General features: G+C 33.5%; 3 protein-coding genes and 1 long non-coding RNA gene across 12 annotated transcripts in view; 2 read left to right on the top strand and 2 right to left on the bottom strand.

Moving 5' to 3' along the window:
* Window positions 1-10,808, top strand: part of LOC148277218 (facilitated trehalose transporter Tret1-like) — a 19,497-nt gene extending 8,689 nt beyond the window's left edge. For all 7 annotated transcript variants that reach the window (XM_088233203.1, XM_088233197.1, XM_088233199.1 and 4 more), the window contains 6 exons: window positions 44-273; window positions 4,058-4,381; window positions 6,094-6,232; window positions 6,367-6,584; window positions 8,776-8,976; window positions 10,492-10,808. In XM_088233203.1, the coding sequence (XP_088089329.1) occupies window positions 44-273; window positions 4,058-4,381; window positions 6,094-6,232; window positions 6,367-6,584; window positions 8,776-8,976; window positions 10,492-10,779 (1,400 nt within the window). In that variant the 3' untranslated portion in view covers window positions 10,780-10,808. The remainder of the gene's footprint in view (window positions 1-43; window positions 274-4,057; window positions 4,382-6,093; window positions 6,233-6,366; window positions 6,585-8,775; window positions 8,977-10,491) is intronic.
* Window positions 10,809-13,161: 2,353 nt separating this feature from the next.
* LOC148277217 (facilitated trehalose transporter Tret1-like) lies at window positions 13,162-34,085 on the bottom strand. Of its 3 annotated transcripts, none has more exons than XM_088233191.1 (9): window positions 33,863-34,085; window positions 25,180-25,304; window positions 23,443-23,672; window positions 21,707-22,030; window positions 21,154-21,286; window positions 19,307-19,399; window positions 17,749-17,966; window positions 16,549-16,749; window positions 13,162-15,368 (listed from the first exon to the last, which is right to left on the bottom strand). In XM_088233191.1, the coding sequence occupies exons 2-9, from the start codon at window positions 25,265-25,267 to the stop codon at window positions 15,081-15,083; spliced, it is 1,575 nt and encodes a 524-aa protein (XP_088089317.1). In that variant the 5' UTR covers window positions 25,268-25,304; window positions 33,863-34,085; the 3' UTR covers window positions 13,162-15,080. The 3 variants fall into 3 exon arrangements, with proteins under 3 accessions (XP_088089317.1, XP_088089319.1, XP_088089320.1); XM_088233193.1 differs by having other exon boundaries at window positions 33,949-34,048; XM_088233194.1 differs by having other exon boundaries at window positions 33,957-34,046.
* A 13,561-nt stretch (window positions 34,086-47,646) lies between these two features.
* On the bottom strand, window positions 47,647-66,043 carry LOC148277215 (facilitated trehalose transporter Tret1-like). Its single transcript, XM_088233185.1, has 7 exons — window positions 65,962-66,043; window positions 64,471-64,700; window positions 62,174-62,383; window positions 54,358-54,496; window positions 52,099-52,316; window positions 48,117-48,317; window positions 47,647-47,907 (listed from the first exon to the last, which is right to left on the bottom strand). The coding sequence occupies exons 1-7, from the start codon at window positions 66,041-66,043 to the stop codon at window positions 47,647-47,649; spliced, it is 1,341 nt and encodes a 446-aa protein (XP_088089311.1).
* Window positions 54,654-55,274, top strand: LOC148277216 (uncharacterized). Its single transcript, XR_015823554.1, has 3 exons — window positions 54,654-54,735; window positions 54,821-54,896; window positions 54,993-55,274. It is a non-coding gene; the product is annotated as an uncharacterized LOC148277216 (long non-coding RNA).
* Window positions 66,044-72,089: the final 6,046 nt, after the last annotated feature.

Raw genomic sequence — 72,089 nt, 5'->3', positions numbered from 1 at the left:
AAAATGGCATTTATAATTATATTAATTTATTAGGTTATTTCAGTGAGTTTATCATCGTTTTGCTACGGCTGTGCCGTCGGATGGATGTCGCCTTCTCTGCCCACCCTGCGGTCCGGGGACTCGCCCCTGGGAGCCCCCCTGACCCCGGGGGACGAGGCCCTCCTGGCCTCTCTGCTCTGCCTCGGCGCCATAGCGGGCACGCCCATATTTGGGGCCATCGCGGACAAGTTTGGCAGGAAGGCTGCTGGGCTCTGCAGCGCAGTTCCGTTCGTGGTAAGAAAAATAGTATAAATGACGACAACGTCATGACAGGTGCCGTGGTGCAGTTGGTTAGACGGTGAATTGTAAAACTGGCATCGCGGGATCGATTCTCGTATTTGTGTAAAACCACTTACCGACATTTCTATGTCTACCGGTTTCGAGATGTACCCATCTCTTTGTCAGGATGCCAATTAAACCAACCTGCATTATTAAATGCATTTTGTTATTAAATTTAATTCATTTTCGATATTAAGTTTAGAAAGAGGAATATTTATTCAACGATGCAACATTGAATGGGATGCGGAAGGTTTTTGGAAAATAGGGTGGTTGGATGAGTTATCAATGACGATATCCATGTAAATTGGTTTGTTAAATGTTAACTTCTATTTGATTATTGATTTTCGTTAATGTCAAATCTAGAAAATTAAATTTATCGTCTTTTTGGACTTCTGAGGTGAGATAAATTTTGTCCTCAAAAGTATTTATAAAATGAAGAAATTAGGTTAATTGACGTTCTGTTCCAGTCCAAATACAAAAAACATCATCGACGTACCGTTTCCATAAGAACACATTTTAAATTAATAATAATATTAATAATTATGGATAACTTATACAGCGCCATTTTCGTAATATAATACCTTAAGGGCGCTTTACAAAGTGATTATATAAAGATATAAATTTAATTTTAACTTTTTAATTTAAGAAAAATAACGTACTTTGTCACCACATGCTAAGAATTTATTCAAATGATTTAGAGAACAAGTGGGTTTTAAGTTTCTTCCGAAACATCACTTCACTCTCACAGTTTTCTGCTGGGAGAGCATTCCATGCCGTAGGGCCTGCGACCGCAAATGCACGTTCGCCGAATTTAGTGCGCTGTTTGCGTAGAGGTATAAATAGATAACTTTTCCTTGTGACGTAGATGTAGCTGATCTAAGCGTAAGACGTCTGTCAGCTACTTCAACTGGAATGCAGAGTTCCCTTAGATATTCTGGAGCAGAGTTGTGCAGTGACTTTATAATATTATTAGAGGTTATTTTACTCTAAATGTTATCTAAAAGTTTATCTGCAATTTAAGGGCTTGTTGGACTCCCCATCGCGAGTCTCGAAGTTTGGTTATAATATTTATCATGAAATTGGAAATTATTTTGATTGAAACAAATGTTAAACTAACGACTGAAATCATTTGACATGTTTTCTGATAAATCCGATGATTTTAGTAAAGGTGAAGGTGTTTGCATGTTGGTTTAATTAGTGTCCTGATGAAGAGACGGGTACGTTTCGAAACCGGTAGACTTAGAAAAGTTGGTAAGTGGTTACATACAAATATTTAATAACATTTAGTAAAATGTTTGACCAAAAAGTTAATGATTACATTTTTTTTCTTTATTGGTCTGGGTGTTGTGGTGAATTTTTCATAACTTCCTTCCACATCCCCTCTTTCCCACCGGCTGACAAGTCTCTAAAATAGAGGCTAAGAGGGTAATTCCTTTAAATGTATTTTTAAAAATCCATTTCCGCACGTAATAGAGCATAGGACACTACGTTTGTACACCATCCACAACATATTCCGATCATTTTTATTACATTGAAGGTAAGGTGATTGATCAATCTTATGTATCAAATGCTAGTTCAGGAACAAAAATTCATCATTGCAATGTAAAAACTTTTTTTTATTTATTTTTTTTTTATTTAAATTTTATTGATAAACCTTTACGGGTTACATACATTTAACAAAATGTTTTCACTTTTAAAATTCACATTCTACTGTTAATAATAATATTTTTAACATCTTTTGTAAAGGTTGCCTGAGACTTTTGTTTAGTTTTGTCTGGTAGTTTATTGTATAATTTCAGTCCACGGTTTATAAGTCTCGATTGTCCTTTTCTCGTTTTAAAAGATTGTATATGATATTTTTCTGATATTCTCGTATTGTGTTCATGTTTACTACAGTTTTTTTCAAGTTTTAATTCTTCGTCTACAATTACATCAGTGGCTAATTTATGAATACATTTCAAAGATTCTAGTTTAAAGAGTTCAGTTACGTTTAACTGTTTAGTTTGTTCAAAAAGTTCTTTAGTTGCTGTTAGATAGGGAAGGTCATATACTAACTTTAATATTTTATTTTGCTGTCTTTGTAGTCTTTAAAATGAGTAACCAGTTAAGCTTCAATTTTAGAGGGTTTTCAGCCGGTGGAATAGAGAAGGTATGGAAGAAACTTATGAAAAATACACCACAACACCTCGGACGCAGACCAATGAGGAACTTCGGCCCCACGAGAAATTTGACACAATGAATGTATTTTTGTAAAAATTCGAGCATTAACTTGTAAGTTTCCCGTACAAAAAAATAATTTTAAAAAAATATTTACAAAACAAAAATCCAGGCAACTCAAAAGTATCTTTATCATAAAGGACATAATTTATTTATTCATTAACGGACATTGTCCATGTAAACAATTAATAGGGTTTAAATATTACAATAAAAGAATAGTTTAAAACATAAAAAAAAAGAAATGAAGCATTGACAAACATTAGGGACATCGAGACAAGATCTGGACTATTTATTTAGTGCTCGTTTAAATCGTTGTAAACTTAAACCAAAAAAGTCCAGATCCTGTCTTGAGTTAACGATACGACAAAGACGGGTCATTGGAGAATTAAGGCCATAGTTTGTTCTATGCTGATCGATGAACAGTATTTCATATTTTCTCAACCTACGAGTCGGAATATTGAATTTTACTTGTCTCAGTAATGATGGAACATCGATTATACCATTTAGTATGCCGAATATATATATGAAGTCAATATTAGTTCTACGTTTTTGTAGACTAGAAATATTTAACATTGACTCTATATCAGCATAAGAATAATTACTTCTCTCTAGTCCAAGTATCCACGCTACTTTTCGAAGCAAGCGATGTTGGACTGATTCAATGTGATTTATGCGATTGACATAGAATGGAGACCAGACCACGGAGGCATATTCTAGAAGAGGGTGAGATGAGATTAGGGATGCTGGGTCTATAGCATCGTTTCGTGGGATGGCGATGACTTTTGTTTTAAAAAAACATCCATCCATACCCATGTAGAGTGTGATCGGAAAGCGTCTGGATTTTATAACAACGTTTTGTTTTTGAAATTATTTTTATATATATTTTGTTTATTAGTCGAGGTATTACTAGACGTTCAAATTTTATTTGTACAACTATCTAAAATAAATACAATACAATATGAATCAACCAATGCTAAGAGAGTTACGAAAGATTTCCGGTTTGCTTGCCGTCAATAATGGCCAGAACTGATCGATAATAAGCGGAAGAGAACCTCTGACGTCACACGCAGAGTTATTTCAGAAATGAAAAATCATAGCGCTGATAATACGATATGAAAAAAATAAAAAAATATTTTGACTCAGTTTAATAGTCTATTAACAAATAAAAAAACACTGAACTTCCTCATTGAGAAAAAAATCATTCTTGGATTTTTTCTTCCAACTGGCAGGAATCGAACCCGCGACGTCGACCCTCAAGTCGAGTCCTAAACACTTATCCAATATTCTGGTACTATTTTACACGCACAGCTTTATTCTTCACCCGACACGGACGAGTGTTAAGTTATAGCAGGCTCCTATAATATAGGCGTGAAGAGATGCTCGTTCCAGGGAGCCTGCTTATCACTAGTATGGAATACTTACCTCAAAACGACTTACTTCTAAGCATACGATAATATTGATCCTGTTACCACATTTTCTCTAATCCAATTTGTAATCAATGTTTCTGAAATCAATATTTCAGGCCTGCTGGATACTCAAGCTTTACGCTACCTCCTTGCCCCCCATGCTCGCCGCGAGAGTTCTGGCTGGAGCTGGCGGAACAGGCGCCATGTTGGTCTCTCCTCTGTACGCCGCTGAGGTGTCCAGCCCTCGCTGCCGGGGCGTGCTGGGGTCCATCGCAGTGCTGGCCATCAACGCGGGCATACTGTTCGCCTTCACAGTGGGAGCCTACACGGAATACAAGACGTTCATCTGGGTCCTGCTGTCCATTCCAGTGGCATACTTTCTGCTCTTTTTATGGATGCCAGAAACCCCGGTGTACCTGGCTAAGCGAGGAAGGGATGGGGTATTTATTTTATTTTTTATTTTTATTGATTTATTCATATTTTACTCTTAACAAGCTATAAACAATAATAAAAGTAATGTGACCTCACTGGGGTTACCCGTGCCGAGGACACTTACCAATATATTTTTTCGAAATGTTTTTACATTTGAGAAAAACAAAGAAGACTAACTTAATAAGCAGAGATAATCAACAACATATTCAGACTGTTTCAAAAACTAGGTACATATGTACATTCATATTATTTATATTACAAAACGCACAATGAAAATAACAAAAACCTAATATAAGCTATACTTTTGTGGACCAGTTGATTTGACATTGGTTTGGGCGAATGAGACAATCCATTTTACTTCTACCTAGCTCCACTATCCATTTTTTATAGCCTTTTTAAACATTTTCTCGTTATTAATTGTTTTAATAGATAGTGGAAGTAGGTTATAGATTTTAATTAAATAATACTCAAAATCCCTTTGTCTGAAAGTGGTATTGATTCATTATTTAATTTAAAAGCATATCTAAGGGTTAACTGTAACCAACTTGATGTCATCGTAATTTTACTATCTGTACCCTGCGGTAGATACTGTATGGGGTATATTAAAAATTCGGGAATACAGTTGAAAATATAATATTGCCATTAAGATTATTGGCATTCCTGTTATGATGTAATAACTTATATATAAGTTACCAATTAAAAATACTTGGTACCTTTCCACTTATTTGTTCAACCAATTAGCGCTTTCACCCTTTAATGGGGATCTTCATACTGGTGTTCAGACTGGACAGACATTCCTATTATATTAGAGGGACCATAAAGAAATCGAGTATTTTATGATTTGCAACTCGAGTGTAGTTTCAGCAGTTTGTTTGTCCATACACGGTAAAGTAAACACGTTCGTGAGTTTTTTTGCTTTGAACTATTGTTTGGCATTACTCACGAATAATAAAATATATATATGACACATGTACTGGAAATAAAACTATTGGTGCCGTTGATAAGTATATATTTACCTAGGGCACAAAATAAAATCGGGAGAATCAAATCAAACGGAAAAACTGCCTAGATGAATCGGATTAAGTTGGGCTGCTTTTAGAAAACTGTAACTCGTTTCAGAAACAAGAAAATCTCAAACAATCTGTTGACCAAAGCCCACAATTCTTGTGCTCTGCCAGTGACAACATACGGTCTCGAAACCATGTTACTCACTGCTAGAAGTGTCCACAAAATTAAGTGCACTCGTGTGTACTAATTAAAATAAAACATGCTGTTTTTATGTTCAAAAATTGTTTCAAATTGATTTAATGACGTGATAGTTTTATATTTATTATGGGAGATTATTATAATTTTGTATTCCTTTGAAAACAAAACTATTTTTACCATGGCTTGTGTGAAATTTAGGAATTTAGATATTATTTTGGTATTTGATCGACTTTTTCATCTCCAATTTGTTTATTTGTACTTCTTTGTAAATTTGAAATATATGATTTATTTTGTAAGTGGTGTCTACTGTGTGAACTATAAATATAGTTTATACATTTTCCGTATCGAACGTAAATGGCTTCTTTAAAATTACTTTAGTGATTAGTCTTTGAACTATCTGTGAAATTTGTTTAATATATTGGCGTATGCACCACCCCATCCAATAAAAATACCACATTGTAATGACTTTTCTTGTAAATGCTTTAAATATTAAAATGCGTATGTATTTTTGCAGAAATCGGGAGAAGCCATAGCTTGGTTAAGGGGGATTTCCGTAGGCTCCAGTACTGTAGATGATGTTCTAGCACACATCAAGAGAGAGCAAACCCTGGCCAACCAGAGTAGTCTTCAGCTCGCTAGTCTTAAAGAAATACGTAAGTGTCAAAAGAAATACGTACGTTAGTTAACTAATTTAGGAACGAGTACTTGTTAAAAGTGAATAATGGAATGTAACCCAGCTAATAATTTTTCGCCACATTTCGAAAACTTTAATAGTTTTTTTTTGCAGTGTTATATCCAGTGACTTTGAAAGCATTCGCAGTTTGTTTTATTCTCATCACCTTCCAAGGGTACATTGGAATGTACGCCATAATGAGCTACGCATCTGTCATCTTCCAAGAGGCTGGAGGGTCCTTTTCAGCTGACACTTCTGCCATCATCCTTGCAGCCCAACAACTGGCTGGCTCATATGCTTCTATACTTCTGATTGAAAGAATCGGTAGAAAGGTACGATCACCGAATGAATATATCTTGAGATACGTGGACATCAAATGAAATTCACGATTTAAGCTTGATCATTGATAAAAGCAGGTAGATTCTGTTTCTGTTTTTTTGAGCTAGTATAGAAGATGAAGTTCCTTAAACTCTTCAAAATTGTCATTGTAACAGCACTTATATAAATCTTTGTGTTTAAATGAAAGAAATACCTTCGATTTTTTCGCATGATGGAGTAGGTAGAGCGCTGATCTGAGACAGCCATAATTATTGATAGAATTAAGAAACGGTTACTCAGATGATTTGGTCATATAAAACGAATAAATGATGAAAGAACGGCAAAACAGATATATAAGGCGAGAATGAATGGTAACATAGGACAAGGACGACCAAAAAATGCATGGCATGATCAGTTAAACCAAAATCTCAAGTCTTGTCATGTTAAAATCTGACGCAACTGAAGGGCAACTGTATGCCAAGATGTGGTAAAAGCTAGGAATGTATGTCAGGATAGACGTGTGTTGCAGTCTATCCTCTCTGTCTACTCCCACTAGGAAATGATGATGGTAGTAGCAGGAACTACACATGCATTCAAATTGTCAATATTACAATGTCATTATCTTTATAACGTTATACCCACTTAATATATTACAATACAGATGAAGAACATCTTTGAGAAGGTAATATAGAAGTCTAAGCATCTACAGGGCTTATGACCTGTCATTGACTGGTTTAAATGGATACTTTACACACTGTGTTACATTCAGCATTCTGCCCATATTTAAACATCTTTATTCCTTTAATTCTTTCATTTGTTGATGTTTGTGAAGTTAAAGAGCTGAAACCTTTATTTATGCGGGTGAGATTCTTCTAATTAAATTATTTTACCTACATACTTGGCAAGGCCTGAAAATCGTTTTTTTTTCAATTTCTATATTTCTTCATGTTATTTATTTATTTAACTTTTTGTACATAATGATTATTTGTACATTGGCGGGCTTATTGCCAAATGGCAATTTCTTCCAACCAACCAATAAAATAAAAGTTTTATTTTTATAATTCAAGTTACAGAACATATTCAATAGAAAAAAAGATTAAAATTTAAAGATATATAAAAATAGAAATAAACGTATTTGTTTATAAATTACCTTAAATCGAAACTATTACTCAATGGGAAAAAGGAAAAAAGAGGAAAGAGGAAAGAGGAAAAAGGAAAGGAGGAGAGATTAAGGAAGAGAAATGAGATGTTTCTTCAGACGTGATTTAAACAGAGATAATGTAGTAACATCTTTGATGGTGGATGGGAGATGATTCCACAGTCGAGCCGCATGGACACTATATGAGTTAGAGAAGAAAGAGGAATTGTGTATGGGTATTAAGAGAGTGCCTTGAGAATGAGAACGAAGAGGTAAACCATGAACTGATAAGCGTTGAAATTTTTCACACAGGTATATAGGAGCGTTAGGACTATGAAGTACATTGAACAGAAGTGAGAGGGAGTGATAGTCTCTCCGCTGTCTAATTTTGAGCCATTTCAGTTGCCTACGATAATCAGAAATGTGGTCATATTTCCTAAGACCAAAAATGTACCTTATGCATGTATTCTGAAGTCGTTCAAGTTTATCGATTTGCTCACAGCTTAAATCAGTCATGGAAACATCAGCGTAATCTAGAATGGGTAGTAGTAATGCTTGTACAAGAGTGCATTTAGTACTAATGGGTAAGAATTTTTGCAACCTTCTAAGTGAGTGTAGACTGAAAAATATTTTGTCATCATATCATGTTACACAGTGTGTAAATTAAAATGAGTTCTCTAAGATGTTCTTCATCTCTGTTGTAATATGTTGATATTAACAGCTCCCCAAGGAGTTAAATCCAGTCATTGTCTACAAAAATTTGGAATAACTCAAAATATTGTTGTTAAGCCACTTATCTCTAAGTTACTGCCAAGGCGACGCGACGCTCGACTCGACGTTGTTGAAGTATTTTTTTGTCATGGGATCATAGTCCTTTGCACTCAACATGTTTATTGCAGTCATTGGTCGTTTTCATGGTTAATTATGACGATAAAAAAGCAATTTCAGAGATCAGAAAGATATTTTGCTAAGGTATTATTTATTTAGGGACACAATACTATCAGTGATGGTCGACGTCAAGAGAACCTGACATGATATACAAATAAAATAATTATTGATTGTTTCAGATGCTTCTAACTCTCTCAGCGTGCGTGGTGTCACTTGGTATGACGGGTCTTGGTACATATTTCTACTTGAAGGAAAATGGTAACGACGTTAGTTCCTTTGGGTGGGTTCCTATCACAGCACTTTCTCTGGCAGTTATGGTTTTCTCCGTTGGAGTTGGACCAGTTCCTTTTGTGATTACATCAGAAGTTTTCATGGTTCAGGTAAGATAAATTTAATATGTTTACTTTTAACCATGTTGCTGATTAAGAATATGGAAAACATCGGATAAGTAGAAACCAATGGAATGTTCAGTGGCAGTTCGGTGGAAAGTTCAGGACATAAAAAAATGATATTTTTTGTTTGGCATTTCATTGCACGGAGAAGTTTCTCGAAAATATATAATGGAATTGGAAAAAGGGTTTTAATAAAAATGAATTGCTTTTCAACTACACAGTTTTATATGACCGAGTGTTTGCAATAGCCAATAAATTATACCGTTTTGTTGTTGCGGAAACTATAGGCAAACATGATTGCAACCGACAAGAGCTTTCCCGTTTCTGAGGTAGCCACGTTTTTCAAAAACAAACTGCTTGTCGTTCATAAAAACTAACCATTTGAAACGCTTTCGTAGAATATATGCAAATCAGCAGTTCGTACAATAAACGTCAGTTTAATCCATGTTTTTTTGCTTCTTGACGTGTTTCACCGTTCGGATGTGTGTTTTAATCATTCAGCAACCAGACCTCGTGACGTCACGGGCGAGGGCGGTGTGCTTTTGATGTTTCGGCGGTGATTTTCAAAATTGCAAAATTAAAAAAATCGTAGTGGTGATAAAAATAATTAGTTTTTTTGCTTAGTTTGATAACCTTTAAACAAATGAAAAAACAATGTAAGTAGCCAATAAACGGTCTCAAACTGTTTTGGTCCTTTAAAAATATAAAATAAAAATACTAATAAAGAAGAAACGGCTTAAGTATCACCAACATACTCTGCCGCAATCTCAGCTACTAACCATTCCCAAAGCACTTATCCCTGTCTTGTGCCAACCAGAACAGCTCCTCAACCTCGCGCGTTCCTTAACCAGTACATCTATCGTCTTCCGACTCCAAGCTTTTCCTCAATCTGCTCCATGAAAATTAGCTCTAGAACCGCATGTTTGCTTCCGCACACCTGTGCGAATTTTTCTGCTTTATTGCGGACAGTAGTTGTCTTTCAGCACCGGCTCATCTCAGCACCGCGTTGGTCACTAAACCTGTTGCTTGTGAAGCTACATTTCAAAGGTTTCTAATCAGTTCATGGAGCTCGCCTTGTAAGTCCATGTGCCAACCTTGTAAAGCAGTATTGACCACACATAGTACTTGACCATTCTCTGCCTCAGTTTTAAGTTAAGACATTACAGAACAATGATTTCGCGTCATTGAATGCGGAATGCGGATCGGCCATTTCTGTTTTGCATCTAATTTCCCTATCTGGGTCTTGATCAGAAATGATTTGATTGCCAAGATATTTAAAACTATTCACTCTCTCAATTGTTTGACCGTTCAGTAGTAAAAAAGCTGTATTGTGAGGGTTTAAGCTACACACCATATTTTTTTTTAGCCACATTAATGTTAAGCTTCATTAATTTTATCCATTGCACTATTTTTTTATAAGCTGATGAAAACCAGAAGGTTTTTACTACGATCATTCGTGGACTTTTAGTCAGTAGGCTTTTGATTTTTAAATATGGTTTCCAGGTCCGTGGCATCGCGACAACAATCATCATATTCTGGCTCTGGATCACGGCGTTTGTCGTCTCCCAGTTTTACAGTTCAGTGGTGGAGATCGTGGGTACCTATGGCACTTTCTGGTGCTTTGCTGCCATCGCCGTATTCGGAGCACTCTTCACCCTCTTCTTCGTCCCAGAAACGAAGGGCAAGCGGCTGGAAGACATTTTGAAGTTCTTCTCCAAGGACTTTAGCTACCCGAGACGAGAAGTAGTGCCGATGGACCAAGAAGGAAGGTTGATTAAATATAATAATTAGTAAATCAAATAAATCGTATCCAGTAAGAATGTGTAATTTAAATCAATCGCAACCCCAAAAGCGGTAGTCAAAATCAGCAATTTTGGAGAAGAGCAAAAACAAAGCTTTTAAAATGTATTACGCTCGTAACTTTCTGCATGTATATAATTGATATAAGCTGTTTAATGCCTAGTGTTTTGTGTGGTATTTGCTTGACTGGGCAGAATGGTGAATGTTACACAGTGTGTAAAGTGGCCACTTAAACCAGCCATTGACAGGTTTCTTATCAGAATAAATCATTTATCGTAAGATTCTTAAAATATGAGAAGAACACGGTGGCATCATAATTACTGCAGTGTTTTTCTCGTTTTCTTTTTCAATTGAGCTCGAAGAATACTAAAGTTTGTAGTCTGTATTGCTTAAAAAAAAACCGTAGAGATGCGTGAGCGTTTTTCTAGCTGGGAGCTGAGACAGCCCCAATAGGCCCTGAACCCTATTGTGGGTTGCCCAAATGTGCTCCTCGAAATAAGCTTAAGTCATGGACCAGAAAGCAGAGTGTTATGCTTTGGCAAAAAGTACCTGGTCAGCACCAAGCGAAGGAACTGATGAAACGGTACTCGCAAAGTTTTGTTTTTGATCTCATAAAGCACAGACAAAATCAAGGGAGGGTTATCGCTAGAGTCCGCCCAGGGCACTGCAGATTGAACAAACACCTTGCTAGGATGAACTTTTCCGAAACTTCTAGATAAAGGTACTGCAGTGCAGATGAGGAAACACCTATACAATTCTATGTGAATGTGATGCTTGACGTCATAAAAGGAGCCTCATCCTCGGGGGATCACTGGTTAAACCTGAGGATGTTAAAGAGCTCACCCCCCACTTAATACCCGATACTTTACAGATCTGGACTTGGAGGGGGAGATTAAGCAAAATGTAAACTCTCGCCTTCCACACAGTAGCCACGCTCTTTATAGACCTGGGCTTGGAGGGCGAGAACTATTCATGGGGACTCGTCACTATAGGTCTTTACAGGTCGCAGTGACATCAGGAGCTTGCATAGCATTGACCCCTACCACTAAGAATAATATTAAGAGTGTTCTTCTAAGAAAGAAAGGAAAAGTGGTTTAACTGCATTTACAACTCAAAATAGCCTAATTTAGACTTACGATAGTATACTGTCAGGAGGCGCGCAATATGGCAACCTATTAACCCTAAAATAAAAACCAATGTTAGCAATAAGCGTCCCCGGGTTCGATTCCTGGGAAAGTTGGCATGGAATAGTTGATTTCGAAGAAAGTTCAGTACTATGGAAAATTGGATGCGTAAAATGATTTCTTACGCGCGGTAAGAATTAGAGCATTTAATTGCATGGGGAAGTTTCTCTAAAATGTTCGAAAAAAAAACAGCTTTCTTTAAATGACGTCACATGTTCTTTTTAATCAACCAAACCAAGAAGCCAACCCTTCAATCAAACCTAAGTGTAGGACTGATTACTCCACCACAATATAACAAATTATCGAAATACGCTGTATATGGTGTATCTAATGCAGTGTTTTATGAACCGCTTGGTGTGGAAAAGATATTGATAATAATGAGATAATTTTAATGAAGCTCATTGTTCAGGTGATTGGCATTTTATGTGTCTCAAATAGTACATATTATCAAAGTTGATAGGCAATAGGAAATAATCTCGTTTTAGAAAATGAAGGGTAGACGGCAAGAACGGACTCAAAAGAAGAAGGATAAAAACCTTATTATTTTAATATTACAATCAATCAATGATTTGAGCTTACTTACACAGTTTATGACGGATGCCTCCTGAGACCTATTAACATGCTTGCCTCTTTACAAGATATTAGGTTCTCGACGTCCCCGACGTCATCTGATGACGTTCGTCGGTAGTTTATGTCAGAGCTACGGGCCGCGAACCTGACTTGGAAGGACGCACTGGTAGCCGGACGGAGGGAGGACGGAGCTGGTAGCCGACGAAGATGCCCGGAGGCTCTTTGTGTACACCATATGCTCCAATTGAGGAGCGGACAAGGAATGATGATGCTCAAAACAGTTCATTTTATTTTCAAACACAAAATCAGACAATTGCTTCTTCATTTCAAAACGGCTTCAAATCGAAATTTGATGCGTTTTTCAAAGCAGTATCTATCTAATTATGTAGTTTTGTGCCAACGATAGGTAACTCAGAAACATAAAATAGATGTCAGTTTTGCTCTGAAATTAGCCATCAAAACGCAAAATGCCATAAAGGCTGTTGTGAAATTTGGATCATTTATAATGCAATGTCTATGGGAGTCTTTTTTTTATAAAATATGACCGATTTAAATCATATTTTTGCAGTAAAACGAAATTTCGGGGTTTTCGATTTGTGGCTTTTTAAAATTTAAGCAGTGAATTGTGACTCCATATTTATTTCCTATAATTTTTAAGACAGGTAGCTACATTATGTTAGGTTTCACAATTTTATTAAATTGAATGAGTCCAGGAGAAAAAATGGCATTAACATATCAAAATTGAACCCCGTTTTAGCCGTACAAACAAGTACAAAAATAAATACATTTGGTAAAAACAAATAAGTACTTATTCTAAATAGGTGCGAAGGTTTCACGGTCACTGTTATCAATATGTTACTTTTTGATTTTCTTTTCTTCTTTGGAAGCTGTTTATAAACTAAGTTGCCAAGGATGTCATAAAGTGTATATTGTGTAAAGGTCAAACAGGGTGCACAGCAAAGAAAAGGATTGACGAACATAAAAGAGCGTGTAAACTTGGGCGCCCTGACAATCCCGCAATAGTGGAACACTTTATAGACACCAGACATTTTTTCGCCTTCGAACTAAAAATTTGACATAAACTCAGTAGTTACAGTGCACGAATAATAAAAGAGGCAATTGAAATTCACAGACACCCAAATAACATAAACTAAGAAGACGGGCTCTAATTAAACTCACCATGGTTCCCAGCACTACATACTACAAAAACTAATATAAATGAACCTACTGCCAACTGCAACACGGTACAAATTATTAGTACTTAAACACAAATATGGCTCCTGCAACGATAGCCAAAACGTCGGAACAAATCAACACAAACAAACACACGGTATCACCCAAAAAAGAAACATATCAAGTACTTATTCTAAAAGTTTTTGAGAACAAAATGTAAAAATCTATGCATTGGAATAAAGTGAAACTTGTTATTCTTAATTCAGTGAAAAGATGGCTAGGAATAGTGTGTTGATTTTTAAAGGTACATAAAAAGAGCAATTGTTTTATGGGGTCTAAAATATCGAAATTTTAGATTACAAGCCTAATTTTAGTGTCAGTAGATGCATTTTGTCTAGACTTCTCCGACTCATATTTAGCCAGCAAGAACAAAAACGGTAAAATAAGATGTGTTTGACTTATCATAAATTGTCAACCATTACTTCATTTCTAAATATGGTATGTCACGCCTGTTGTCATGTCATGTTTGTTGTAAAGTTGTTGGCAAATTGAGGTGTCATATCTCAATTTGCCATCTTTGGAAATAGAAAAATAGACATTTATTTATTATATATAAGGCCTAAGATAATCACAACAGTTACACGAAGAAATGAAACTATGTAGCAAAGACAAACAAAGGGCAGTTTCTACTGCCCTATTATTCTTAATAGTATACAATATATTCATAAACACGATAAACATATAAAACTTCGAGCTAAACCATGCCAATTCATCTTCATTCCACAATGTTTTAGAGGCGAAGAGATCTACAAAAGCCGGAAGATCTATCCCAAATAATTCTAAGTTATGTGACAAATTAACTAATTTACACATTCTGGACATTGGGGCATAAAAACAAAAGTTGCTCCTAAAAGATTTGATAAAAAGCAGATGTTGACTTCTAGTTACAAAGCAGTGACATATTATAAAGTGACACGGCTAATACTGTCTAACCTAAATGAAGACATACCACATTTAGCCAGATTGTAAATCTCATCGAGACGAATTCGGCGACATACATAACTAAATATGCCTAAAAAGGCATTTAGCCATCTTTCCACTGATTTATCAACTGGTTTGACAGTAAGTATGTATATTTATAATTCTGCGCATAATCAAACGTTCATGCAATTTTTTAAAGTTTTTCTTCCTTTAGATTTCATATGAGAGTTTTAAACAAACACATTTGAACTCACGCCGCCATTTGTCGATTTTTTTATGAGGCAATAACGCTGAAACGGCTGAAAATCATTTGGTAGTTCAACCAAAAAATGAACGTATTTCTTTCAAACCTTGCGTGTTCTCTCTGCCTGTAATTTGATTAGGTTATACGTCAACACTTTCCGCTGTCTTTTTGTTCTCTTCATTATGTTCGGCATCTCTTCTGTTCTTGGCTCTTCCATCGAAGTGTTGGAGGATCTCGTCTAAAGATTTTCCCTTGGTTTCTGGCACTGCTATGGCCGTGAATATGGATCCGGCAAAAGCGATAGCAGAGAAACCGAGGAATATTCCTTCAGATCCGACAGCGTCTTCTGCATCTTTATAAAATTGCGTCTGAACGAATTGGGTTATCCAGATCCAAAGTGACAAGATGGTCATGGCTGTACCACGAGCCTAAAATAACAATAAAAACGTTGATATCGATGGTCCCTATTAACAATATCGGTTCTGCAAAATGACTACTTTTGCAAGGACAAAGTTATTACTACCAAAAATATTAGCCTAGAAACTGACTAAATAACATTATTTTCAATCAAATAAATTATTGTATACCATGTAACTTTTTATTGGCATTATATTTATATAAATAGGTGAAAATTTGTGAAAATGTATACCCGACATTGTTGATAGGGACTATCGATATTATCAAAATACTAATACTGATTTATTAAACAATGTTTTGAGTATGTCCAAATAATTGCAGATAGGCTGAATTTTCTCCCTAGGGAGTCATTACGATCTAAATTTGTTGCAACAGAGAGAGAAAACATTTCTGAGAAGGGAATATGGAATCTTTGCATTTACAGGGCTTACGAACTGTCACTAGCTGGTTTAAGTGGCCGGTTTATACTTTGTGTAACGTTCACCATTCTGTCCATGTTTGTTTAAACATCCACAGTTACTCAACCCTTCCATCTGTCGACTTTTGTAAAATAAAGGATCTGCAACTTTCATCATGTTGGTGAGATTCATCTGGCAGAGAAATCCAGCATGTCTGCAAACATTGAGACATACTAAAAACATTGTTGAGTCTACTAACTGGTAAACGAAGAAGTATAAAAAAATAATAATTGTTGCCAGGCGTTGCCTTGTAGGTAATTTGATTCAGCCGGATCTTCACCCACATGATAAAGGTTTCAGATCCTTTACTTCACAAAAGTCGACAGATGGAAGAGTTGGGGAACTGTGCAATCAGCGTATAGAAATGATTCCCGAGGAAAATTTGACGAAGAGATTCGAGGGTGTTTTAATCCAGCATCCTTTCTAGAAATAATGGTGGATACAAGAATGGATAAATACTATTTTCTTTAAGATCGCAAAAATTGGTTTTGAACCTTTTTTATTTCAAGGAAGTGGTTTGATTCAGAAGAGTCCCAAATTATGGAACAGTATTTTAATGTGCTGCGGACTAGTGTATCATACAATGCGCGAATTGCGGTAGTATTATTAAAATATCTAGTTTCAAAGATGGAGATATTAAAGTTATTAGATGCAATCGGTACTAGCTACCCATCACCAGGAAGGGAGAGTTAAAACGTGCAATAAATCTATTGAAGCTTCATAAAGTCCTTACTTGAACCATAAATACTTCGTTGGCAATAACAAAGGGAACTGGACCGACTCCTGTGGCATCCATGAAGATCCCGATGGACAAGGCTGTCACAGGAATCCAACCAACTGACGTCATGTCGTAGCCATGGTTCTTGAAGAAGAAGTAAACTCCCAAAGTACCCATGCCGATCCCCAATGTGGTAGCCGAGGTGATGAAGAGGATCTGTGTTGAGAAAATAGAATCTTATAATATTAATATTACATCTTATTATTTTACCGACGCCGACGGTCAGATTGTTAAATAAAGCAATAACATTTTTTGTTAGTATTGCCAGGGTAGTCGATGTTTTCACCCAGCTTTCTATTAAAAAACCTTAGTATGCTATTAAACGGTAAGAATTAATTTACTCAATAACTAAATTATTATTTTATGTTTTTTTTACGTTTGCCTAATAAAAGTACTTGTTTTTTTACAGTCCAGTCAGTAAAACGCTTTTTGTTAATAAAAAAATTACTTAAAATTATTTTATATTTGCGTAATTGTTCGCAGTCTGGTAACATTACGCAACCACTTCACGCATGCGCGCAGGCAGGATGTTAGATTTTTGGACACAGTGTGATGCATGCAAACAAGATTCTACGCGTCTTCTGGTATTTATTGTAATTCAATAGTTGAGGAAATGTGGATGTTTAAACATAGCAAATGTTACACAGTGTGTAAAGTGGCCATTGACAGTCAATGACAGGTCATTAGCCTCGTAAATGCCTAGACTTCCATATCTCTCTCTGTTGGAACAAATTCAGAAAAAATATAAAGGTGTACTTTTGAATACCTGTTGCCTTCTAAGCCTCGTGGTGAAGTGGTCAGGGTATTTGCCTACCATGCAAGAGGTCTCGGGTTTGATTCCCGATAAGGTTAATATGAAATATGTATTTGATGTTTTTATACAGAAATATTTCATAGTCCCTGGACTGGGACCCGAAGCGTAAGACTGATCAACATACTTTAATGTTATAAAAAAATGACCAACATGCGCTGCGATTGGTTTACCAGTTCAATGCCCTTTGTACCATTAGGTGCGAAAAGGGAATGAAGATGTTGCCTTTAAATGATATTTTCGTTTTTTGGTGTATACTTTGATAACAGTCTTAAGGGGTAATGTTGTATTTTTGAGCAAAAACTGGGTCAACGCATTATACAAAATATTTTGATTTGGCTTACTTTTCTGCCAAGTCGTTCTACCAGCACAATGGACAAGTAGGATCCTAACAGCTGCAGAGATCCAACTACGATGGCAGCATTACTAGGGGACATGGTGCTGCCGGCCGTCGCGAAGATTTCACTAACAAAGGAGACCACGGCAAATATTCCAACGTAGCCTTGGACCGTGATGATAATGAAGCACATGGCGAACGCCTTCAAAGTTGGTTTTGATGTGACTGGAAGGAAAATAAAATAGCTGGTACGCCAAAAACATCTTGATCCTCAGTAGGGAAAATGTTTTCAGACAGTTAACTCCTAAAAATTGTGGTTAAAAATTCCTTTGCGCGTGGTGATGTAACAACGTGTTACCACAAGCAACAGACAGAATTTTAGATATTTGAGAAAATAAAACATGGAGATACGGGTATCTTCTTCTTCTGCGGTGCATTATCAGGTCCCCCCGACGTTGGCGATCGCTACAGCGAAAGCATTTTGGTCCTGCGCTACTCCGAGGGCAAGACAACTACTTCCGTGAGTGATTCCTGTGAAAAGATGACCAGAGTGGTTTCCCCTGGCCTTTTTTGGAGGATTTTTCTGTCAGGGTTACCTTCCCTTGGCTGGTTGGTTCTTGTTTGGTTACGCCAGAAACTCGTTCATCCTCTCGTTATTTGCTGTGATCACACCGTGATGAGTGTGATCCTACTGCCCAGGGTTCACGACGTAAACGCTAACGAGTTGACTAGTCAGTAGTATACTGTTTAATCATTCATTTTCCATTTTTTATAAAAATAAACACGTAATTTAGCCCTTTTATGGCAAAATAAATTTTAAATTATAAAATCGCAAATATTCTGATTCTTCTCGACCTAAATCCAGTAACCAATTTTTTACAAATTTGTTAAATTGAATCCGGGTCATGGTTTTGCAATGTTTGGGTAACATATTGAATATTGAACATATATTGAACATATTGAAACCTGAAATTTCTTTACCCGAATTCAGAGTTTGTGATAGACCCCATGACTCATCCTCTAATTTGACTTCTGGTAGTGTGAGAGTGTTCCTTTTGGGATTTGATAGAATAATTTACTTGCTCAAACATTAGACTCTTTTCTGTACCATCTTTGATGGTTCAAGTAGTACATATATCTGGAATATTTTTGTTATTTGTACAAATTACTTAAATGTTGTTACAAAAATAAAATTATCTGTAAATAATAACTTATTTTGCAAAATTGAGTTCATAATACCGTTTTTTTTGCTCTCCTGAAAAGTTGCATTTTTGCAATTATATTCTTGTGTCCGCCCATCAAAGATTTATCAACACAATTATACTGTACCGACTCAATGGAAAATGCTAAGTTGGCGGTGTCAAGTAGCACAGTTGAAATCAGTTTTTGCAAGATTTAGAGACGGTTTTGAATTACGCTATTATTATCAGTAACTAATTTTTCGTTTTTGATGGTGATTTCTTAGTTAATTTCTAATACCCTCATATATCAAATATTGTATCCTATGTAGACTCGTGTTACACCAAGCCACACATGAGTGAGTTTAAATTAAAAAATAATCTTACCAAAAAACTTCCAATCAGATATTTCCTTTTGGTCAGCGTTATTTTGTTCTGCTCTTGATGTTGAGGGTTCCTCATTGGGGATGGCATTAGAACCTACATATTTCAAGCAAAGAAAAATTAAAAATATTATATTACGCTTTAATTCAATCTTCCATCACATATGGTATAATAGGATGGGGAGGAGTCTTAGACGTGCATAGTCGCTCAATGGAAATTGCACAGAAAAGTATTATTAAGATCATGTACAAAAAACATAGACTATTTCCCAGTATAACACTGTACGTAGAGAGTGGACTCCTTAATTTTAGATAATTATGTTTATTTCAGAGCCAGAAATATGTTTACTTAAATAGGGAATTATTTAGTAATAATCTAAATCGAATTAGCAGTAGATCCGATAATGTACTGTCAGTTTCAGGATGCAAAACTAAGCTCACACAGAGGCACTTCTTACATGTTGGTCCAAGATCTTTCAATCTTCTACCTAAAGAATTACAAAACATGAAATCACTGATACCGTTTAAAGTAGGTTTGAGGTCTTGGATTAACATGGAAGGAATAGATGGACACCTTCTTAAAAAAAAAAAAAAATTATAATGAAATCTGTCTTTTGTTTTATCAGCATATGTTAATCTTGTTTGTTTTTTTTTCATTTCTTCATGGTTATGTTATACCATATTCATATGATATAAACTTTTAAATCATTTAAAAATTAATGGCTCACGCTCAGACGCTGAAGTCTTTGTGGGTATTTTTTCCAAATAATGTTACAGCTTCATTTTAAGATGTAAATGTAAGTGTATTTTTGAAATTGAAATTCTATGTAAGTAAATATATGTATGGAAGAATAAACAAATAAACAAAAAAATGTAAACAAGTACCTAAATTATTTAAATAAAGTACTATTAAAATAGGGAGTCTGTGATGGGAAAGGTACATATTATTTGAAACAACAAATTTATCTAACTAACAGTCAGAAGTTTTTATGTTAGGGAACGAATATGGTCTTCGGTAAAAAATAGAACCCTACAAAATATTAGGACAAGATCTGTAATGATCATAAACTTTAGGGTAACTCAAAGCAGACTGGCTTTTTTCAGATGCATTTTACAAAGTAGGGCCCCAGAGTTAACATGTTGGCCCCTGACGTAAAGGCGTCTGTCAGTTACGATGTTTACAAGAAAGTTGATTTAAACACTTTATATATATGTACAGTTCACATACATATGCATAGGGGCGGGCATATTGCCTTAAGGCAATTTCTTCCTGCCTACCCCAATCGTTCAGTTTCAGAAAATTACAAGTACTCGTACATGGACTTATTCTAGGTAATTATGCAGATTCTTATAATTTAATACAAAATTTAAAACAAATGTTATTTAAAAATTTACACTACACTTTGAAGAGAGGAGAGAAGAGGCGATAGGAAGGAAAGAAGAAGGAGGAAGGACCTAAATATTTAAATAGTGACATTTCAATTTTGTTTTAAATTTAAATAAAGAAAGGGCATTTCTAACATTAGCAAAAAAATTGTTCCACAATCGAGCAGCTACTACTGTGAAAGGGGAGGCAAGAAAATTAGATCGGTGAAAGGGTATAAAAAAGGTTATCTCGTTACTAGAGCGAATAGATAGTCAATGTTGTTAAAGAGGTTGGGAGAGCTCTCTCAGATAAACAGGCAATGTGGGATTATTAAAAATATTATGATGAAGTGATAGAATGTGAATGTTTCTTGTATGCCTGATACTGAGCCAAAGTAGTTGCGTGAGGTATTCGGTTATGTGAAGAACATTGAAATGACAACACGAGAACACATTACACAAAACAATACGTATTTTAATAATTACCGTTTTCATGATTGCCTTCGTTTGAGTTTTTAGATCCTAAAAGAACTTCTTGTTTAAGGTTACATAAAATTCCCTGGGTCACGGCATCGTCTATCGATATATTTCTAAGCCAAGCAATCGCCTTCGCTGCTTTCTGAAAATCATTAAAAATTAGTCGAATAACTACGGATTACATAATAAAAACCTTGAATCGAAATGAAATAACTCTTCAGAAGTTATTTTATACTTTACGATGTAGTGGCAATGATATGATGGCTATACTTCATGTCAACCATCCCGGGAACCGAATCTAAAACTTCAATCATGGTAGGCGAACGCGCCAATCGCTATATTAGGAGTCGGATATTTATCTGCTTTATTTCCTCCAGATTTTACCTGACAGCAGCCATGAAGTCAAACACCCATTCAGGTTCGATAGAACTGTATTTTTTATCCTCCTGAACACAGGTAGTAAAACTTTTATACTATTTAACAGCTTTTCCAATACAAAATGGCTCCCAATTTTTGTTGATATTGTTAAAAATGAAAGAAAATTTATTATTCTTATTTTTACCTCGTATTTTCCTTTCTTCACTAAATAAGGTGGCGTCTCTGGCATGAAGAAGAAGCTGACGAAGAACAAGACAGGCAAAGACAGCTGGATCCAGAGAACTGCCGTGTAGGAGAGATACGCTCCAATGACGAATGCGAAGAGTACTCCAGCGTTGAGAGCCAGTATTGGGATCGACCCGAGAGCTCCTCGCACTCTGACACTTCCAATCTCCAAGGAGTAAAGAGGAGCCAACAGGAGACTCGCTCCACCACCAGCTCCAGCTAATACCCTCGCTGCGTAGAGGGTAGGCACTGATGTGGCTGTTATCTTCAAAGCCCAGCATATCTGAAAACGGAATTATTGTTATAAAAGGGTGTTTTTAAGCACCTAAGTCAAGTCTGACGTATGCTCTCCGAATACTTGGGCGATTATCAAACATAACAAAACGAGGTAAAACTGCTCCAAAAGGAAAATCCTCGACAGAATCCACGGACCCATTAAGAATGGCCAAATAAAGAGGAAAAAATATTCAACATGGGGCTCTACGAATAACACCAGGACGTCAGCGAAGTCCAGTTTTTTCAAATTAACAAATCGCGTTGGCACGAGCATTTGACCCCATGAGGGATCTGGAGCAAAAAGATGTTGTTTAACAACGATTTTGCAATGGTTGGATGATATCGGGGAAGACTGTCGGACTCTGGGCCAGCAAAATTTAAGGGGGCAGCCCGATAAGAAATACTTTTTGTATCGAAATGCAGCATGTAAATACACTTTTTACTTTCCAAGCCCGATGTGAAAATGTCCATTTGAATATTACGAAAACAACAACATACAACTTCATCATTTCAATAAATAAGAGGGAAATATCAAGTCTTAATATATAAAGCACTTAAAGTAACATTTCATTTTACTACATATACTAGAACCACAGATTTATATAGAATAACAAAAATGCTCAATCTAGAGGAATTGATCTACACAGAAAAAATAAAAATGATATTTAAGATGAAAAAGAATAAAATAAAGACAAATATTAAATTTAATTTTAACTACAACATACATAAAATAAATACAATAGCATCAAATAATTTAACTTGCGAACAACCCAGGACCAACAGAAAAAGAAACAGTTTTTTGTATACAGCAATAAATTTTTACAATTCACTTTCTAATGATCTAAAAAATATACAAAACATGTACGTACTTAAAAAAACACCTAAATAAAACAGTTTTTACAGCCCGTGTGATGAGTGATATGTGATGTTATTTTATCAAACTTTTATTTAAACCATTATGTTATTGTATATAATATCCCCTCATACCAGCACTTTTGCTGATTGGGAATATTTCGTACAAATAAAATATGTAATATGTAAGAGTTTAAAAACCTTGTATTTTGTCATTTTTTTGTCTTGTTTCCTACGTATACTTGTGTTACACCACAGCCGCACAAGTGTTAAGTAGGTGCTTTGGGCATATTATTTTATGAGTTAAAAATGTTAGGGATTATCAATGAACCCAGTTTAAAAGCCATCATAAGCAAGGCGATGTTCCTTCTAGTCCGCGAACTTGTGATTGGTACTGTAATGGATAGTATCCATATATTATACATAAATTAATTGAAAACTTTTTTTAACAAAATTAACGTCAGAATGAGAGTGCAATCAATAAATAAACACGCTGTCCTTAGTTTCCAACAATACCTCCGTCCCGATTTATCTTTCGTACACTACAATGTCATTTTTTAAACTTACGGCGTAAGGTACGGCAATGAGAAATCCCACCCACCACCGCCCCATCCTGTCCACCAGGAGCCCCGCGGCCTGGGAGCCCAACAGGCCTCCCACGCAGAACAGAGAGGCCACCGCAGCCACCTCTTGGGTCGTCAGGGGGTCGCCCAGGGGAGACGAGTCCCCCTGGAGCTGATGCAGGGATGGGGACACCCACCCGACCGAGGAACCATAGCAAAACACGCTCAGGCTAACTGGAACAAAATATATTAATTTTAAATACATATATATAGATATTGTATATTGTAAAAATAGTAAAGGTAATTGTGGAAATATATAAAAATAGGACTCAAAATGGCGAACACTGTCAAAGTGGAACGGAAGGTCGGTTGATGCCTGTCAATAGTCCTGCTTCTCCTGAATGAGTTTTCTGTGGTTTCCTCTTCTTAAAGCAAATACGGGTATGTTCCTTAACTTAACCACATCCAACTATCCCGCCAGATCCTCACAATAGTTGGAGCAGTTGGAAAGAACATACCTATTTCAGTAAATGTGTATTATGTTATTATCTTATATATACTGACTGTAAACTAATTTTTATTATTTGTTTTTAACAATAATTTATTAATACCATTTTTTTATATACGTATAAGTATATGTAAATTTATGTATATTTTTGTTTAAATTCTTTACAAGTTATTTACAATTAGCTTTTTAATTCAATTACTTTTCTTATTTCCATATTTTTTTTTTATATATATATTTTTTTTAAAAATGATTTTTTACTATGTAAAGTTTCACTTTTTATTTTTCATGACAGACAGTATGTTTTTATTGTTTCTACATGTATACAAAAAGCGTTGTTTATTTTTTAAATTATAACTTACTATGTTTGTACTTACCTGTATATTTTTTGTAAATGCCACTTGGGCGTACTGTAAAATTAAATAAATAAATAAATAAACATTTACATTACATTTTTTTTTGCACCACAACAGGCCAGGAGGCCTAATTACAGTGGTGAATTACATCACAGAGCACCCAGGCTTGAGAAAAATGACATTTTAATTTTTGTGTTCTCATCGGGAATCGAACCCGGAACCTTCCGTGCGTGAATCAAGCGTCTTGACCACTACACCACGTAGGCCGCCATACATTGTACATAATATAATAGGCAAGGCAAAAAAATAAGCAATTGGGAAATACGATTTTTTTTATTACTACTTTAAATTAATAAGAATCTATGAAATACACGTAGAGAAAAATATTTAATTTTTTTCGTAATTATTCGTAGAATAAAAAATACTTTTAAATCTGTAATTTTTAATTCACTCGAAAATGGTTCATTGCATTGGCCACGCCCCTAATACGTCACAATTCGATTAAAATTTGTTTGTGACCGTTTAAATTTAAAAAGAACATCGTCACGAATTGACGTCACCATTGTCTAGGCCAAACATGTGTTTTGTAAATACATGTTTTTAACAATTTCGCTTTCAAAACTATGTATGAAAACATTTCTCTACAATATCCATCTTGATTTTGAAAATACAATTAATTTTTCCAAATCCATTTCACAATGTTTTTATCGGTAGTCGTAGTTAGTGGTATTTCCCTGTTTGAGAACAGTTGAAGTGAAGTTGAGAAAATTAAATAAATATACATACGTTGAATCGACGTATGGTTCAGAACGTCTGAGACTCGAATGCCGCTCTACCACAATATTTTGGAAATTTATAAGAACGCAAATGTGATGCTTACTGACAGTTGCAGCCAGGTATTGATATCTAATACTCGTTGATTCATCTTCTCTATAGTTTATTTCTGTTGCTGATGTGGCCGCATGCATTTTTTATATCAAATAGTAATATCTCCTCCTCGCCAACCTTAAAGTATAAAAAAAATAACACAAACTATAGATAATATGAGGCAATATTTCGATTAATTCAAATTAATTAAAAAGTCGAGTTAGTACGTGAAAATTCTTCATTCATTGTTATTCTTATAGAAATGAAAAATGAGTTATACTTTATATTTTTGATGTTTGAAGCACTTACTTTGTGGAACATTATTATTTAATATATTAAAATAAAATCACTTTGTTTTTATGTACCACATATATTTTTATAATTTGACAACCAACTAGTTTCGGCAATACTATGCCTTCTTCAGGGTTAATTACAAACTAACATAACAAATATACAATTTTCACAGTGAGGGTAGAGTGGGCGTGGCTGCGAAAGTAGAGAGGAGAGCGGGGTTGTGTGTGGATTTAGGGAGAGGGAACATATTTAAAATAAGACTATTACTAAGATTTATTTGATTATTAATAATATTAAAATTTTTATTTACAGCCTTTCTTATATCTAATATTTCAAAATAATCAAGTGAATATCCTTTTTTGTTTGTATGTAAAATTTCGATGCCATCTTCAAAGTTTAATGAGTGACTATTTGTTGGGATATGTTCAGCGAACTCCGAAAAATATTGTTTTTAAGACATCTCATATGTTATTTGAATCTAGTTTTAAAAGTATGTGATGTTTTTCCTATGTAAAATGACTTGCAGTCATGGCACATCATTTTGTAAATGCCTGATCGATCTACTTTATCACTCTACCCTCACTGTGAAAATTTTGTATTTGTTATGTTTGTTTGTAATTAACCCTTAAGAAGGCATAGTATTGCCTAAAATTGTTGGTTGTCAAATTATAAAAACATAAGTGGTACATAAAAGAAAGTGATTTTATTTTAATATATTAAGTAATACTTGAATCCACAGTTTGGAAAAACCAGTGACCGGTGTCATCGCTTTCGCGACATCTTCGAGACTGGCATTTTTATGATAAAATTTAATTTATTATTGTACCGAATTTCAAAAGGAACACCCCCACACTACCGGGAAGCCAAACTAGAGGATGGGTGTGGGGTCCACCACAAACTCTGAATTTGGGCAAAAAAAAAAAAATAGGTTTCTGGGCCCCAAAATATTCAATATGTTACCCAAACATTGCAAAATCATGACCCGGATTCAATTAAATAAATTTGAAAAAAAATTGGTTACTGGGTTTAGGTAGAGAAAAATCGGAAAAATTACTCAAAAAAATTCTTAAATAATAAATGGTATTAATATATTGTTTTCAATGTTTTAAATATATATTTAACAATAAAAATTTATTTACAAGTAATTCAAATAGATCAAGTCGTGTGTTAGAAATACCACATTGTAAAACGAGGCGTGCACAGAGACATGCATATTTTATAGGCCCAAAAATTTTCAATTATTTTTTTACTGATAATATTTCATTGATTCCAAACTTTCAAAATTTTTCTTCTTTTAAAAAACATGCACTATCCTGGATTCAAACTAAAGATATGAACTCTTTTTTCTATGATTTATTTTGTTGCCCTTTAATAATAAGGAATATTTTTGTGTTTTTTAAAAAATATTTTTTATTTCCTTTTTTAATTACTATAAAAAAAATACCATATTATCTTTTACAGATTATTTTATTTTTTCTTTCTTATGTTACACAAAAATATTATAACTGTCCGTTGTTTATTATAGGAGCAAAAATTCATTAACATTTTCTTGTATACCCACGGCCAGGCCTTTCTCAGATTTTTTGTTTACTATTTTTCTTTTAATGTGTATTTCGTTGATATGTAATTCTGATTTATTTTTTTAAAACTGTGTCTTATTAATATGTTTATTTTAAGAAAACAACAAAAAAATAAAAATAATTCAATATTGTATAACTGTATAATAAATAATATAGTAGGTGTAATGTATATGTTTATTTTTGCATAAAAATGTCTGCCTTAAAACAGGTTGTACCTAGTTAGGCAGACTAGACATAATCCAGAGAAATCTATCACCTAAGTATATTATGTAGTAGATAAAGCAATTGTATTTTTTTTAATAAACCATGATTATTATTATTATTAATTTTATTCATAGAAAACAGTAAGGGTAGAGAATTCAAAAATGTATGATAGTTAATTTAATTGAGTAATTTTTGTATGAAGGACCTTTTAACCATGTGTTTTGAGGTAACTAATGCGTTGATGCAATGATATTTAAATGAGTTTAATTAATTCAACAAACTTATTTAATGTATATACTAAAATCAATTAAATCAAAAAAAATAATTACGACAGTCATAATCATACTAGAAATAAAGATAAATTGGTAATCCCGAAATTGAAGCTCAGTAAGGTAAGTACGTCGTTTGTGGGGCACTGCGTACGCTTCTACATTTGAATACCCGACAGTGTCCTCATTATGACGGACAATAAAGTCATAATTTTCGTAAAAAGCGTACTTCTAAAAAAGGCCTATTATGGACTTAATGAGTACATGGAAGATGGCAGTATATGGAACCAATAGTAATATTTTATTTGTGTTAGTTTATTAGATTATTTTAAGAATGTGTAGTTATTTATTGAAACCTGACTATCTCATTGTGTTGTTTTGTTTATTCATTTATATATTGACTTTCAATAAGCGTATAAATTATACCTATATTGAAGAAAAAATAAAAACTAAAAACTAAAAAAAAACTAATATAAAGATAGAATTATAAATATTGTGACAAACATCATTATGCGAAATACATTTAAAAAATATCATACAGATAAGTTATTTATCAACACATAGATAATGTATAATTATTTGTAGCAACATAATTCTATTTCATAATTGATTTCCATAATTAAAAATAAAAATAATAATAATTCTGCATTTATAAATATGGTGTACAATTTCATTTAATAAATTAGTAAACAGATCAATAAATCATTTTATCAATAATGTTTTGAGTATGTGCAAATGTTTGTAGACGGGCTGAGTTGAGTTGAGGAAACGTGGATGCTTAAACATAGGCAGAATGGTGAATGTTAAACAGTGTGTAAAGAGAACAAAGTGATAGGTCATAAGCCCTGTAAATGCATATACTTCCATACTCCCCTCTCAAAAATGTTTTCCCTTTCTGTCGCAACAAATTAACCAATAAAAAAAGGTTCATAGCTAAAGCATATATTAATTATAACACATAGTAAAACAGAATAACGACACTATGTCGCTATAGACTGACGGACCGTCGTATTTTTTGCATAGCGATAGTTGGAGGGTCGGCAATCGATACAGGCTACCTTTTTCCCGAAAAATATATAATTCCATCGGAAAAAACTATATTGCTAAACGAAAAAGCTATCTAAATATTAAGTGAATAAATTTTCAGATTACAACAGAGATGAAGAACATTTTAGAGAAGGTAATATAGAAGTCTAGGAATCTACAGGGCTTATGGCCTGTCATTGGCTGATTTAAGTGGCCACTTTACACACGGTGTAACATTCACCATTCTGCCCATATTTGAACTTCTATATTTCTTCAATTCTTTCATCTGTTTGTGAAGTTAAAGAGCTGAAACCTTTATTTATGCGGGTGAAATTTATCTAATTAAATTATTTCACCTACATACTAGGCAACGTCTGAATTTTTTTTTTTCAATTTCTATACTTCTTCATGGACCGGGTGGATTTATCAACAATATTTTAAGTTTGTTTAAATTTTTGTAGACAAGGACTGGATTCAACTACCTGGGGAGTTGTTAATATTAACATATTACAACAGAGATAAAAAACACTTTAGAGAAGGTAATATTACCTTAATAATAATAGAAGTATAGGCATCTACAGGACTTATGACATGTTATTGGTTGGTTTAAGTGGCGACTTTACACACTGTGTAACATTCACAATTTTACCCATATTTAAACATCTATATTCCTTCAGTTCTCTCATCTGTTGATGTTTGTGAAATTAAAGACCTTGTCTCCAAATTTTGGACAAACTTAAAATATTGTGAAGTAAACAAATTGTACAAAAAAAATTGCAAGAGAGTTAAAAGAGTTTGAAACAAATAAATGTTTTTAAAGTAAGTAATAATTAATATTTGTAAGATGCAACGATGTATTTTATATAAAAAATAACGTAAGCACTAGACACCGTAACCTTTAACTTTTTATAAATTTTATTTAATATTGTTACATGTAAATGTTTGATTTATTTTTGGCCAGACTTATAGACGGCAATAAGTCCACCATTTAACCGTGTATATCTATGTTTTATATTTTTATTTCATTTAAATTATTTATTGACAATTCTTGATGGAATTCCATTGTAAATTATTGTAAATTAAAGACTTGTATGGAAAATGACAATTTTTTACAGTAAAATTAATAAAAAACAGTAAATTAATTTATTTCTCCCTAATACCATGCTAGCGAGCCGCGGATAAAAGATAGTTACAATATGAAAATAACTGCTTTGTAATATATAAAATATGAAAATCGCTTAGTAACACAATACAAAATAATTACAATCGCTGCAATAACAAACGTCGAACAATAAAATAATTCATTTAAGATTAACGTTTTTTTTATTTAAAGATTAAAAAATATTGTTACGGTTTGTGCAATTATCATTTGAATTTTATTTGTTTATTTTTGCTTATAAATTTATTGCATATAATATGTACATATTTAATACTGGGGCCAGTATTGTAATAGGAAGTTAACATTTATCTTCTATTTGACCCATAAACTTGGCGTAAAGTTACGCCTAAGTATAGTGGTATTATTCGGATGGGAATACCATTCTTATTATACAAAAATGTCTATTGAATACTTCAAGTACAAAGAATAAGTAGGCGGACTTATTGCTAAAATCAATATCTTTCAGACAACCAAAAACAGACTGGTCAAAAGAAGAGTTGGTCAAATTTTTTACACTAAAAAACAATTTAAAAATTTACTTATTTATGACAAATTTCAAGGTTTTTAAACTTTACATAATACATATTTTATTTGTACGAAATATTTCCAATCAGCAAAAGTGCTGGTATGAGGGGATATCATGTATAATAACACAATAGTTTAAATAAAAATTCGATAAAATATAATCACATATCACTCGTCACACGGGCTGTAAGAATTGTTTTATTTAGGTGTTTTTTTTAAGTACGTTCATGTTTTGTATATTTTTTAGATCATTAGAAAGTGAATTGTAAAAACTGATTGCTGTATCAAAAAAACTGTTTCTTTTTCTGCTGGTCCTAGGTTGTTCGCAAGTTAAATTATTTGATGCTCTCGTATTTATTTTATGTATGTTGTAGTTACAATTCAATTTAATATTTGTCTTTATTTTATTCTTTTTCATCTTAAATGTCATTTTTATTTTTTCTGTGTAGATCAATTCCTCTAGATTGAGCATTTTTGTTATTCTGTATAAATCTGTGGTTCTAGTATATTTATTAAAATTAAAAGTTGCTTTTAGTGCTTTATTCATTGTTATTTGTATTGATTCTTGCATCTGTTTACTACATTGCGACCAAATTATTAATCCATATACTAAGTGTGTAAGTATAAAAGCATTGTATATAATTGATTTTGTATTTTTGTCAAAGACATCTGTTCTTCTCATTATTCCAATAATTGAACCTAGTTTTTTTATAACTGCTTTGATATGTTTTGTCCATGCTAATAATATAATATCAAAAGATACATATTTAAAATAAAATAACCTAATCAATTAAAACTAACAGCTGTTTTATAATCAAGAGATAAGGCTTGGGCGTATTAACTTTTTAAAATAAGTATTAAATAATGAGGAATTTGGAATCAGATAATGAAAACTATAACAGATAAAAAAAACGAAAGGAGAGAGAACAGGGAACCAAGGAAAAAACGGATTAAAATGTACATTAAAAAAATATTTAAAAAACTGTAAAATTCGGGGAATTCAGAATTCTGGGGATATATTTATGTATAATAATGTTTCAGGCGTATCTTGAAGGTCCATTTTTTATATGAAGAGGTAACTCATTCTAAAGTCTAGCAGCTTAGACGGAAAAGGAATAGCTAAAAAATGATGTGCTATGTCGAGGGATGGAAAGTGTTCTCTCCTGAGAAGAGCGAAGCGAAAGACCACGATCAGAAAGGTAAATTAAATTCACATCAATAAATTTTGGAGCGCAAGGGTTGTGAAGAATATTATAAAGACGTGAGAGAGATTGAATGTTTATGCTCTGATAAAAACTAAGTCACTTGAGTTCGGAGCGAAAGGGTCATACTTTTTGAGATTGAAAATAAAGCGGATGCTTTGGTTCTGCAAACGCTCCAGACGATCTGTGAGTTCCGTATTGGCATTAAGATAGCAAATATGAGCAAAGCACAGAGAAGACAATAGCATAGATTGGGGCAGGAAATACTTTTTACTGTTTTTTTCCACTGATTTAGCTTTCTTCTTCTTCAGCCTTATTCCCTCCACTGCTGGATGGCGGCCTCTTCCAAATGTCTCCATTCCTTCCATCACCCGCTTTCGTCATCCATGTTATATCGGCAATACAGGCGACACTACCTTTCAACACTTCTTTTGTTTACCCACGGTCACCACTTTATTATTCTGGGTGTCCACCTGCCACCATTTTGCCTCGCCGCGCGTCCTGCCCAATGCCATTTTAATTTGGCTGCATGATCCATGAAATCCATGACTCCGGTCTTATTTCTCAATTTCTTGTTCTGTCTCTTAGACATACACCGAGCATCTGTCTTTCCATGGAACGTTACGTGCATTTTAATTTCTGGCTACTTTTTCGTGTTACCGACATTGTTTCTAGTTCGTATGTTGTCACCGGCAAAATGCACGATTCATATACAGGTAAATGTCGTTCGATTTACGCCGATTTACAATTACGCCGGTTGGTGCCGGGGTGGGATTCCCCGGTTCGGCCGACACCAGACAACAGTAGGTGCCGCGATTCCAATAGTAGACATACTTTTACACGTTGTTTTATTCTATTACCGTGTACGCGAGGAGCCTATTGTGTGTGTGAAATTGATTTCGAGTTAGTTTTCGTTTAGTTTTTAAGAAAAATAAAAAGGTACGATCAAATTATTATATTTATTATACTATTATTAAAATTAAAAGAATATTTAAATATTTGTAGTTTATGCTATGATTCTGCAAGAAAGGAAGCAACAATCAAAGCAAATGAAATTGGATGCTTTTTTCAAAAAAATGTGAGAATTTAACTTAGTACCTACAAACTGGTGAGTAAGTATTTATTATAAAAAAAAAACATTATTTATATCAAGAGTGTTAAGGCCAAAACTAAATTGAGCAATATTTCGTTTATTAAATAATTCTTTACAGAACGCATTTAAATTACTAACTTCGTTCCGAAGATTTGGCGGGTTAAAATAATACTTTACAAAGAAAGCTTTATTGGTTAATTTTGTATACCGACTAGCAATTTCAGATGTTAGTGTTCGGCTTTGCAACGTGTTCATTTATTTCAAAAGTGTCGTATATCGTGAATTATTGTTTTATGCCCTTTTAAATGTCGTCTACTGAAGTTGAGATATTATTTTTCTGTGTATACTTTGTACCCTTGTATTTTTTTATATAATATTTCAAAGAACCGGACATTTGTCCTGTGTTAAGATCCTAGTTTAGTTTATTGTTTCTTGTCCTAGGATGTCACATATAATTTAATTTATTGAGGAAGAGAAATCTTGTAATTGTTTGAAAAAGTCTTAGATATATTTTGTTTGGCACTAAAATATCAGTATTTTTTGTAGAATGTAATCGAAATAGGTTTTGGAAAGCTTGTGAGAGAGGAACAAGCTTTAGTCTTCATCTTGAAGTCTGCAAGTGCGCTTGTAGAGTTGCTGACGGAACGTCAGACCGTAGCAGGCGAGGAGTGTACGCATTCTCGAGTGTTACGTGTATTAGGTAAATGTGGTTACCTACGTAATCAATTAAAGGAGCTGCAGTTATCTTTTAGGATAGTTGCAATAATTATTGTTTCTGTGACATTCAATAGTGAGCCTCTAGAGACAATGACGGAAGATCCTAAGTGACAGGCGAGGCTTGTACGCATCCTCGAGTGTTACGAGTTGCGAGTGTGAGGGTGTGATTACCCTGTGGTTTTATTTGAGCTGATTTGTTCGTTTAATGACTATGTGCCCGCTTAACTTTTTCAGACTGTTTTCTATTGTAATTTATGTGACATTGCGGAATTTAGAAAACAAATAATATTTTGAAGAAACTGTGTGTCTTTTTCCTCGTTCGCATGTCACCCGAGATTGGCGAGACCGTCGAAGCGAGAACCCTGCACCAGCTGGCGTGAACAAAGAGAGTATTATTTATTTTGTAAACGAATTTAAACTGTATTTATTGAATACATTAAAAATAAATATATACAGGATACGTATTAAATAGATTGTTCTTAGAATTTTGACACAGAACCTAACCTTGTACATATCTTCCATTATATTTGTGTTCATTTTATGGCGTGTCTCTTGAAACGAAACCCCGGCGTAAAGCGACGTTTTCCTGTACTCTTTTATATTAAAGTGAATATATTTATTACATACCAGACAGTCCTTGATCGTCCAATTTAGACAGAAATTTATTTGTACTAACTTACAAACTATTGTTTCACATAACACGCTTTATTCACATTTTTACCAAAAACCTAAACTTTCAGTTCGACTTATAAAACAGATGCGTGCATCTTTTTCACTTAAAAATATTGTCAAATATTTCGAATTGAGTTTGATGTGTGCTACCAGTATTTACAAAGTGCCAGCTAATACTGATAAGTGTATTTTAGTTTACATTGAGTATTAAGATGATAACAGACGCGTGGGAATTAAAGAAGATCGTGAATCGTGAATAAGCCAGCGACAGGGCTCGGCGATCAACGGCCCGCGGAACAACTCCGGTCCGTTGTTTATTTGGAAAATTTACATTTTAGTCAATATTGAAATGTTACTATTTAAATAGTTAAATTGAACGTAGTTATACAGAAAGCAGCCAGCCATAGAAAAGTGAAACTGAGATAATAGCCATTTTGTGAAAAGAGTGAATTATAAAATCAACACAATAGTTTGAATGTTTTTGACTAACAAACTAACAATGAATACATAAGTTTTTTTTATATATTACAAACAAAAATCTTATTGTGTATTTGACCAGTTTAAAATAGTATTAAAGTAAACACGATTTTTCTAGTTTTGTGGGTGTTTTCTGCAAATTGAGAAATGTCGTTTTTGTGATCGACACCTTTTTCCGGAGGTGATTAATACAGTTTTTTTTATATGATAGCGGTCTGGCTGTTTTTAATAGAACATAGAATCGACCTTACTGCACCCGATAACATCAATATCGCATTTTTCCGAAATTGTGGACTGGCTGCTTTCTGCATAACTACGTTCAATTGTTCCTTTATCCTTCTTCTTTCCTTCCCATCCTCTCTCATCTCTTCATAGAATAGTGTTATTTTTTTATATTCGTAGTATAGTGTTAACCTTTATATATATAATTCCTCTGTACCTGTGATGTCACCGTACTCCTAAACGGCTAAACCGATTTACGTGCGGTTTTCAGAGAAATATAGATCTTTGCGCTGTGCGTGTTCGTAGATATTAGAATCTTCAATCGAACATGTAAAAAAGAAGTAAGGAGAATAAATGTTTTATTCATCGATCTACCAGGGTTGCATTCGAGGAGAATGCATTTACAAAAAAAATTGGAAAGATGTTGGTTTTTTGTATATAAAAAAGTTTGTTTTTGAATGTTTACAAACATCGTTTGTTTTTTGTGGATCTCAATCAGATTCTTTCCTTAAATTCCATATAGTTTCTACCCATTTATTTCTTTTTTTGGATTTTTGGTAATACTAAAATAATATTAATTTCAATACATTTAAAAAAATCGTATTCCTACATAAGTACACCCCTTCATTGTTGTGAAGACCGGAGTTTGACGTTTGCAAAAAGAATGCCATATTTTAAAAAAAAAAATATGTTTAGAAATTCAACCATAAACAAGTTTCTAGGTACCTAATTGAATTCAATATTTGAATATAAACCATTTTTAGTTTTTGAATTTAATCACAAACAAGTACCTAGGTACCTATTTATCAATGAAAAGCCTTTTGCCAACGTTCGGGCAGGACAACGTCTGTCGGGTCCGCTAGTTTTTTATATATGTTTTTATTTTGCTAATCTTTGTTTTTAATTTTTGTATAAAATTGTAAGATTCAATATGTATATGTATTTGTAATTTTCTCAATCTGAACGGTTTGGGTAGGTAGGAAGAAATTGCCTTAAGGCAATATTTATTTATTTATTTGACGGATTTATGCAGTCTAATTCTAACGATGGTAAATACAATTTCCTATAGTAAATAGTAAAGACACTAATAAAATAAAACACAACTTAATAAAATTAAAGCTAGGACAAAAAAAATAAATTACTACCTCAAGACAAGATCCAGTCTATCTTAGTGAATTTTAAAATTTATAAAGACTTACATCAAAAAAGTCCAGATCTAGTCTCGAGTTTTCAATACGACACAATCGGGACATTGGTGCATGCAAGCCATAGTTTGTGCTGTGTTGATCGAGGAACAGCACATTATTATTTCGCAACCGGCGGATCGGAACATTGAATGCCACTTGTTCCAGTAACGATGGTACAGCAATTAAGCCATTCAGCAAATTAAACATAAATATGGAGTCAATGTTATTTCTACGTTTTTGTAGACTTGAGATTTTGAACATTGACTCCATTTCTCCGTAAGGGTAGTCTCCCCTCTCGAGGCCAATCATCCATGCTACTTTTCTTAGCAAACGATGTTGCACCGATTCGATCTGGCCTACACAGAATGCCCGTCCTTATATGTATATATATTGTATATGTATATAAAGTGTTAAATAAATATTTAACGTAAATCTGTAACGCAAAAAAATAGAGCAATACAATTTCTAACAAAATGGCAAGAATGAACAAACATTCTCATTGTCAAGATATGATCCGTTGGAAGAAAATAGGAAATTACAATGGATTTTTTAAGCTTATAAATGAATCTAAAAAAACACAATATAATCAGTACAATTCTTATAAAAATCTTTATAAGAAATAAAGGAGACAAAGGATCAAAGTCTAGTCATTTAATATAGATCAAAACAAATAATTCACGATGTCATCAAGTATGACGTCATCGGATGGGGAGACAGTTTTTGTGTAAAAGTCTATGATATAGTAAGTGGAATGGGGGAATTTGTTCAGTTTCAAACCTTCATAAAAGGGAAATTAAAGCTGTAAATGAGCGAGAAAAAAATAAAAACTTGGTGATCAAAGTCAACCCTCGGAGAGGGGTTGCTTTGATACACCATGGTTTTACGTGTTTGTTCAGAAGATTTTCCAATCATAAAATACAATAAAAGAAGACACTGAAGTATGAGATCATTAAAAAAAACGTGTCTTTGATGGGCGTTTAAGTCGTATCTCATGAAAAAATTAAGTAAATCTAAATAAAATAATTCAATTTCACATAAAGCAAAATTCATTTTTTTAATTATTGTAAAGAAAAAAAGAGAATTCAATAATAAACTAAAAAAAAACAATAATTGAAATATAAATCATGTTGATTTAAAAAATATTTTTACTACATAATTAATAAAGATATCATAGTAACTTTGCTTTCTGATCAAATGAAATTATCAGTAAGTTAATAAATATATTGAGTATAAGAATTTGTTCATTAGCTGACATTATTATCGGATCAGAATGAGAGGGTATTGTGGCCATTTTATATATGGTGGAAACATTTATTTTACCGAACGACTTAGTATCCATTACTTTTATTCCAGTAAAGCAATACTCGTGTTTGCTAATCTGTTTCTTACGAAGACGTGAAACAAACCTGGGAAATAAATATTAGCCAAGCAGCACAGAGCTTCCTTGATAGTTCTTTGAACATCTAATTTAACTGGACGAGTTTGCTTCCTGGCAAAATATTTTTTTACGACCTGCCCTTAAAAAAAAAAAAAATGTTTTGAGTATGTCAAAATGTTCTAAGATAGGCTGGATTGTGTAGATTTGTTGCAACTGAGAGGGAAAACATTTTTGAGAAGGGAGTAAGGTGAATTGGTTCAGCCGGATGTAACTCACCCACACGATTCCTCACCGCATTCGACAGGCGTCTCACGCTTAGATCAGCTACGTCTACGGCGAGAGGAAAAGTTATCATACCTCTACGCAAACGGCGCACTAAATTTAGTGAACGCGTATTTGCGGCCGCAGGCCCTATGGCATGGAATGCTCTCCTGAGGCTGTAAAAGTGGTGATAATTCGGAAAAAACTTAAAACCCACTTGTTCTTTAAATTATTTGAATTAATCCGTAGCATGTGACACCAAAATAAGTTGTTTTAATTAAATTACAAATTTAAAAGCTTCAATTAAATTTTTTTAACAACAGAATCACTATGTAAAGCGCCCTTGAGGTATTTTATTACAAAAATGGCGCTATATAAAAGATCCATAAAAATAATAATAATGATACAGGTTTCAGTTATTTTGATTCACAAAAGCCAACAGATGGAAGAGTTAAGGAAATGCGGATGTTTAAACATAGGCAGAATAGTGAATGTTCACAGTGTTAAAAATGGCTACTGAAACCAGCCAATGACAGGTCATAAGCCCTGTAAATGTCTAGACTTCGATTATCTGTTGCCACAAAATTTGCTAAAAAAAAATGTTTGCAGCTCCTGAACTGTAGTACTATGACCAAAACAGAACGGTCACATTGGGACGCCATTTGATTGGTATTAATTGCAGTATGAAACAATATGACTTAATCATTCCGGCATATTTTTAATAATTGTAAAAAGTACATATTACAAAAGAGATGAAAAACATTTTAATGAACGGAATTTACAAAAAAGAATATTTTTTCTTTTATTGAGGAAACATACAGTACAATTACAGTTTTATAGTATTTACAGTTAGACTTAATTCTAATGGATCAGTGAAGTTTCCATATTAGATATGTTATCATTATATCTGATCTTAATTCTAAGATCTAAGGTTATCAATTAAATTTTTCTATTTTTTAACGACAGTAGTTTAAAAATTAAAATCAACGTAAAAAAGTTATTTTTAAGAGTTTGTATAACTAATTGTACTACTAACGTCTTTACATAAATGGAAATAATATAAAAGTAATAAAAAGATAAGAATTAAAATAAATAAGAATAAAAAAATGCTGAAATGTTAAAAAAAAAACATTAAAAAAAAAAAACATATATGTATGCATATTTTAGAGAATCCAAAAATAAGCAATGAGAAGAAACTTTTAAAGAAATAAAAGACAATAAATTTAAGTTAATTTAAAAAACATCTTAAAAAAAAGAAAAAATAATAATAATGGTTTATTAACAAAAATATTTTTTTTTTATCTACTACATACATACTTGGGTAATAGATTTCTCTGGATTATGTTTAGTCTGCCTAACTGTTTTAAGGCGGACATTTTTATGCAAAAATAAACAATAACATTACTACCTACTAGATAATTTATTATACAGTTATTAATATTTAATTAATACCATTTATTATTTGAGAAACTTTAAAGTAAATTTTCCAATTTTTCTCTACCCAATCCAGTAACCATTTTAAAATAATTTATTAAATAGAATTTGGGTCATGGTGTTGTAATGTTTTGGTAACATATTAAATATTTTAGGGCCCAGAGACCTGAATTGCCCGAATTCAGAGTTTGCGGTCGACAGTATAGTAAGAAAAGCAATATATCATTGTTATAAGCAATTTTAAAAGTAATTAAAAGTATATTCAAAGTATAAAAACATGTCAATCGTAGCTCAGATAAAAGAAAGAATAACAAATATATCAAGAATATTTAAAATTTGAAAATGCAATATTAAGAGAAGATTTTAATTTAAAGGTAGTTGATAAAATTTATTTAAAGCGATATTAGCAATAATAAAAATTAATTTAATTTAATGATATATAGAAATATAGAAGTCTAGGTATCTACAGGGCTTATAGTCTGTTATTGGCTGATTTAAGGGGCCACTTGCACACTGTGTAACGCACAGATATATTAAATACCACGTAACGTTAACCATTCTGCTTTTTTACATGTGCATTTCCTCAGCTCTTCTATCTGTTACCTTTTTTTAATTAAAAGAGCTAAAACCTTTATAATAAGTGTCTATCGCAAGAGGCTAAATTAGCAGTTCATAATGGAGTTCTGGTACCAACCCTAATGTATGGAAGCGAAGCATGGAGTTGGAAAAAAAGGGACGAAAGTAGACTGAATGCTGTTGAAATGCGATCCCTCAGGCGAATGTGCGGAAAAACAATGTATGATAGGTGCCCTAATGTCGAAATTAGAGCAGAATGCAAGGCTGAGTTAAGAATTATCGACAAAATTAAGAAAGGTCTTTTGCGATGGTTCGGTCATGTGGAGCGAATGAATGATGAAAGAACGGCTAAAAAGATTTATGATGCGAATGTGTCTGGTTGTAGAAGTCGAGGAAGGCCGAGAAAGACATGGCATGATCAAGTACAACAAATTCTTGAAAGTGGTCATGTGAAAAGTCGGAATAATCGACGTGCGTGCATGAGAAGATGTATGAATGTGAAGGAAGCAAAGGAAGTGTGCCAGGACAGAGTGGTGTGGCGTTCTATCCTCTCTGCCTACCCCTCCGGGGAAATGGCGTGATGGTTAGTAGTAGTAGTAGTAAAACCTTTATTTATGTAGGTGAGATTCATATGTTTGGTATGACTGGTCATAAGCCCTATAAATGCCTTGACATTCATATTCCCTTCTCAAAAATGTGCTCTCTTTCCATTGCACCAAATTTAGATCTGGCTGGTTTGTTTGCTTTGAAACGAATTCCTGTCGTTTTTATGAATTATATTTCAACCGACACCAAATAAAGAGTGCGCTAATCATCTGTTAGATAAGGTGTTCAATATTACGTATCACTTGAAATGCGAAAGAATGCAGTGTAGAATAAATATTTCATATCGACATTCCCAGTCATCGAACCCGGGACCTGAAGCGTGTTAGACGAACACTCAAACCACTACACCACGAGGCAGACTTTTATCGAAATGAAATTATTATATCCTGATCTAAATTTGTTGCAACAGACAGGGAAAACATTTTTGGGAAGGGAATATGGAGGTCTAAGCATTTACAGGGCTTATGACCTGTCATTGGCTGGTTTTAGTGGTCACTTTTTACATTGTGTAACATTCACCACTCTGTCCATGTTTGAACATCCACAGTTCCTTAATTCTTCCATCTCATTGAAAGTCCCACCCACTTACCCGGATCTGTTTTAAAGGATTTTTTGGCCTCTTTTCAGATCCGCACATTGCAAAATCAATTTATTTTTTTAGTTACAATGAACGGTATTTTTTTTTAAAAAATTCCTTGTTGACAAAAGGTGAGCGTATTTTTATTTTTTGAATTTACTTTAATTTACTGCTTACTATTAATTTACTAATATTTCAATCCCTATCGCTGTCAAGTATAAGTAAGTAAGTATATACAGTCAATTTATCTGTCACCCTCAATAAAATTTTCTCAATTCTGACGGCGATAGGGTATGTTAGTTCATTAGCTCTTCCATCTGTCGACTTTTGTGAAGTAAAGAAGCTGAAACCTTCATCATGTGGGTGAGATTCATCCGGCTGAATCAAATCACCTACTAGGCAATGCCTGAAAACAATTTTCCAATTTTAATAATTTTCAATTTTATATTGGATTTTCTCTCTAGGGAGGAAATCCAGCCTGTCTGGAAACATTTGGAGACATTCCAAACATTTTTACTTTATCCCACTTAAATTGGATGTATGGCCACCCCAATTGTTATCATTACATAATATTTACTTTGTATATATTAGTTAGTAAATCTGTAAATTATTGCATAATTTACCATAGCTACTAATATATTGCTGTTAGAACATCCGTTTATTCCGGTTATCTATAAGTTGAAAATAATAATAGAATAAATAAAATAATAAAAAAATATTAAAAAAAACTGCTTACTTTTTTTTGTTTATTTTGAAAAGTGTTGACTCTGCTTTCTGCAAAAATAAATAACTTACAAACGACTTTGATTCCCGGCATGGTTGACATGAAATATTTATTTAAATATTCTGTGCACTAAAATATTTCATAGTCCCTGTAGCTCAATAACAAATAACTATCGACGTGCTAATAAGTGACGAGGAACAAAAAAAATATTTATTACGTTGCGTACAAGAACACAGAAAAGTATATCCTGACTAAAAAACAAACCTTAAAAAGAAAATTTAATTAATAATGTCCTTTAAATAATTAATATGTATAAACATAATAAATATGATACAATAATCAAAGTACCATTGTTTTATTTACAAAATAAATATTAAGTTAAAATATTTCCCCATGGTTTCCATACAAACTTTTATATTCAAAGTTTGACATTAAGTCGGCACGGGTTATCGCTATCCGATTTCAATAATATTTATTATTTCAGTTATTAGGGTCAAATGGAACAAAATAAGAGGGTATGCGTATTCCAATCTGTAAAAAAAAAATTGCCCTTATAGTATGGGACACCCTAATAAATAATATATATATATATAGTACCCTAACTCGACCCATTACCTTAATTACAAATAACAATCGACGTGCTTATAAGCGACGTGATAACAATTTCTCACCGTGGTTGTTTATCGTATTTACGATCACAATGGATCATCCTTAAACACCTAATACTAAATATCAAAAAATTACGTTTCACGACGTATAATCCTGCTGCGCAATCACATAATTTGAATTTCACCCGTGTAAAATATTCCAAAACTGGTATTTTTATTTATTTTTTTATCATGCTATTCATTGCATTTAACCAGCGGTTGGCAAGCCGAATGACAAGAAGAGCAGTCGCCATAGTAATTGTAATTTAATTTTCACTTTTTTGTATGAGATACTCCTTACTATTTTGCAAATGCAAATGGGAGGGTCCGATGTCTTGCAGGGTACCCGCTGGCACAGCGCGGGTCTAAACTGTGTAACTCGGTTATAAGCTTAGACTATACCCTTATATAAAACATTTCATACATAAATGTAAAAAAAGAAATTTAATAAAAATAGGTTCGTAGAAAAACGCGACGTGTTGGTCATGGTTGTTGTGACGTCAAGATTTATGATAATGTTCGCAACGAATTTCAATGGCCAGGAAAAAATAAACATGAATCGTGACTTATTAGGAGCGTGGCCAATGGAATGGCCGTTTTTGTGGGAATTTAAATTACAAATTTAAATATATTTTTTATGATACTAATAATTAGCAACCTTTTTTTTTCTTACTGGCCATTATTTCATAGACCTTTATTACTTACAATGTAAAAAAAGTGATATTTCTCTATGGTAATGATAAGTTTTAGCGCAGTTTCTAAAGGCTTAGTATGTGTTTCGGATCGAACAGTATTTTTACCATTTTCAACATTTTTTTACCCGGCTTTCTATGCATAAACCTTAGTTCAATATTAAACTCAAATTTTCAATAATATTCCTAAGCAGATCTTAAAAGAAAGTGTTGACAAAACTTTTTAAAAAAAAATACGTAAATTATTATGTTATGTTAACAGTCATCGATGAATTTTTTTGTAAATAAATTTTGTTCTTATTTTAATTTATTTCAACAGAGAGGGAAAAAATTTTGATTAGGGAATATGGAAGTCTAGGCATTTACATGGCTTATGACCTGTCATTGGCTGGTTTAAGTGCCAATGACAGGTCATAAGCCCTGTAAATGCCTAGACTTCCATATTCCCTACTCAATTTTTTTTCCCTCTCTGTTGAAATAAATTTAAATATGAACAACTCCCTAGGGAGGAAATCCAGCCAGTCTGCAAGCATTTGGACATAATCAAACATTGTTAAATTTTGTTCTCCCTGTACTGACATATGGCTGTGAAACTTTTATGCTCACGAAATTTTTTTTACATAAATTATCAGTGACACAGAAAGCCATGGAAAGGAGAATGCTGGGTATTTCGTTGAGAGACAGAAAAACCAATACATGGATTAGAGCGAGAACAAAAATCGCCGATGTGGTCCATAGGGCTGCCAACCAGAAATGGAGCTGGGCTGGTCATATAGCCAGAATCACAGACTCTAGATGGACCAAAAAAGTCCTGGAATGGCGACCCAGAACGGGTAGAAGAAGTGTCGGCAGGCCTCAGACAAGATGGTCTGATGACATAAGACGAGTAGCAGGAAGTGGTTGGATGCGGTTGGCTCAGGATAGGGAAATATGGAGACTAAAGGGGGAGGCCTATGTTCAACATTGGACAAGAGACGGCTGATGATGATGATGATGATGAATGTTTATATTACTTTTTAAATTTATATAATTTCTCTAACTTTTTTCTTTGTAAAGGAAAAATAAGAAACCTGCTGACAAGCCGGTAAAGCGGCTTAGTGCGTTTCATTATTTTTCCTTTTAAATTTTCTGTTCCTGTTTACCTTCTTACATAAAAATAAATAAACGCATGCGCGCAGGCGGGATGACAGACTTTTAGACACAGTGCCATACTGCCATGTATGCAAATATGATTCTACGCGCCTTCTAGTATATTATAATTCTATGGCTTTAATATAATATTATTGCTTATTCTTATTATTTGATATCTAGCAGTGGCGAAAATTATCAAAGAATAGCCATCCTGTTTTCTCTGTTCGTGTCTTTGAAGAATTAAAGTGAGCATATACAAATGTACGTAACGTCTTAAAAAATATATCTACCGTAATATTATTTTCGGAGCAGTTAAATTTTGAACTGGAATTTCGAAACAGCTTTGAAAACACGTCACACTTTTTATCCGTTTGAACTTACCCACAGAATTTCGACAGTGTAATGTTAGCGTAACTGGTGCGCACGCGCCAAGATGTCCAAAAGCTAATTTTGACGTTTATATCAAAATTGATACCGGTCAATACCGTTTTCTCCCCATAAACCGATGAAAATTGACGGATTCTTTTGTTTTTTTAATATTTTATAGTTAACTACCCATCACTGATTGATTATTTATAGTTTAAATACTTTTTTTGAGCGTTTAGACGAGTATAATTGATATTGGATGCAACTTTTTATAACCATAATGCCCTCCAGCCGAGACCAACAGGTTCTAATTTGAGACTGTTTACATTGATTATTATTTGGTAAGTATGGCACGCCTAGTTTACTTACCTACTAAAGTAATAGGTAAAGAGAACGTATTGATTAATCATTACATGTCGCGAGTTGTATGTTATGTCACCATCATAATTTCTTTTCTGCACCTAATGTTGCATGGGGAACTGCATTGGTACACCAACCGCAGCGTATAATGATCGTTTTTTTTTTTTCATAAATTTCATAAAAGGTACATGTTTTAAAATAATTCTATACATATCTACTTTTATACATCTAGTAAATGTTATCACTGTAACTCTCCAAAAAAGAGACTAACTCTTGTGCTTGGAGAGTGACTTACACTGTTGTAGTTGTTTATTTATAAGAGTTTATATAATTTTAAATATACAAGTACATGGGAAAACATATATAGGGTGTTTTTTAAACCCTGTTTCATCCGAAACCACGATTATCAGTTTGGGCAAGAAGACATATTAGCATATTTTAAAAATATTTAGAACGCAGAATTAAAAAAAATAAATTAACAAATGGTTATTTACTTCTGCAGGGGAGAAGCGAGGGGAACGTGGCCATGTGGTTGACGGTGTATCAGACACCCCCCTCCCCTCTCCTCGCTTCTCCTTGCAGGAGTAAGCAACCATTTGTTTTTTTTAAATATTTTATTTTGTCAATTTTATTTGTTCTAAAATTTTATTTTAATGTGCCAATATGTCTTCTTGCTCATACTGATCATCGTTGTTTCGGATGTGGCAGAGTTTAAAGAACACACTGTATAAAGAAAAAACATAAAACAATAATACATTCATACTAATTAAAATTTAATGTAGTTTTTACACGTGTTGAAAAAATTTCTTTGGATTTGCTTTAAATTTATTTATCGACATATTATTTTCAATAGTTTTTAGTTCATTGGGGAGATTATTATAATTTTTTACACCTTTGAAGACAAAGCTATTTTGACCATGACTTGTGCGGAATTTAGGAATTTTAATGTAATGTTGGTATCTGAGTGACTTATTCATATCAAGTTATTTATTTTTTTCTTCTTTATCGATTTGTATAATATAATTTATTTAAAAAATAGTGTCTACTGTATGATCCTTAAATATTTTACATATACTTTTCGTATTGAATGTTGTGGGTTTCTTTAAAATTACTTTAATAATTAATCTTTGTACTATTTTAAGAGGGTTTAATATATGCACCACCCCATCCTAAAATACCATATTGTAACAAAGAAATAGGTTATTTTAATATTATTGATTTTTTGAATATTCCTTAATCTAATAAATATACATATTTGCATTTTTTAATTCGTTTAACTAGTTCACTAATATGGTCTTTCCATTTTAAGTTTTGGTCTATGGATACACCAAGATATTTAATTTTATCTGTTGTATCAAGTACGGAACATGTTAGATCGCAGTTAGTTTTGTTGCAATTGCTTTGGTGAATAATTATTTTTTCCACTGAATCTAAATTTGTTTTGTTAATAAAAATTGGGATGATTTTTGTATTTTCCTTATTTAAAAATAATATATTTTTGTCAGACCATAATTTTAATTTATTTATAACGTCATTAACTACTAATTTACTGAGTTCCAGTTAACTCCCTCAACTAAAACAACCGTATCATCGGAATATGATATTATTTTTCAATTTAATTTTTGACAAAATATCTCATTGACATAGAGAATAAATAGAAGCGGACCTATCACCGTACCCTGAGGTATCCCAAAATTGCAAGTCTCCATTTGACTATATGTATATATTATATATATATATATGTATATATTTTAAATTGTCATTATTTTATTTTCTTTTATTCAGGAAACATACAGTACAATTACATTGTTTTATAGTAAGTATACAAAGTTAGACTTAACTTCAATGGACAATGTATCTATGCTCATGGAATCCCATAAAAAAGATTGGATCCAATGCAAAAGTTGTAAAATGTGGGTGCACGAAGCTTGCGCTGCATTCCTGAGTTATCGAATGACTTGGTATATATTTGATTTCTGTAAGATTTCATCATTCATGTTTCTGACGGCCGATTCTGGCGGCCACTTTTTTAAGACCTCATTTTTCGTGTTTTGCTATTTTTGTAATAAAACTATTTTTTCACCAACAACGTGTGGGTTTCAATTATCATTTTGTTAATTAGCTCTCCGATTTTGTGGAATTGACAAAAAACCTTAAGGTGACGGCACTGTAAGACTTCCCCCTATGTGTGTTTAAAATATACGTGTTCCATTACACCCGCATGTAAAGCGGATTTCTAAAACGGCCATTTTATGTGCCCAAGTGTGAGCTGACAACAATGTAATATTAACTATTAACATATTATAACAGAGATGGAAAACATTTTAGATAACGAGATATGGTGTCTAGGCGCTTACTGGTTTTAGCGACCACTTTACGTAACGAGTAACGTTCACCATTTTGCCTTTACTCGAACGACCGTATTTATTTGATTTCCTCGGTTGATTGTTGTTCCGGGTTCAAACCGTCAGTAGGGTCGCAGTGAGTCATATCTTGCTGGAGGGTGTGATTCTATAAAATGCTGCGAACGCCTAGTTGCATTCTACCAACGACTCTAGTTAGCGTCCACGTCGTGAATCCTGGGCAATGGTATTACACTCAAAATGGTGTGATCACAGCAGATAACGAGAGGATAAAAGGCGAGTTTCTGGCGCCTCCAAACCAGAATCCACCAGCTGAGGAAAAGTAACTCTGACAGAAAAATCCACCGGAGAAGGCAACGGGAAATCACTTTGGTCATCTTTTCCCAGGAATCACTGTGGCGAGTGTATCCAGTAAGTAGTTTTCCCGACTGTGGAATACAAGAGTAGCGCAGGATCGAGATGATTTTGCTGTAGTGATCGCCAACGTCGGGGGGACTTGACAGGGCACCACAAGAAGAAGATTGTTACAAAGTCAAATAGCTGGATATCAGGTCATAACCCCTGTAAATTACCAATCTTTCATATTCTCTTTTCTAAAATCAAAATAGTTACTATCCAAAGACATTTTTTTTTCTTGGAAGTGAAATTCATTCACTGTCTAAAACATTTGGGAAAGTTCAAAATGGTGTAATTATTAATTTATATAAATAAAAACAATTGGTTTTTGGAAGAGTTTATTCAAAGCAGTTCGCCAGACTCTTTCGTTTTGCTTTCTTTAAGGCTTTTGTCAAAATGTGGTAGAATTTCGTCGAGGGATCTTCCCTTAGTTTCCGGGACCATGAAGAAGCAGAACACGGAGCCGGTCATGGCGATGACAGCAAAAGCCCAGAAGGTGCCATCGGGTCCGATCGCGTCCACAACAGAGTTGTAGAACTGTGCCACCACGAAGGCCGTCACCCATAGCCAGAATATAATGATGGTCGTGGCGATGCCTCGAGCCTGAAAAGGAAAAAATGTGAGATCGTCTTTAATTGTTCGATCAACATTGTTTTGAGTATGCCCACATTGTTTGTAGTACAAGATTGGAGAACCTGATGCATAATAAAGCAAGTACGCCTGATCGATGATCTTGGAGCCAACAGCATCGTCTCCGCTTGACGACAGTAGCTGTTATTCTCAGGCATTGCAATCTAGAAAATTAGGCTTACCTGTACCATGAAGACTTCATTGGTGATGACGAACGGCACAGGTCCTGCGCCGAGAGAGTATATTGCGACACATAACGACAGGGCCAGAACTGGAATCCAGCCAACTGAGGATGTATCGTAGCCTTGCTCCTTGAAGTAGAAGTAAGTGCCCAAAGTGGCCATGGCAATGGATACTGTGGTGGCGGAAGAAATGAAGAGAATCTGAAACCATCAACACTACTATTTTATCACAAATAATGCCTGAGCATTCCCGAGAGATGACTTTATCAAGATTACAAAAACAAAAAAAAACAGATAATTTTATTACAATATGAGCACTAGTAAAATTTGTCATTTTTCATACCAGGTGCCAGACCTACTAACGCAGCAAAGCAACATGTCACCGACAACTGAAAAACTACATTCAGACTTTCTTCGCCCGGCACTGATTCGGTTGTCATCAACGCGGCATTGTGAACGACTTTCAACATTTAACGTTCATTAAATTCATTAATGACAGTTAGGTTTAGTTAGTAGTCGGCTTTTATTTTTTTGTATTTTTCTTTTGTAAAGCCAATTAAAACAACTTCAGATGAATACGTAAGTGAAATCTTTTATTACACGCAACCTCGTAACTAAACTTTCGGTAAGTCTAAATTCCATATAAGTGTTATTTTCAAGAAAACAGATTCACTACAATCTTATCAAGGTCTGATATTATAGTGAAAAGTGTACGTACTGTATATCATGCGCGGTCCGTTCATAGAACGCATGGAACCATTGGTTCCTCTACATTTTGGCAAATAATGTTTATAAAATAGCATATTTAATAAATTAATTATCAATCATAATACCTAACATTAAGATTACTACTTACAAATTATGTAATAATAATTTGATTAATAATCGCGATAATTTGTGAAGAAATTTTACTATCGCTTTAAAAAAATATGTTAAAAAGCAACGTAGCCTCCGGCACACCTATTTACCAGCGTTGTCAAGCGCGTACTGATCGGCAAATACTTGCTACTGGTTGGCTGGGTATCGATTTAAAGAACGATCGCGATGGAAGCAAATTCAAAATTCCGTTCCAGCGCAGTACTAAACGCGCAGTCCGGGCGCAGGCGCAGACTTAAATCCTCACTAGGCAATGGAAGCAATCGAAGCATAACAATACATTCTTTTCCATGTGATGCGAACGCAATACCGCGCCGTGCCGCACAGCACAGAAATGCGATTTTGGTATTTAATAGTTTAATAATTATTTTGTGGTAGAGTAGGAATACAAAATTAAATCTAGAATTTAATTCAAACATTACATCAATAAAATGTTGATTTGTCATAAGAAAAAAGTTTATAATCTACTATATATATATTGATTTTTCGGGTTCAAATAATGATTAATTATTTTTTGTTGAAAAGCCATGTTTTTTAACAAGGTAATATTTATTTTGGTTTCACTGCATTTTAGTCAAATAAAATATAATTCCACAAAATACTTCTCAGTTTTTTATTATGGTATACATAGTGAAGGTGGGTAATTTGTTATTACAATTTATTACTAGATATGTAAAATTATTGTTTTTATTTTTAATTATATGTATAAAGTATTAAGTTTGTCTTTAATTTTTTAATGGCAGTGTATATTAATATGTACCAATTACTTATATATGAATTGCTTCTCTAATCAAAAACCCCACCGCACGCCCCTGCATATGTATACAAATTTAATTGTGACTGTCCTGTGGGAACAAGGCCTTTTCATGATTTGTGTCTTCTATTATTAATTTTTAAAAAGAAAAAAATTACGATGAAAGCGGTATTATTATTTTTCCGTGCAACGTCGGATAATTTTTTTACAAATACGCATATTTTCAATTACCTGAAAATGAGACGTTTCGCGCCCCATGGGACAAACGGCACGTATCACGTTGCCGTGCCATACGCACCGTCCAGATATCGGATAGTAGCTTGATATAAATAAATAAAAAAGTGAAAATCAAAATTCAAACAGGTTAAGAAATATGTGTTAAACAACTTACAAATGAAATATATGTACATTGTTATAATTAGAACATATAGAAGAATATGTTTATGTGTGCCTTAATTCAAGATTCATATTAAAATAAATATCCGGCCGTATATCGGATAGTTGCGCAGTATTTGGCGGATACCTAATATTCACTTGAGTGTGAATATTTTATGAAATCAACGGTACGCCATCGAAATTGGTTTATGATATCGACCGTGTTTGAGAAAAAGGAAGTAACCCTCATTATTTGAAAAACGGTTTATTTTTTAGTGTTCAGAATATGTACACCCTAAAAAAGAATTTAACACGCAAATAAAAAATGTTAATGACAAGTATTTTTTTTTATTTGAAATATATTTAGTTAATATGTGCAAGCCTTAACTCCCCATTAAAAACCGCTGTTATTTTTTAATTAATTAGGCTTTTCTTTCATGTATACTTTGATACATATTTTCGTTTTTTAGTACAAGTTTCTGACCAACTCTTTTTTTGACTAGTCTGATTTTTGGTTAGCTGGAAGATTTGCTTTTAGCAATAAGTCCGCCAAAGTACTTATTCTTTGTAGTTGAAGTTTAAAATAAATAAATAGATTGATGTTTGCTTGAAAAAAATAAAGCGCAAGGGGTGAAACTGTTTAGAAATATTATGATTATTTTATTAATAAATTTACAAACCATATTGATCTATAAGTGATGAATAAAAATATAATGAAAATATTTTAACGGTTTTTTATTTTGTGGAAATTAAATTTTTTGTTTTTATCTATGAGAGAAAATCGAGTACTGGGGTGTTTTCACTATTTTATTAGACAATGAGTCAGGTATACGGCTTGCCAGATATCCGGTTTCCGGCCGAATCACTATCCGTTTCATCACTAATGTGGACACCGCCAAGGAGGCCCTCAGGGCTGGTATTCCAAACGCTCTCGCGGCCATGTTATCTCGTGTATTTACATTCAAAATACACGAGAAAAACTTTTTTCTCGTGCCGCGAGAGTGGTTCAGAATAGCGCCCCTGATGCGGTGTGTGGTATGTAATAGGCAAGCTGTAATACTTTACAATCGAATGAAAAATCCAAACATATTGTGCTTGTCACGAAAGTTCCACGACACAGTTTCTTCTTTTACCTTGCTGATTGAATCATTCACCGCCAAAATTATTTTACGATTCATCTGTTTGATGTTCTAGATTGTTTTATTTGATGGGTAATATGCAATTAGGCTCAACTTCAGAGGTGCGCGACCTGGGTATCGTTTTTGATCAAAAATTATCCTTTATTAGGCACATAAATAATATTACTAGTAAATCTCTAAAAATGTTAGGCTTCATGTTACGTGTGACTAAGGAATTCAAAAACATAGGCACTTTGAAGTTGATGTATACTTTATTAGTGAGACGCCAAATAAAGTATAACTCTACAATATGGACTCCTTACTACAACTGTCAACAAAATTCTCTTGAAAGAGTCCAAAAAAAATACTTGCGGTATATAAATTTTAAACTTAGAATCAGTCATGAATTTTTATATTACGATTTTTTACTAAAAACATTAAATTTGTTAAAACTTAACGATAGAAGGAAAATTATAGACCTTTTAAATTTATTCAAAATTGTATATTATATGGGATTGCCCTGAGCTATTATCCCTCATCAATTTCAGGGTGCCTGGAAGAATGACTAGACAGGTGCCACCGTTTTGTAGCAACAATTCACGGACAGTGTATACTTGTAATGCCGTATTAAATAGACTTCATGAACTCGGCAATAGTTATTCCCACGTATCTGAAATATTTAGTGTAGGGTTCCTATAGAACAAGCCTTTTGAACTTTTTCAAAGATGGTGAATGGTAATTATATTTATTTATTCATGCATTTCATAATATATAAAGTTTTTTGTTCACTTTGCCGTACCGTCTCGTATTTCATGTACTGTAATTTTTAAAATATTTTTAATTAAAGCTTAGTTCTTACCTTTCTTCCAAGTCTTTCTACAAGTAGGATCGATCCATAAGACCCCAGAAGCTGCAAAGCAGCAACAACAATTGCGGCATTACTAGGAGACAAAGTGCTGCCAGCGTCCTTAAAGATCACCGTTGCGTAGTTGTTGATGGCGAATATCCCAATATAACCTTGGATTGAAATCATGATGAAGCAGATGCCAAAAGCTCGCATAGTCACGCGAGATGTAACTAAAAAGAAGAAAAACGGGGAAATTATTGAACAGCCTGAGATTTTGATTAATCTGAAAAGTGCGGAAATAACTGAAGAATATAGTCTTTTTAAAGAATATCATTTCTTTGCTATTAAGAAATAAATTAAAGTATCCTAACCAAAGAATTTCCATGGGGGCATTTCCAGATGGTCTTTTTCTTGCTCACCATTAGATTTGATGTCTTTGGTATCTAAAATATAATAAAAAAGAGTGAGACGCATAATTTTTTGACCATTTTTATGATTATCACCATCCGTTGGCTATATTTTAAAAAATATTTGGAGATTTTCTTGGAAGTCCAACATTTAGCTCTCTTTGTTACAACTCTTAAGGTGATTTTAACAAAATGGCGCTATATAAATTATCCAACTATAAGAATAATAACTCTTCAAATATATTACAATGGAAGTATTGGGTTTTTGGTTTTGCGAAAAATTTTAATTGGCTAGCAGGCCTAGTGTTGCAAATATGTATTGTATTATATTTAATAAACTCGACTATTATCAATTTATTTATTTTATAAACACACAGTCAACTATGATTAAATAACATTATAAAGATGAGGTTTAAAGACAGACCAGCGAAGTTTCTAAATAAAAATCATACATATTGAATTGTGGGACAACAAAAGGGTGTGTGAGGGTTTGTATGAGAGTAAGTATAGAGGTGTGAGGGTTTGTGTAAGCCTCAGCATCATTAAATAGCAGTTGGGAGCGTACCACAGTCAGAAAGAATGAGTCTTGATTTATTTTAAAACAAATTAAGGGACGTGTTAAATATATCAATATATAAACAAGAATAATTATAGTTTGAGCAAGATTGATAGAGGAATGAGTGTTGTGCATAGTTAGTGTTACTGATTGGTAGATGGAATAAATACTTATTTCTTATCACGCGAAAGGGGACACAAAAATAAATTTTGGAGAGTTGGTTAAAATAGTCTACTTTCTTATTTAATAATTTATATAAATAGCATAATTCAGATATAGTGCGTCTATTTTCAAGGGTGAAAAATCCATTTTGTTTAGTAGATTGGCTGTAAGTGCAAAGCGTTCTATTGTTTTTATAATCTAGGTATTTTAAAAATGTTCGTTGAACATTTTCAATCCTTTCAATGTTTGTTATGTATATGTATTTATGTGTATCTATATGAAAAACATTTTATCTTATCTAATTTATAATAATAGGTCATAATAGAGAAGTGATCCATTTTAATGTCTAAAGTAGTACTTTTTAAAAAATGAAAATTATTTATTGACAATTCTTGATGGAATTCCATTGTAATTAGAGAGAGAAAACGCTAATTGGTTAAACAAACAAATGGAAGTGTACCAAGTATTTTTATATTAATAACTTATATGTAAATATAAGTTATTACGTTATTAAAGAAGTACTGTTTAACATAGAGGTAGCCTTTCCAACAGGGATAACAATGGTAGGTTAGTTCTGTATATTGGATTGTAGATTAGTCTATGTTGACGCTGTCTAAGGTATCCAGTTAGGTAATCCGGAACAGAAAAACTAATGCTACGTATGATATAATTTCAGGATTGTCGACTCTATCCCGCAGAAATGGAAAGAAATGCCTAGTTAGATAACATCCCTTCTGGTCTTTAAGCTGTTGTAACCAAGCATACCCCTGAAGAAACTCAGTGGGATAAAGCCATGGATAATATCCACACTCCCTCGTGTAGAGCAATCGAAGAAATTTCTTCGATCATTATAAAAATTATAAAGAAACTGTTAATTTGTAGAGAAACAGGTGTTATAATCGTAGACGATCCCTGCTGACAGTTTGTCGGTAGTCAGAATTAAGGAAGGCGGACCTGACGGGAAGACACAGAGGAGTTGATGTAGAACAGAGAAGTCTGGTTTGTGGACTCTGTGTCCTCCTACTAGGGAGTGGATATGTGATGTATTAATTAATATAGGATTGGATTATTCTGTTGAGTCTAGGTTTAAGATGACAAAGAAAATTCGTGGCGTGGGTTGATGGAATTTTTCGCTGTTTTACGTACCAACATTCTTAATGGATTCTGATTCTCTCGTATTCTTGGAAGCCAATTGTGCTTCATGTTTCAAGTTTGATAGAACTCCTTGAGTGATGGGATCTTCTGGAGAAATGTTTCTGAGCCAAGCGATGGCTTTTGCAGCTTCCTGAAATTGAAATGGGATTTTTTAGATTTTAAACGAATCTTTAAATGTAAACAGGTATCGAAAGATTGAAAAGCAAAAAGTAGGTAACGGATTTTTTATTTTAGATATATTCTTTAATCAAATTTTCAAGAGGATTCTTTTTTCTTCATTCTATGCAGGATATTCTTTCTTAAGTCGAAAAGTACGAAAAAAAAATACATACTGGATAAATAGAGGATAATGATAGTTGTAGCCAACAGGTAAGAACATAAATTGCATTGTGTTAAATACTTCTGCTTTATAATAAGTCTTTATAAACTGTATTTATATATTATTACTTGCCAGATTTACAACGGGGTTTGTTAGAGAACGTTGCCCAGAATTATGGCTGGAACTCTCCACTTGTGCGCTTCGCTAGATAGTATGTATAATTCAAACGTTCATTCTTTTGAACCTTTCATTGATTGTAATAAAAAGACTTTCAAATCGCGAGCTCTAAAACTAATAATTTTTTTAGGCAATCCATACTTAGAAGGATGTTATAAAAATACAAACAAACCATCACGCCGTTTCCCCGTGGAGGGAAGCAGAGAGGATAGAACGCCATATCAGTCTGTATTTGCATGCAGACCTCGCTTCCTCTACATTCATACATTTGAAAAAGATCATCAAAGCTTTTTTTACCAACACATGAAAAATGATTTAAAGCTGCAGTTCTATTGCATCTGTGTAAAGTTAAATTATTTGGAAATGTAGAGTTTCGAGAATATTCTAAATCAGTGTTTTTTTTTCTCTTTAAAAGTTGGTATATTATATGCTTTTTTAAAGATGTCATCAATTTAGGCAATATCTAGTTCTTTAAAAAATAAATTTGAACGGTAAGTTCTAAGTTTTTTAAATATAATTTGAGCGATTGTTTTTTGGGCAACCAAAAGTGGACGTAAATTTGACTTGTAAACTCCTCCCCAGCCTATGATTCCTTAATTCTTACATTATAATTATTCTTACAAAGCCTTAATTTTGCAATTTTATAATGTTTATAAATAATAACTGATGTACCATTCTTTTGCAATACAAAATTGATACTTATTTATATACACACACGCAGGGTTCATAGTTCATAATCGATGACAAACACGTGCTAAAACATTTCACCTGGAATAGTGTGATGACCAAAGAAGGCAAATCATCATTTTCTGTAGAATTCAATATCACATTTAATAAAACTTTATTAGTATTGGACATGAAATCGGGAGCATCGTTTTGAAGTACATTCACATCATTCATACCATGAAGAAATGAACTACAAAATGATGTGGTCTATAAAGAGACCAAAGGACGCAACGGCAGTCAGTCAGCCCAACCAGTTCAAATCACTTCAGTCTAGCTCGACGAAGTCACTCAGTTCCAGCATGAGTTCAAGTACAGTCTCTTCAACCCATCATCACCGCTACGCTCCTGCTACACAACCAAGTGCTGTATCTTATTTGCCATGCAATAAATACGCATTAAACAGTAACCTTGTATCTTTTCTGTCAATCTCCAACTGAGAGATGGGATCCCCACAAACAACAACCAAAATCCTACAGTGGTGACCCCGACGTGCTCGCCGTGGTACAAGGATGGTATCCAGCGGGACTTTTAACTCAACGATGCAGAAGCCTTCTTCAAAGGAGGCGTTCGGAAACATTACACTCTACGCAGCATCCACGAAGTATCCATTTGGACGACAGAAGACAACATGCTCACACGACTACGCCGATTGCGCTCATCTCGCTTAGTTTTACTGATTTCCCTAGACCGCAACAAACACGTTCAACTACACTGAAATTGCTCCTCTACGTTGACTTATCTACGCCGTTCTCGCACAGCTACGCCAAACTCACTCATCAACGCCAATCACGCATCTACGCAAAGCTACGTTGAACTCACCCATCTACGCCGATTCTGCATAGCAATGAAGCGCCACGACGGCATTGTTTTCAACAACCTACGTTGACCTGCACAAGCACTAAGTCAGTCTGCCTTAGCACGGGTCTTCTCCTACTAGGATAATATTAATAATAACAACAAAAAAAATATTATCAGAACTTCCAAACGGGTTGAATCCAGTTCTTGCCTACAAAAAAATGTGTAGAAAGTATTATTGATAAAAGCAGTTGGCCCAAGAAGCATAAAAATTGAAAATATTTTTGGGCGTTGCCTAGTATGTAGGTGAAATAATTCGATCTAAATGTCAAATGTTCAAACACACGCAGAATGGTAATGTTACACAGTGTGTAAAAAGAAGCCTCTAAAACCAGTTAATGACAGGTCGTAAGCCCTGTGAATGCCTAGACTTTCATACTCCATTAGCAACAAATTAAGATAAATAGTTTTTTTTTAGTAATAAATTTCACGCTGCAAATGCCGAAATATTTACCTCAATCTCAAAAGCCTTTGCATATTTTTACAATGGGTGATAATATAGATTAAACTATAAAATCAATTTAGCCTATCGTTGAAATCAAAACATCAAAAGCTACTTAAGAAATATTGATCAATCGATCAAATCATCAGATTACTAATCACAAGTTTGATCCAGTCTTGGATTAGAATCATAGTAAACTATTTTTGAAGGTCGTTGTCTTTATTTTTTGAGAGCTGATTGATCTACTCAATTCCTGACCTATTTCGAAGTAAATGAGAGCGTCTTATTTTTTGACGTAGTTCGCCTGAACTTCTTCCAGCGATGTTGCGACATTTCTATAGATTCCTGGGCCTCGAATAATCGAGGCCCAGGAATCTTTATCTCCCATCTTTATCTTCCCATCATAAGATGAGAAGATAAAGATGTCATACCTTCACCTTGGCGGTATAGTTGAAGATAAATTCTCTCAAGCGATTACAAAGATATACTACCAATCCCCATACCATCAAATTTTAATGTAAATACATTCACTACCGGCCCCCCACTTTCAAGTTTTGGGTAGGTACATCGATATGAAACAAGGGGAAGACACATATCTACGCTCTAAAATGACATGACTTCAGTATGACGTCATAGTTGAAGATAAAAGTCTTCCGACCGATTACAAAGATATACTACCAATCCCCATACCATCAAATTTTAATGTAAATACATTCATCAGTTTATAGCGATAGGTCTAGAACCCCTCGATACATTTATCTACGCATTAAAAGTGTTAAAAATTTTGTTCCACCGATCAATTTTCCCTTTAATTATGATTTATTTAAATTTTTAATCGTTTTGAGGTTAGCGCTTTTTTTCTTAAAAGCCTATTAAAATATGAAGTAAATTTAATACGAGCAAATTTTGAAGTCGAATTGAATTCTCACTTAACTGTCAGTTTCAGAAACAAGTGGCTAGATGCAGTGGCTAGACTAGCTAGATGCTGCCCTTTTAACATACAAGAGTATCTAGCCGTAAAATGTTACCAATGTAAAAATAAATTGAGTTATTATATTTTTTCCGTCTGTTTTACTATCTTCCGGAGTGTACGTATCGAGACGAGGAGCCGGCTTTGTAGTCGCTCGGTAAATAAATACAGACGACATAAAGCATATCGTCTTGTCGAGTGTCAAAAATCATGTTCAAGCGAGCATTTTTTGCTTGAGTTGGGATATATTGGAGTTCATAATTGCTTTGAAGTAGGCCCTTTCTATTACAGAAGCCTATTTAAAATATAAATGAGAACTATTTCAAATGTTGATGAAGTAAGGAACGCGGACTAATTTTTGCGGTCATTCATTGGTTCGTTTCGATCATATGATGTCGATATGGCAAGTAAGTAGAACATACCGAGGAAGATACAGATAGTACAGAAGTAAAGTATAACGTCTCGAATGTTCAGAATGGAGGCACTGGTAGAACATTTGTCCGACCCCTGCCAATCACTTATCTAAACAGCACATGATTTCATTGTAGTCCAAAAATTTTATTCCACGCAAAGTTCCTTGAGTTTTGCGTACGTGTAAAAATAAAAGTATGTTTGTAAAAAAAAATCAAGTTCATGCATTTTATGTATAAACGTGACCATTTGCAAATGTATTAGCATAATGCTTGACTAGTAAAAATGCTAAGTCGATCCGACACTCCAAAAAAACTTAATTTGTAAAATATGTGACCATTTGATAGAAGCTCACAGATTTTTGACAAGTAAAACTGACCAACACACATGGTCACTTTTATCAGTAAATTTAAGGTCCAAATAATTGACCAAGTAACAGTTAGTCAATTTTAAGAGTAAGTTAGAGTTAATAAGTTAGTATACGTTTTGTATTTGACATATATGGTTTTTTTTATAAAAAGTTCATTAATAAAATTTATTCTTTAGATTATTAAGTTACACTTCTTAATTCTTTGTTCTTTTTCATTTATTTTGTATTTTTGTGTTTATTTAACCTTCATAAATACAAAAAAATGGATTATTGAAATAAAAAATCCCAAAAACATAATTTATAGTGGTAAAATAAAATACTACATCCCTCAATGAACGAAATAAAAATTATTATCTGCAAAAATTCATGTCAAATTTTACAAACAAAATTGACTAAGTTTTTCAATTTTTTTTATATAAAAGTAATAATGTTTTTTAAATACGTTTAAACTTTACATAAAAGTTAAAAATACCGTACATATAATGTAAAATTACCAACCACCTACTTGAAAAATCTGATCTTTGAGAAGCAATTGAACTCTAGAAAAACACTAAAATGGCTCCCTTGAACATTATTGATTTTGTCACTTGGTCAATTTCTCTTGTATGCCCACGATATATTATGTGAATATATATATTTTTTTGTTTTTTTACAATATACATAAGAGGTAAAACAGAGCAGTCAAAAAATAAAGCATAATTACATAGCAATGAAATACATATCCCACAAAGGCATGGCCTGTTCGTGGGCATACCAGAAAACGTTAATGAATTTTTGCTCCTATAATAAAAAATGGACAGTAATAATAATTGTGTGTAACATAAGAAAGAGAAAATAATATATTCTGTAAAAAAATATATGGTATTTTTTTATAGTAATTAAAAAAGGAAATAAAAAATAGTTTTAAAAAACACAAAAACATGCCTTATTATTAAAGGACAACAGAATATATCATAGAAAAAAAGAGTTCATATCTTTAGTTTGAATCCAGGATAGTGCTTGTTTTTTAAAAGGAGGAATATTTTGAAAGTTTAGAATTAATGAAATATTATCATTAAAAAAAGAATTAAAAAATTTTCGGCCTATAAAATATGTATGTCTCTGTGCACGAATCGTTTTACAATGTGGTATTTTTAACATACGATTCCTTCTTTGACTTGATCTATTTGAATTACTTGTAAATAAATTTTGGTTCTTAAATATATATTTTAAACATTGAAAACAATATATTTGTCTTAGGTATAAAAGTTAAGCTTCTTGGAACAATTGGAAAGAGGAAAAAGTGCGATTTTATTTTTAATATAAATTTTTGAACAGTTTCTAATGGTTTAATATGGTTGTTGTAAGTTCCCCCCATCCAATTATTCCATAGGAAAGCGATGACTGTACAAGTGCATAATATACCATTTTAATCGTATTTAGCTGGGCGTAAATACTTAGTCGTTTGAACACATAGGTTAAATGAAATTATTAACATATAAACAAAGAATATTTTACAATACAATGATATTTGTTCATAAAATTATAAACTCTAATAAAAAAACAGAATTTTGGAAAAAAATTGATCGGAACCAGCATGAACACGATCACAATACTAGAGAAAAGAACAAAATTAGACTTCCATTTAGGATAAAGGCAAAGTCACAAAATTCAATTTTATTTAAAGCAATTAAAAAGTATTACGAAATGGAAAAAAATATTTATGAAGAAAAAAACATCAAAATTTAAAATAATGGTCAAGACATATGTGATAAACAATTTATAAATTAAATATATTCGCAATGTTATTATTAGAACACACATAACAATATGTATGATATGTGTGCCCTACTTTAAGATTTAAATAAATAAAAAAATATCTTAGTTTATTAACAAATACTTCAAGATGATTAGTCCATTTAAGTTGACAGTCAATGATTACTCTCAGGTATTTTATGCACATGAAATGAATGAATGAATTAAAGGAATTAAAAGATCACCTGATATTTTTTATTTTTAACCAAGAATGTCGGCGATTCTGGCATGAAGATGAACCCAGCACAATACGCCACCGGGATAACCAAGTTGATCCAGAGAAACGGGTAGTAAGATACCTGGAAGAGATCAGTTTCCCTTATTATCATCCCTTTATCCGCACCTGCAGGGGCTCGAGGTAACAACTGCATTGATAAACAATGCGCAGCGTGTCTCGTTACACGAAATGATCAGCACCAGATCTTCGGGTCTCAGTTCAAGAGCTTAGTATACAATATTGGTGTGAAAATAAATAAATAAATATTCCTTTTCAATTCGGGACGCATATTTATAAATACTCGCCAGTTATCCGATTGGGATGTTTTGGTTAGAGATGAAAATAATCAAATGACCAAATGTTATTAAATATTTCTCACAATATAAAATTGCTATTAAGAAATGGATAGTGGAGGTGGGTTGCGCACGGATCGATGAGTGGATCAAGCCAAATAGGTAAAATGTGTGCTCTGTTTATGAAATTTTTTCTATTGGTCTATATAAATTGGTTATATTTTTTTATGAATATTTTAGTTTTTTATTGTTTGTTATGTTAATTATAATTAGGTTAATTGGATTAATTACGTTTTTTTTATTGTTATTATTATGTTGACTTTGTAAAATAGCTAATCTTAGGCATGTTTCTCTCGGCACGGAACACCCCAGTGAGGGAACATTATTCTGTATAAAAAAAGAATACAAACAATGTAAAAGTATAAATAAATACATAAATAAATAAATATCTACTTACTGACTTTTCTAAGTCTACTATTTTCTTTTTGTTCCTTTTCCGCATTAAGTAAAAATACTGATTTTAGGTAATTTAACACATAAAGTCATTTATAAAAAACGTTATATATAAAAAACGTTTTCCCTCTCTGTTGAAATAAATTTAAATATGAACAACTCCCTAGGGAGAAAATCCAGCCAGTCTGCAAGCATTTGAACATACCCAAACATTGTTGAATTACTACCTGGTAAAAGAAGAAGTATAAAAATTGGAAAATTGTTTTCAGGCGTTGCCTAGTAGGTGATTTGGTTCAGCCGGATGAATCTCACCCACGTGATAAAGGTTTCAGATCTTTTACTTCACAAAAGTCAACTGATGGAAGAGTTGAGGAAATGTGGATGTTCAAACATGGGCAGAATGGTGAATGTTTCACAGTGTGTAAAGTGGCCACTTAAACCAGCCAATGACAGGTCAAAAGCCCCGTAAATGCCTATACTTCGATATTCCCTTTTTAAAAACGTTTACCCTCTCTGTTAAAATAAGTTTAAATACAAATATTGTACATTCCAAGCAGGTTACAGTTCCGTGGTAGTGATGCGGACTCATAGAACAAAGACCGACGCTCAAATCCCACTTTGCCTCAATTCGATTTCCATTTTTCCAGCACAATTTATTTACGACTTTTAGGATATGTTCCGAAAATGAAAATACTTTGGTATATAATTACCCAAACCAACTACCCAAATATTTTTATCTTTTTTATTATTTAAAAAAAAAAAATAGCCAATTAATAATACCCAAGCCCCGATGGCAAACGCAGCGAGTATTCCTGCGTTGATGGTCAGAACCGCCAGCGAGCCCAGTGCTCCCCGGATCCTGGAACTTCCGACTTCAGAGCAGTACAGCGGCGCCACCAGCAGACTCCCGCCGCCCCCAGCTCCGGCGAGTACCCTGGCAGCCAGTAGACCAGTGACGGAGGGAACAGCCAGCTTCAGCACCCAACAAAGCTTGAAGATACAAATATACATTATGTAGGTATTTAATGAGCAACAAAATAATTGCCCATCCGCATTCAGTGGTATGATACTAAGCGGCTTAAATCGTTCTTTAACCAAACATTCCTCTGTGTGTATTGTACATTTACCAGGTTGCTGTGTCAAATTCATCGCTACCTACTGAGCCCGAGTGAAAAAAATGTAATTAAACTAATGTGGGTACTTTTTTTTCCTCCTGCCTAATAAAAACTGAACTGTCACCGAATGTACGTGTGATTTGATGTTCTCAGCGCTATTGCTAACAAGTTATTTTAGCCATCAATAAGTCATTCCAATCCACTGTGTCATGTTATATCGTATGAATCAATAATAAAAAAAACGGCCTAGTGCCGATCTGACAACATAATCTGATAGAGCCTGCCACGAGAGAGAAGTTCGAACATTAAGGTTGGAAGAATTCCAGTACAAGGTAGGTTATGCATTAATTCGTATTGGGGTTCGGTAGCAAAGTAAATAAAGATAGCGCATAGTAACGCCAAATCCGCGAACCAGTAAAACAAGCCTAATTCGAGAATCTATCTGCCATCTGGCAAATGGCGCGATCATCTAGTGCCGATCTGACCACAGGATCTGATAGAGCCTGCCACGAGAGAGAAGTTCGAACATTAAGGTTGGAAGAATTCCAGTACAAGGTAGGTTATGCATTAATTCGTATTGGGGTTCGGTAGCAAAGTAAATAAAGATAGCGCATAGTAATGCCAAATCCACGAACCAGTAAAATAAGCCTAATTCGAGAATCTATCTGCTATCTGGCAAATGGCGCGATCGTCTTTTTTATTTGGATTGAGTGGGTTTTAATTTACAAACACAATTTTACTCGAATTTATATGGGAAAGGGAAGGAAACTGAAACGGCACCACTTAAATTTACTTATTATCTTTTTTGATCTCACTGAATGAATCCTCTTGATAAATTATAGGCATCCGGCTCAAAGGACCACTTTTGCGGGGTTTCATCGTTTAGTTTTGTAGCTGTGGACTGTATAATAAAAGTCATTGTTTCTCAGTAGGGATTTATTCTTGTTATTGTTAGAAGAAACATAATATAGCTAAACTAACAGATAAACTCAAATATTTATCTTATGTTTTCCAAAGACTGAAAAATATTTTAACCAAAGAAAAATTAAAAATAATATATGACGCTTTAATTCAATCTTCAATAACATATGGTATAATAGGGTGGGGAGGAGTCTTATACGCGCATAGTCAAATTTACAAAAAACATAGACTATTTCCTAGTAATGAATTATACGTAGAGAGTGGACTCTTTAGTTTAAGAAAAATATCTTTATTTCAGCGCCCTAAATATGTTTAGTTAAATGGCGAATTGTTTAATAATAATTTAAATCGTATTAGCAATTGATCCGATAGTGTACTGTCAGTTCCAGGATGCAGAACTAAGTTCGCACAGAGCCACTCCTTACACGTTGGTCCAAGATCCTTCAATCTTCTAACTAAGGAATTAAAAATTAAACATTAAATCACTGGTACAGTTTAAAGTAGGTTTGAGGTCTTGGATTAGCATGGAAAGAACAGATGGACACCTTATTTTAAAAAAAATAAATAAATTCATACTGCAAATAAATCATGTTTTCGTAATATCAGCATATGTTAATTTTGCTTTTCTTTTCGTTTTCTTTTCTTTTCTTTTCATGGTCAAGTCATACCATATTTTATGCAATAAACTTATTAATAATTAAAAATGGAATGGCCCACGCTCAGACGCTTAAGTCTTTGTGGGCATTTTTTCCAATTTATGTTATAGCTTAATTTTAAGATATATTTTTCAAAAGTGTATTATTGTATTTATATTTATGTAAATATATGTATGGAAAAATAAACAAATAAATATGTATTTTTATAAAAAGTCAATGCAGATAGGCTCTGGTACTACAGGGACCAACAAATTGAGGAACTTTTTCGCTTTTTTCTTCTGTTAATGGCATTAGACGTTCAATAAATAAAAAAATTGGCCCTGTATGTAAAGACTTATTCTCTTCTCAATTGTGCTTTATACTTTTGGAAATTCATTGTACTCACAGTATAAGGTACAGCAATTAAAAGGCCCGCCCATTTGCGGCCCAGCTTGTCGTTGATGAAGCCGAAGATCGGAGTAGCTGCCAGGGCCCCGATACACAGGACTGAGGCCACCCAGGCTGTCTCCGAGGTCGTGAGGGGAGCCCCCAGAGGCGAGTCTTCGGCCTGCAGGAACACGAGGGACGGAGACACCCAACCGACTGCAAAACCGTAGCAGAGCGTACTGATACTGGCTGAAAAGGGACATTTTTAATTAGATACAAAATCAAAATAGGAAAAAAAGAAGGAAAGTAAAATATAAGGTTATCATACTTATTATTCGATTACAACATCAATAATATCAACCTGAAAAGAGTGACAGAAATAAAGGATTTGGGGATAGTTTTTGACGAAAAATTGTCATTTATTCCTCACACTGATACCATAACTAATAAGGCAATGAAATGTCTTGAATATTTGCTGCGAACTGTAAAGGATTTTAATTCTATCACTACCCTCAAAGTACTATTTACTGCCTGAGTTAGAAGAAATTTAGAATTCAATTAAACAATTTGGTCACCTTATTACAATGTTCATATTTTAAAGTCAGAGAAGAGTACAACGTAAATTTCTTAGATTCATTAATTAAAAACTTAATATACCCACTAAAATATTGATGGCGATAATTTATTATGTACACTAAATATATTAACTCTTTGTAAAAGAAGAATTATAAATGATTTATTAAATTTATATATAATAAAATGGTGTATTGGACGTCCCGGAATTAACTAGTTTTATCAGCGTAAAAGTACCTGCTCGAAATACTACGATGATCAGTATGAGCAAGAAGACATATTGGCACATTAAAATAATTTTTTAGGACGAATAAAATTTTTAAAAAATAAAATATAAAAAAAAACAAATGATTGCTAACTTCTGCAGGAGAGAAACGAGGAGGGGGAGGAGGGAGTCTGAAACACCGTTAATCACGCGGCCGCGGCCCCGTCGCTTATCCCCTGCAGAAGTAAGCAACCACTTGTTCTTTTTATTTTTACAAATTTTCTTCGTTCTAAATATTCTTTAAAATATGCCAATATGTCTTCTTGCCCATACTGATCATCGTGGTTTCGGATGTAACAGGGTTTAAAGAACACACTGTAAATACCTATATTGGTATATTTCCTTATTTTTACTTTTTATTTATTTTTTATTATGTTATCTTTAATTTGAACTAAATGTACATACTTATATTTCACTGCTGCATTTCAATGTATTTCTAATTAATGTAAAAGACCGTAGGGCGTAAAAATTAAATTTTTAAAATTTGTAAAGAGACGATTAAAACATGCTGCATTTTGGTTCACAAATGCAGTGCGCTATGCACTTCTGGGAATAGAAAGAGGAATGATCACGTTCACTCTCCTTTCAACATATTTTTCTACTCTTCCATCTCTCGAAAACATACATCCCAGATACACAAATTCATCCACTCATTAATCAAACTCAACTTACCGATGACTGCCGCACAGTATTGATACCTAACACTAGTGTTTTCTGGTTCAACGTACACCGACTGACCGTCATAGCCATCCATGATTTAGTGAGTATAATATTTACGACAGATTTTTAATGTTAGCTCCCATAGTCACCAGCTACTACTATCGAAATATTGCAAATACCGTCACGATCGATTGAACATTTCACTAAATAACCTAGTTCGCTGAAATTCGTTGAAGAAACATATCTACAAAAACACACTGGCTTAAAAAAACATGAAAGATTATCTACCGGCAATATCTCGCAATTCGCAATAGATGATTTTATATAAAGACAATAAATTTCAATCTAATTTTCGGTGATTGAATGATTATGCTGATAAAACGTGCAGTTCTTTTTTTTGTAAAATACTGCATTTTGCGTTACAAAAGCGATATTCAAAATAAATAAAAAACAAAAACACATTTTTAAAAATATCTGAGCTGATTTTTTTAAATTTTAATTTTTTTATTCTTTCGTTTATTTTTAATGTTTTTCATTGCATGTTTCTTTTTATATTTATACGCACGTATTTTTATGATGTTTTTCTTTTGCGAATATGCAGTTAATATGGTAATATTGACTGTAAAAGTTTTATGCATATATTCGTCCCACTCAACACAGGACTCGGTTCCATGGAGTTGGGACTTGTATCTCAATAAATGTTCAGATAAATATATTGTAAATAAATAAATAAATGAATTGTGGACACACAGGATGTTAGGCAGACGGTTCTTTAAACAAAATAGGCGACCAGGGCCGCGATTATGAACGGCTATCATCATCGGTATATACTGAGCCGGTATAAAGTGATATCAATATTTATTTATTTATTTTCATTTGGGAAAAATAAATTGTATACCGAAAATAAGAATATAAATAAAGGAAAATTGTGAAAAGAGTCAAATTTTCCACAGTGGTGTAAGCCATTGATTAAGTACATTATCGGTATCAAAATAAAAGCAATTTAACAATTAAGAAATTTATTATATAAATAAAACACGAGTGATACTTTAATCCACAAATTTTGAATATCCAGTGACCGGTTTCATCGCTTTCGCGACATCTTCGAGACTGGTATCTTTATTAAAGAGTTAAATGTATTTATATAAAAACAACACGATATAACAAGCACATTGACACTTAGTTCGCGCGCGCTGTACTATGTAAGTTTTGACAAGTTCCGAAGTCGGCACGGGTTGCCTTGATTCAATTTACGTGAAATTTTATTTATAAGTGTTTTGACATCATTCAAACAAAATTAGAGGGTATGCATTGAAAAAAATAAAACTTTAATTTTTCTGGGACACCCTAATATATATATTTGGATAATTTCTATAGCACCGTTTTTGTGAAAATCACCTCAAGGGCGCTGTACAATAAATAAATATCCCATCACGTCTTGCAGCTACAGAGCGCATGGACGGTTGGGATTCTTGTTCCTCGTCTCATAATAGAAAGTGGAAGCATACATATTTTGCAATGCAATCCAATTTTAAATAATAAAAAACCTCTTTAGTCATAATTTAATATTAATTTTAACCTTCATAAATTAATTACTACTAATTATTTATTATGATGTAGTTTTGCCGTTCGCCAAAAGATGTCAGTATTTTTTTTTTAAATACGCGTATTTTTTTTTTCTCTTTTTTTCTGTCTTTCTCTACCTTTCATTCACACAAAGTAAAAACTCGATACATGTAAAATTCATCATAGACTTTTATTCCATTTGCACAACATCTTGATCATTTTATACATGACGGCAAGATGATCTGTCGTTTCGGATCCTGTTCAGTGCCTCGATTCTGATCGTTATCTTCATCTGTATATATCGAGACGGTATACTTAACTTCTGTACTATCTGTATCTTACCTCGGCATGTTCTACCCTTTTGTCATATCGACATCATATGATCGAAACAAGCCAATGGAATGACCGCAAACAAATAGTCCGCGTTCCTTACGTCATGAAAATTAAAAATAGTTCTCATTTATAGTTTAAATAGGTTTCTGTAATAAAAAGTGCTTACTTCAAAGCGATTATAAACTCCAATAAATCCCAATTCAAGCAAAAAATGCTCGCTTGAACATGAATTTTGTATAACTTTTGGAAATTTGGTACGCTTAACGATGGTCTGTATGTATCTATCAATCGACTACAAAGCCGGCTCCTTTTAAAGTCTCGATACTTGACTCGGAAAGATAGTAAAATAGATGGGAACAATATTATAACAATTTTTTTTTTTGGAGTAGTAACTTTCTAACGCCTAGATACTCTTATTTGTTAATAGGACAGAATCTAGCGAGATTATTTTTATGTCGGAATTTAATTCGACTTCAAAATTGACTTATTTTTCTCTCATATTTTTAATAGGCTTTTAAGAAAAAAAGTGCCAACCTTAAAACGATTAAAATTTTTAATAATCATAATTAAAGGAAAAATTACTCGGTGGAACAAAATTTTTGACGCTTAATGCGTAGATAAATGTATCGAGGAATTCTAGATCCGTCGGTATAAACCGATGCACTTACATCAAAACTTGATGGTGGGGGCATCGGTACTTTACCTTTGTGACGTCATACTGAAGCTATGTCATTTTAGAGCATAGATATGTGTACCGTGACGTACGCTTCCCCGTGTTTCATATCGATGTACCTACCCAAAACTTGAAGGGGGGGGGGATCGGTAGTTTATCTTTATAATCACTAAAGGGAATCTATCTTCAACTATACCGTCAAGGTGAAGGTATGACGTCTTTATCTTCCCATCATAATCGAGGCACAGGAACTATGAAAAGGCAGTGAAGACTTGAACCGGTTTGTGGTCCCGTGGCTTGTGTTTTAAACTCATGGATAGTCCGAGTTCGCAACCTGCTCTATAACAACGTGATTCCCATTTTCAAAAGTAATGTAACAACGACCCGTTAAAAATGGCCACCAAAATTGAAATACTTAATAAATTAAGGTAAATTGTGAACACAAATACTCATTTTTATTTATTTTTTTAAATACTCTCTCTTTTACACGCATTGTCATGTCGACCTTGGTAGGAATTAAACCCGAGACCTAAGAAATAACCCCAGAGTAATAAAGCGCTACAGCTGTAGGCCTCGTGGTGGAATAGTAAGCGTGTTCGCCTACCGTGCAAGAGAAGAGGTCTTGGGTTCAGTTCCCGACATGGTTGATATGAAAAAAATATTGAAAAGGGTGTTTTTACACTAGAATATCTCATAGTCTCTGGACTGGTACCTGAAGCTTAAGACTGATCACCTTACCTGCATGTAATAAAAATGATCAAGTATCGCTGTGATTGGTGTACTAATGCAGTGCCACATGCGCCATAAGGTACGGAAAGAAGGGTCTGGTGATGATGACAGCTGTAGAGACGCCATTTTTCTTTAAATTTTTTGCATTAATTGTCCTATGTAACTATGAAATATTCTTGTGTGAAAACGCCCTTTGAAATAAATATTTCATGTCAACTATGTCGTTTTTCAAACCCGAGACCTCTTGCATAGTAGGCAAAATGCACTGACCACATCATGAGGCCGACATCAATTAGTTTATAACATGAAATTTCATAACATTTCAAAAACTGTAATCGGACATGAAAACTGTTATCATTTTTAAGACCTAATCGGTTTGTTATTACTGTTTTATAAACAATAAATTTAATAGATTGTTTATAAAAGTACGTTTTATCTCTATGACAATGTTATTTAAGATAATTCTTAAAATAACAGCAAAGGTAAATATACCTACCCAGTCTTGTTGACTTTTCTTAACACCAAAAAAGCAGATTTAATGAATTTTTTAAAGACTTTTTACAATACTAATTTCATGTAATTTAAGCGAAATCAGTGAATGCATAATGTGGTGTTCCCCAAGGGTTAAACTTTGGACTAGTGTTTATTATATTAATTCTTGTGCATTTTACTAAGGCTGTAGTATTTATTTATTGTAGGCTTCAAAAAATTATCAGTCGCAGTATACTCATTGAAAATAGCCCTTACATTTACACAAATACTAATAAGTATCTTCAAATTAATAAAATTGCATTTAAATTGTAGAAATACATTTTTAATTTTATTTATAATTTTCACCAATGACCGGGTGTCGTCGTGATCGATATCTTCAGACTGGTGGGAGATAAACAAACTCTTGTCGTGTACAAGTGGAAGCAGAAGTTGTCGTCATGATTGAATGATGTTGTATTTGACAACTGAAAAGAGGGGTTGTGTAAAAAAACAAATTTTAAAAACAAAACGGGGGATTTCATTTTGCCCACGCCCCTTTAAACGGTTGTTTTTAAAAAGAGTTTCATTTGATACCTGGACTAATTATTTTTTTTCAGCAACACTTTAGTTTTATTAACATATTACAACAGAGATGAAGAACATTTAAGACAAGGTAGTATAGAAGTCTAGGCATCTACAGGGCTTATGACCTGTCAACGGCTGCTTTAAGTGACCCTTTTACACACTGTGTTACATTCACCATTCTGCCCATATTTGAACATCTATATTCCTTCAATTCTTTCATCTGTTGATGTTTGTGAAGTTAAAGAGCTGAAACCTTTATTTATGCGATTGAAATAATTCAATTAGATTAATCTAATTGAATTATTTTACCTACATACTAGGCAACACCTGAAAATGTTATTTTTTCAATTTCTATACTTCTTCATGGACCAGGTGGATTTATCAACAATATTTTGAGTTTGTCCAAATTTTTGTAGCCAAGGACTGGATTCAACTCCCTGGGGAGCTGTTTATATTAACATATAACAACAGAGATAAAGAACATTAAAGAGAAGGTAATATGAAGGTCTAGTCAAAGACCTTCATATTACCTTCTCTTCTATTCTAGATGCCTAGACTTCTATATTTCCTTCTCTTAAATGTTCTTCATCTCTGTTGTAATATGCTAATATAAACAACTCTCCAGAGAGTTGAATCCAGTCCTTGTCTACAAAAATTTGGACAAACTCAAAAATATTGTTGATAAATCCACCTGGTCCATGAAGAAGTATAGAAATTGAAAAAATAACGTTTTCAGGTGTTGCCTAGTATGTAGGTGAAATAATTCAATTAGATTAATCTCACCCGCATAAATAAAGGTTTCAGCTCTTTAACTTCACAACCATCAACAGATGAACGAATTGAAGGAATACAGATGTTCAAATATGGTAGAATGGTGAATGTAACACAGTGTGTAAAGTGGTCACTTAAACCAGCCATTGACAGGTCATAAGCCCCGTAGATGCCTAGACGTCTTTATTACCTTCCCTTATGTTCTCCATCTCTGTTGTAATATGTTCTTCTTTATTCTTAATTTCCTGATTAAGATCTGGATATTTGGCAATCCGGACGACTGGAGTTTATAAAGGGAGTTCTTCTTTACTTGTAAGTTTAACTAAGATTTATGTCAATTTTAGTTGGGTTGTTCAACCGAACGGGTATTTAAGGGTTGTAAAGCACATAACAACACGTGTTTAAAATTGATTTACCCGCGTAAAACATTTACGATTTGTTACTACTCGAGACAGTCTTTCGTCTGGAGCTCGTGACGAGGTAATCTCGATTCGACCTTAAAGTTTCCATAAGAATAATTTATTTCTAAATTTATAGCTGTCGGAATTTGAGTGAGCCGCATAAATTAACCTTAAGCTTGTTAGTTAGCTTGTTTGTTCGTTATATTTTAAAACGGAAAAGTTCGAGGTGCACGTATTATTATTTTTATGCTCGTATTACACGGATCAGAAAATTGTACAAGCTATTTATTTTTATTTTATTTATTAAGGAAATCAATCAATTATGGGAATCTTCCTCTTCAGATGGGAATCTTCCTCTTCAGGGAGGGTTACCTTTCTTTTTTTTCCTTCAATTCGTCAGCGCTTAGAATCTTCTTGGGTTATCCCCGATCACTGGACTACGCAGTTTTTATCAGGTCATGGTAAATTTAATCAAAAATTATTTGTTTTTAATATTATTGACTCCCCTTCGTGCTGCTGCGGATATGCTAACCAATCTTCTGAACACATCCTGTGGTCTTGTCCCTTTCCCCTTCTTTATGATTACCGAATGGAGCTTCTCGCTACTATCC

This window comes from Micrasema longulum, unplaced genomic scaffold (genome assembly GCF_059751315.1).
Source record: "Micrasema longulum isolate JH-2025_06_02 unplaced genomic scaffold, ASM5975131v1 h1tg001068l, whole genome shotgun sequence".
NCBI lineage: Eukaryota > Metazoa > Arthropoda > Insecta > Trichoptera > Brachycentridae > Micrasema > Micrasema longulum.
This window is presented reverse-complemented; position numbering and strand designations above follow the sequence as displayed.

What these genes read in the sequence shown, in the direction of transcription:
- LOC148277217 (XM_088233191.1), bottom strand. Translation starts at nt 25,267, where the DNA reads ATGCATGCGGCCACATCAGCAACAGAAATAAACTATAGAGAAGATGAA. An exon ending in TGAAGAAAGGAAAATACGAG is followed by an intron (nt 21,287 to 21,706) that starts GTAAAAATAAGA and finishes AATGATTTTCAG; the next exon opens with AAAGCAGCGAAGGCGATTGC. An exon ending in ACGAAGTATTTATGGTTCAA is followed by an intron (nt 15,369 to 16,548) that starts GTAAGGACTTTA and finishes TTGTTATTTTAG; the next exon opens with GCTCGTGGTACAGCCATGAC.
- LOC148277215 (XM_088233185.1), bottom strand. Translation starts at nt 66,043, where the DNA reads ATGGATGGCTATGACGGTCAGTCGGTGTACGTTGAACCAGAAAACACT. An exon ending in TAATTGCTGTACCTTATACT is followed by an intron (nt 62,384 to 64,470) that starts GTGAGTACAATG and finishes TGTATCTTCAAG; the next exon opens with CTTTGTTGGGTGCTGAAGCT. An exon ending in CGTTTGCCATCGGGGCTTGG is followed by an intron (nt 54,497 to 62,173) that starts GTATTATTAATT and finishes TTTCAATTTCAG; the next exon opens with GAAGCTGCAAAAGCCATCGC.